The sequence below is a fragment of the Triticum urartu genome, chromosome 2A, assembly GCF_056163025.1.
Source record: "Triticum urartu cultivar PI428250 chromosome 2A, HENAU_Tu73, whole genome shotgun sequence".
Classification (NCBI taxonomy): domain Eukaryota; kingdom Viridiplantae; phylum Streptophyta; class Magnoliopsida; order Poales; family Poaceae; genus Triticum; species Triticum urartu.
The window spans coordinates 734675350-734746695 of record NC_141874.1 but is presented as its reverse complement, the minus strand read 5'-3'; the positions used below and the strand labels follow the sequence as shown (position 1 = coordinate 734746695).

Here is a 71346-nt window from a genome sequence, read left to right as displayed (position 1 = left end):
TTCAGTGCGGCGACCTCTGCAGTCAGTGCGGCAGAGGCCAGCAGCGAAGCCTGCATACGCATATTGACATACTTATATTAGACTCCTGCGATATTGTTTGATCCTCTGTTCGGCTTTTCTTTGTGAACACCGAACAGAGCATCAGGGGCTACTGTCTATGCGGTAATATTTTTCCTATATACTTACCTCAAAGCCTGTCAGAAGGCTGGCACAGGCTTCAGTCAGTCTGCTCTTGGCGGACTGAAGCTTCTGGACCATCGCACTCATAATAGTGCGGTGCTCTTCGTCGATGGAAGCGCCGCGAAGCGCTCCCAGCAGACTATCCGGTGCCTCTGGATGGACAGAGGTCACCGGCATAGGCGTCTTGCCGCTTTTGGAAGGAGGCCGCCTGCCTGAGTCCGGAACCACTAGAGGTTCCGGCGCGGTGTTCGGCTAGGGCCGAACTCGGAGCCCTCGGGAGCCTTGCTCCCTCTGCTCTCGGAATCCGGAAGGTCGCCTTGAGGCTCCTCCGGGACTGTCTCCGCTCGACCCGGTGCCTCTTGAGACAATACCTCGGCATTGTCTGTAGGGCAAGGGGAGGTGGCGATCGGAAGTGGATCGCTCTCCATATCCGACGAGCCCAGGGGGCCTTCCGAAGATACATCGATACGAGCTCGTGGCAGTCTGCATAATCATAGTTCGGCGTTAGGAGAAGCAGTGTGACAAAGGTATGCTATGAGTTATTCTGGCATCCGAATACTTATGACTTCGCCAGGGGCTTGGACCTGAGAAGCCACTCGTCTTCGCCTTCAGCGGCGGTGGTGGAGTAGTCCGGAAGGAGAGTCCTTCCCTTCTTGGACCATTCGGCCCCCCGGTTGGGGCGGCCTTCCTTTTCTTGTCTCCCCCGACTGGAGGGGGAGCATCTTCATCTTCCTCCTCGTCTTTGGGGGAGGAGTGCGTCGCGGAGTTATCGGACGATGAGTCCGATAACACCTGGCGTCGGGAACTCTTTCGGGTTCCCTTGGCCTTCTTGATCTTCCCCGGCACCTTGTAAGGAGCCGGAGTCAGCATCTCCGCCAGGAGAGCATCCGCAGTGTCTTCGGGTAGAGGGGCCGGACAGTTAATCTGCTCCGACGTCTCCACCCAGTCCTGTCAAAGGCATGGAGCTCAGACCCCGCACATGGTTAAGCTAGGGGAAATAAATATCCTACCGGATGTATAGAACTCACCGAATGCGCTCGGCGCTTCGCGCTTAGCCCGCGGTCCTCGGTGAGAGAGGGAGGGACCTCGGCGCCCTTGAACAGCACCTTCCAGACGTCCTTGTGCGTCATGTCGAAGAGCTCGCTCAGAGTCTGGTGCTGGGCTGGGTCGGACTCCCACAAGTTGAAGTCCCGTTGTTGGCACGGGAGGATCCGGCAGATGAGCATGACTTGGACTATGTTGACAAGCTTGAGCTTCTTGCCTGCCATATTCCGGATACATTTCTGGAGTCCGTCCAGCTCTACCGATGAACCCCAAGACAGACCCTTCTCTTTCCAGGAGGTAAGCCGCGTGGGGATTCCGGATCGAAACTTGGGGGCAGCCACCCATTTGGCGTCGCGCGGCTCGGTGATGTAGAACCACGCCGATTGCCACCCCTTTATGGTCTCCACGAAGGAGCCTTCAAGCCATATAACATTGGGCATCTTGCCCACCATGGCTCCACCGCATTCTGCTTGTTGGCCTCCCACCACCTTCGGCTTGATATTGAAGGTCTTTAACCACAGGCCGAGAAGTGGGGCCGGATGCGGAGGAAAGCCTCACACATGATGATGAACGCCGAAATGTTGAGGACGAAGTTTGGGGCCAGATCATGGAAGTCCAGACCGTAGTAGAACATGAGACCACGGACGAATGGATGAAGGGGAAACCCCAGTCCGCGGAGGAAGTGGTGGAGGAATACTACCCTCTCGTGAGGTTCAAGGGTAGGAACGATCTGCCCCGCAGCGGGCAGCCGATGCGCGATATTCGCGGCCAAGTATCCGGCTCCGCGCAGCTTCTTGATGTGTCCCTCCATAATGGAGGAAGCCATCCATTTGCCTCTCGCTCCGGACATGATTGGAGAAGGTTGATGGGAAGGATGTGGGCTTGGGCGTTGGAGCGCGACTGCGCAAGAATGGACGAGCAAGGAGGAAGAAGGCATGGGTAGAAAAAGGTTAAACCTTGTCTCTTTATAAGGGCGGCCGAAACTATGCGCCCCCACTAGCCTGGTAAAACTCGCTTATCCCCCCAAGCGCCGTAATCGATGGTGCGGTTGGGTTACCCACACCCGTATTGATGAGAATCCCGTAATACGGGGGACACGATCTCTGTTTTGATAAGACGTGTCAAAAAACTGCCTCGCGTTATGTGCGGAGCTAGTTAAAGGAAACGGTTCGAATAATCACCGGGCCATGGCATAATGTCATGTTGCCAAAACGTGTCAGCAGATTAGATTTGTGGAAATATTATTCTCTCTACGATGGTATGTGGAACTTATTTTGCAGGGTCGGACACTATCCTTGTATTCAAATTCTTCGGTGGTGTATTCGGAGGAGGAACCCGCCTTGCAATGCCGAAGACAATACTGCGCGCTGGACTCATCGTCATTGAAGCCTGGTTCAGGGGCTGCTAAGGGAGTCCTGGATTAGGGGGTCTCCGGACAGCCGGACTATATCCTTTGTCCGGACTGTTGGACTATGAAGATATAGATTGAAGACTTCGTCTCGTGTCCGGATGGGACTCTACTTGGCGTGGAAGGCAAGATAGGAAATACGGATATGTATATCTCCTCCTTTGTAACCGACCTTGTGTAACCCTAGCCCCTCTGGTGTCTATATAAACCGGAGGGTTTTAGTCCGTAGGACAACATACAATCATACCATAGGCTAGCTTCTAGGGTTTAGCCTCTCCAATAAGTATATAAATTTGAAATTTTCAAAATTAAGGACTCCATTTGGCATTCTCGTGCAATTTCCTCTTACTTGTGCTTGTAAGCACACACTTCATATGACAAATTTTCCGGTTGCCTTGTAGGCTCGAAGTCCCCGCAGGACCACCGCACATTTTGGCGACTGCGATGGCTGCCGGGGTGCGGTCTGGGCCGACGCGGTGGTCCATGGATGGTTGCAACTTGCAAGGGCACCAAAGGTCAGTTTCCCCCAGTGCGAAACATTCTTAGTTGCAGTGGTCCATGGATGATACCCTGATTGCTTTGTACTCAGTCTAGATACAACCATTTCTAGGACAAGTATTTCTGAACGGAGGGAGTACAAGGCAGGGCAGTATGCCTTACGGTGCCTCATGCAGACAATACATCGAATAGTTGTAGCCTGCTAGATTATATTCTTGATGAGAGATTCCCCGGCGATACTAGCAGACAAATGCGGAATAATACTCTGCACCTTGTGTGATCTAGAATCATCAACTTTCTGGGCAGGCTGGATATTCGACATCTACAAATGTGATGACTGATGGGCTAAAGCCAGAGCAGCGTTTTCACTTATATTACTACATGGTGGCGTTGGATCCTCCAAGCAAAACAACACTAAGCATATTCGTACCATTCTCCTTCTCCTTGCTTGGTTCCATCTGAAAAGTGAGAATAACTCCTTCCTTTGATCTTCGCAAGCATATTCAGCCGAGCATGACTATCCTCCCAGTTTTTGTCCTCCTGTTGTTGATTTGTCTCTACAAATCCCACGACCGCCTTACTCCTGCAAAGCAACTCTCCGCGGGAGACAAGCTTGTCTCGAGTGGTGGTATCTTTGCTCTTGGCTTCTTCCCCATGAAAACCTCAACTGCAGGCTCATACGTCGGCATATGGTACAACAACATTCCCGAGCGTACATACATGTGGGTTGCCAACCGCAATAACCCGATCACCGTCGATGCTCCTGGGAAGCTGGTTGTGACCAACAACTCCGACCTTGTCCTGTCTGACTCCAGTGGCAAAGTTCTCTGGACAACCGCCAACAACTTCACGCTCGGAACAACAGGTACTGCTGCTGCTATACTGCTCAACTCCGGAAACTTGGTCATCCGGTTGCCAAACGGCACCGACATATGGCAGAGCTCCCATTACCCGACCGACACCATCCTCCCTAACATTGCTACCTCTTGAGCACTTGCGTTGGTTTCCCTTGAAAAGGAAAGGGTGGTGCAGCAAAGTAGCGTAAGTATTTCCCTCAGTTTTTGAGAACCAAGGTATCAATCCAGTAGGAGGCTACGCGCGAGTCCCTCGCACCTGCACAAAACAAATAAATCCTCGCAACCAACGCGATAGGGGGTTGTCAATCCCTACACAGTCACTTACGAGAGTGAGATCTGATAGATATGATAAGATAATATTTTTGGTATTTTTATGATAAAGATGCAAAGTAAAATAACTAAGTGTTGGAAGATTAATATGATGAAGATAGACCCGGGGGCCATAGGTTTCACTAGTGGCTTCTCTCAAGAGCATAAGTATTTTACGGTGGGTGAACAAATTATTGTTGAGCAATTGACAGAATTGAGCATAGTTATGAGAATATCTAGGTATGATCATGTATATAGGCATCACGTCCAAGACAAGTAGACCGACTCCTGCCTGCATCTACTACTATTACTCCACACATCGACCGCTATCCAGCATGCATCTAGAGTATTAAGTTCATAAGAACAGAGTAACGCCTTAAGAAAGATGACATGATGTAGAGGGATAAACTGAAGCAATATGATGAAAACCCCATCTTGTTATCCTCGATGGCAACAATACAATACGTGCCTAGCTGCCCCTACTGTCACTGGGAAAGGACACCGCAAGATTGAACCCAAAGCTAAGAACTTCTCCCATTGCAAGAAAGATCAATCTAGTAGGCCAAACCAAACTGATAATTTGAAGAGACTTACAACGATAACCAATCATACATAAAAGAATTCAGAGAAGATTCAAATATTGTTCATAGATAAACTTGATCATAAACCCACAATTCATCGGTCTCAACAAACACACCGCAAAAGAAGATTACATCGAATAGATCTCTACAAGAGAGGGGGAGAACTTTGTATTGAGATCCAAAAACAGAGAAGAAGCCATCTAGCTAATAACTATGGACCCGAAGGTCTGAAGTAAACTACTCACACTTCATCGGAGAGGCTATGGTGTTGATGTAGAAGCCCTCCGTGATCGATGCCCCCTCCGGCGGAGCTCCGGAACAGGCCCCAAGATGGGATCTCGTGGATACAGAAAGTTACGGCGGTGGAATTAGGGTTTTGGCTCCATATCTGATCGTTTGGGGTGCGTAGGTATATATAGGAGGAAGAAGTACGTCGGTGGAGCAATAGGGGGCCCACGAGGGTGGAGGGCGCGCTTGGGGGGGTAGGCGCGCCCCCTACCTCGTGGCGTACCTGTTGGTTGCTTGACGTAGGGTCCAAGTCTCCTGGGTCTTGTTCGTTCCAAAAATCATGTTCCTGAAGGTTTCATTCCGTTTGGACTCCGTTTGATATTCCTTTTCTTCGAAAACCTAAAATAGGCAAAAAAACAGCAATTTTGGGCTGGGCCTTCGGTTAATAGGTTAGTCTCAAAAATAATAAAAGTGGATAATAAAGCCCATAATGTCCAAAACAGTAGATAATATAGCATGGAGCAATCAAAAATTATAGATACGTTGGAGACGTATCAAGCATCCCCAAGCTTAATTCCTGCTCGTCCTCGAGTAGGTAAATGATAAAAACAGAATTTTTGATGTGGAATGCTACTTGTCATATTTTCAATGTAATTCTTCTTAATTGTGGTGTGAATATTCAGATCCGAAAGATTCAAGACAAAATTTTAATATTGACATAAAAATAATAATACTTCAAGCATACTAACTAAGCAATTATGTCTCTTCAAAATAACATGGCCAAAGAAAGTTACCCTACAAAATCATATAGTCTGGCTATGCTCTATCTTCACCACACAAAGTATTTAAATCATGCACAACCCCGATGACAAGCCAAGCAATTGTTTCATACTTTTAATGTTCTCAAACTTTTTCAATCTTCACGCAATACATGAGCGTGAGCCATGTATATAGCACTGTAGGTGGAATAGAATGGTGGTTGTGGAGGAAACGAAAAGGAGAAGATAGTCTCACATCAACTAGGCGTATCAACGGGCTATGGAGATGCCCATCAATAGATATCAATGTGAGTGAGTAGGGATTGCCATGCAACGGATGCACTAGAGCTATAAGTATATGAAAGCTTAAAAAGAAACTAAGTGGGTGTGCATCCAACTTGCTTGCTCACGAAGACCTAAGGCATTTTGAGGAAGCCCATCATTGGAATATGCAAGCCAAGTTCTATAATGAAAAATTCCCACTAGTATATGAAAGTGATAACAAAGGAGACTCTCTAATATGAAGATCATGGTGCTACTTTGAAGCACAAGTGTGGTAAAAGGATAGAAGCATTGTCCCTTCTCTCTTTTTCTCTCATTTTTTTATCTGGTCCTTTTTTATGGCCTCTTTTTTTCGTCCGGAGTCTCATCCCGACTTGTGGGGGAATCATAGTCTCCATCATCCTTTCCTCACTGGGACAATGCTCTAATAATGATGATCATCACACTTTTATGTTCTTACAACTCAAGAATTACAACTCGATACTTAGAACAAGATATGACTCTATGTGAATGCTTCCGGCGGTGTACCTGGATATGCAATGACTCATGAGTGACATGTATGAAAGAATTATGAATGGTGGATTTGCCACAAATACAATGTCAACTACATGATCATGCAAAGCAATATGACAATGATGGAGCGTGTCATAGTAAACGGAACGGTGGAAAGTTGCATGGCAATATATCTCGGAATGGCTATGGAAATGCCATGATAGGTAGGTATGGTGGCTGTTTTGAGGAAGGTATATGGTGGGTGTATGATACCGGCGAAAGGTGCGCGGTATTAGAGAGGCAAGCAATGGTGGAAGGGTGAGAGTGCATATAATCCATGGACTCAACATTAGTCATAAAGAACTCATATACTTATTGCAAAAATCTACAGGTTATCAAAGCAAAGTATTACGCGCATGCTCCTAGGGGGATATATTGGTAGGAAAAGACCATCGCTCGTCCCCGACCGCCACTCATAAGGAAGACAATCAATAAATAAATCATGCTCCGACTTCATCACATAACTGTTCACCATACATGCATGCTACGGGATTCACAAACATTAACACAAGTATTTCTCGAATTCACAACTACTCAACTAGCATGACTCTAATATCACCATCTCCATATCTCAAAACAATCATCAAGCATCAAACTTCTCATAGTATTCAACACACTCATAAGAGAATTTTATTATTAATCTTGTATAACTAGCATATTAGGATTATTTAAGCAATTTACCATGCTATTTAAGACTCTCAAAATAATCTAAGTGAAGCATGAGAGACCAATGGTTTCTATAAAACAAATCTACCACCGTGCTCTAAAAGATATAAGTGAAGCACTAGAGCAAAACTATATAACTCAAAAGATATAAGTGAAGCACATAGAGTATTCTAATAATTTCCGAATCATGTGTGTCTCTCTCAAAAGGTGTGTACTGAAGGAAATATGCCCTAGAGGCAATAATAAAGTTATTATTTATTTCCTTATATCATGATAAATGTTTATTATTCATGCTAGAATTGTATTAACCGTAAACATAATACATGTGTGAATACATAGACAAACAGAGTGTCACTAGTATGCCTCTACTTGACTAGCTCGTTGATCAAAGATGGTTATGTTTCCTAACCATAGACATGAGTTGTCATTTGATTAACGGGATCACATCATTAGGAGAATGGTGTGATTGACTTGACCCATTCCATTAGCATAGCACTTGATCGTTTAGTTTGTTGCTATTACTTTCTTCCTACATGTTCCTATGACTATGAGATTATGCAACTCCCGTTTACCGGAGGAACACTTTGTGTGCCACCAAATGTCACAACGTAACTTGGTGATTATAAAGGTGCTCTACAGGTGTCTCCGAAGGTACTTGTTGGGTTGGCGTATTTCAAGATTAGGATTTGTCACTCCGATTGTCGGAGAGGTATCTCTGGGCCCACTCGGTAATGCACATCACTATAAGCCTTGCAAGCATTGCAAGATTGAAATAGGTATTGAGATACCGACGATTGAATCTCGGGCAAGTAACATACCGATGACAAAGGGAACAAACGTATGTTGTTATGCGGTCTGACCGATAAAGATCTTCGTAGAATATGTAGGAGCCAATATGAGCATCCAGGTTCCGCTATTGGTTATTGACCGGAGACGTGTCTCGGTCATGTCTACATTGTTCTCGAACCCGTAGGGTCCGCACGCTTAACGTTACGTTGACAGTTTCATTATGAGTTTATATATTTTGATGTACCGAAGGTTGTTCGGAGTCCCGGATGTGATCACGGACTTGACGAGGAGTCTCGAAATGGTCGAGAAATAAAGATTGATATATTGGACGACTATATTTGGACACCGGAAAGGTTCCGGGTGAGATTGGGACAATACCGGATCACCGGGAGGTTATCGGAATCCCCCAGGAGGTATATGGGCCTTATTGGGCCTTAGTGGAAAGGAGGGGAAAGGAGCAAGGGAGGGGGCCCCCCCCCAAGCCCAATCCGAATTGGGAGGGGGGCCGCCCCCCTTTCCTTCCTCCCTCCTTCCTCTTCCTTCCCTCTCCTACTCCTAATAGGAAAAAGGGGAGTCCTACTCCCTGTGGGAGTTGGACTCCCCCTTAGGGCGCGCCACCCTCCTTGGCCGGCCCCCTCCTCCACTCCTTTATATACGGGGGCAGGGGGCACCCCATAGACACAACAATTGATCATTTATCTCTTAGCCGTGTGCGGTGCCCCCCTCCACCATAATCCTCGATAATATTGTAGCGGTGCTTAGGCGAAGCCCTGCGACAGTAGAACATCAAGATCGTCACCACGCCGTCGTGCTGACGGAACTCATCCCCGACACTTTGCTGGATCGGAGTCCGGGGATCGTCATCAAACCGAACGTGTGCTAGAACTCGGAGGTGCCGTAGTTTCGGTGCTTGATCGGTCGGGCCGTGAAGACGTACGACTACATCAACCGCGTTGTGCTAACTCTTCCGCTTCCGGTCTACGAGGGTACGTAGACAACACTCTTCCCTCTCGTTGCTATGCATCACCATGATCTTGCGTGTGCGTAGGAAAATTTTGAAATTACTACGTTCCCCAACAGTGGCATCCGAGCCTAGGTTTTATGCGTTGATGTTATGCACGAGTAGAACACAAGTGAGTTGTGGGCGATATAAGTCATACTGCTTACCAGCATGTCATACTTTGGTTCGGCGGTATTGTTGGATGAAGCGGCCCGGACCAACATTACGCGTACGCTTACGCGAGACTGGTTCTACCGACGTGCTTTGCACACAGGTGGCTGGCGGGTGTCAGTTTCTCCAACTTTAGTTGAACCAAGTGTGGCTACGCCCGGTCCTTGCGAAGGTTAAAACAGCACCAACTTGACAAACTATCGTTGTGGTTTTGATGCGTAGGTAAGAACGGTTCTTGCTAAGCCCGTAGCAGCCACGTAAAACTTGCAACAACAAAGTAGAGGACGTCTAACTTGTTTTTGCAGGGCATGTTGTGATGTGATATGGTCAAGACGTGATGAGATATAAGTTGTTGTATAAGATGATCATGTTTTGTTGAAGTTATCGGCAACTGGCAGAAGCCTTATGGTTGTCTCTTTATTGCATAAGATGCAAGCGCCAAATAATTACTTTACTTTATCGCTATGCGATAGCAATAGTTGCAAGAGCAGTAGTTGGCGAGACGACCATGTGACGACACATTGAAATAGATCAAGATGATGGAGATCATGGTGTCATGCCGGTGACGATGGAAATCATGACGATACTTTGGAGATGGAGATCAAAGGCACAAGATGATGATGGCCATATCATGTCACATATTTTGATTGCATGTGATGTTTATCTTTTATGCATCTTATCTTGCTTTGATTGATGGTAGCATTATAAGATGATCTCTCACTAAATTTCAAGATAAAAGTGTTCTAACTGAGTATGCACCGTTGCCAAAGTTCGTCGTGCCCAGACACCACGTGATGATCGGGTGTGATAAGCTCTACGTCCATCTACAACGGGTGCAAGCCAGTTTTGCACACGCAGAATACTCAGGTTAAACTTGACGAGCCTAGCATATGCAGATATGGCCTCGGAACACTGAGACTGAAAGGTCGAGCGTGAATCATATAGTAGATATGATCAACATAATGATGTTCACCATTGAAAACTACTCCATTTCACGTGATGATCGGTTTTGGTTTAGTTGATATGGATCACGTGATCACTTAGATGATTAGAGGGATGTCTATCTAAGTGGGAGTTCTTAAGTAATATGATTAATTGAACTTAAATTTATCATGAACTTAGTCCTGGTAGTATTAGCATATCTATGTTGTAGACCAATAGCTCGCGTTTAGCTCCCCTGTTTTATTTTTTGATATGTTCCTAGAGAAAACTAAGTTGAAAGATGTTAGTAGCAATGATGCGGATTGGATCCGTGATCTGAGGTTTATCCTCATTGCTGCACAGAAGAATTATGTCCTTAATGCACCGCTAGGTGACAGACCTATTGCAGGAGCACATGCAGACGTCATGAATGTTTGGCTAGCTCAATATGATGACTACTTGATAGTTTAGTGCACCATGCTTAACAGCTTAGAATCGGGACTTCAAAGACGTTTTGAACGTCATGGATCATATGGATGTTCCAGGAGTTGAAGTTAATATTTCAAGCAAATACCCGAGTTGAGAGATATGAAGTCTCCAACAAGTTCTATAGCTAAAAGATGGAGGAGAATAGCTCAAACAGTGAGCATGTGTTCAGATTGTCTGGGTACTACAATCGCTTGAATCAAGTGGGAGTTAATCTTCCAGATAAAATAGTGATTGACAGAATTCTCTAGTCACCATCACCAAGTTAGTAGAACTTCATGATGAACTATAGTATGCAAGGGATGATGAAAACGATTCCCGAGCTTTTCATGATGATGAAATCGATGAAGGTAGAAATCAAGAAAGAGCATCAAGTGTTGATGATTAACAAGACCACTAGTTTGAAGAAAAGGGCAAAGGGAAAGAAAGGGAACTTCAAGAAGAACGACAAGCAAGTTGCTTCTCAAGTGAAGAAGCCCAAGTCTGGTCCTAAGCCTGAGACTAAGTGCTTCTACTGCAAAGGGACTGGTCACTGGAAGCGGAACTGCCCCAAGTATTTGGCGGATAAGAAGGATGGCAAAGTGAACAAAGGTATATTTGATATACAGATTATTGATGTGTATTTTACTAGTGTTCGTAGCAACCCCTCGGTATTTGATACTGGTTCAGTTGCTAAGAGTAGTAACTCGAAACGGGAGTTGCAGAATGAACATAGACTAGTTAAGGGTGAAGTGATGATGTGTGTTGGAAGTGGTTCCAAGATTGATATGATCATCATCGCACACTCCCTATACTTTTGGGATTAGTGTTGAACCTAAATAAGTATTATTTGGTGTTTGCGTTGAGCATGAATATGATTAGATCATGTTTATTGCAATACGGTTATTCATTTAAGTAAGAGAATAAATTGTTGTTCTATTTACATGAATAAAACATTATATGGTTATACACCCAATGAAAATGGTTCGTTGGATCTCGATCGTAGTGATACACATATTCATAATATTGAAACCAAAAGATGCAAAGTTAATAATGATAGTGCAACTTATTTGTGGCACTGCCGTTTAGGTCATATTGGTGTAAAGCGCATGAAGAAACTCCATGCTGATGGACTTTTGGAATCACTTGATTATGAATCAGTTGATGCTTGCGAACCATGCCTCATGGGCAAGATGACTAAGACTCCGTTCTCCGGAACAATGCAGCAAGCAAAAAATTTGTTGGAAATCATGCATACTGATGTATGTGGTCCGATGAATATTGAAGCTCGCGGCAGGTATCATTATTTTCTGATCTTCACAGATGATTTGAGCAGATATGAGTATATCTACTTGATGAAACACAAGTCTGGAACATTTGAAAAGTTCAAAGAATTTCAGAGTGAAGTGGAGAATCATCGTAACAAAAAATAAAAGTTTCTACGATATGATCGCAGAAGTAAAATATTTGAGTTACGAGTTTGGCCTTCAGTTAAAAACAATGTGAAATAGTTTCACTCCTCACGCCACCTGGAACATCACAGCATAATGGTGTGTCCGAACGTCATAACCGTACTTTATTAGATATGGTGCGATCTATGATGTCTCTTACCGATCTACCACTATTGTTTTGGGGTTATGCATTAAAGACAGCTGCATTAATGTTAAATAGGGCACCATCTAAATCCGTTGAGACGACACCGTATGAACTATGGTTTGGCAAGAAACCTAAGCTGTCGTTTCTTAAAGTTTGAGGTTACAATGCTTATGTGAAAAAGTTTCAACCTGATAAGCTCTAACCCAAATCGGAGAAGTGCGTCTTCATAGGATACCCAAAAGAAAATGTTGGGTACACCTTCTATCACAGATCCGAAGGCAAAATATTCGTTTCTTTGAACGGATCCTTTCTAGAAAAGAAGTTTCTCTCGAAAGAAGTGGGTGAGAGGAAAGTAGAACTTGATGAGGTAACTGTACCTGCTCCCTTATTGGAAAGTAGTTCATCACAGAAATCTTTTCCTGTGATTACTACACCAATTAGTGAGGAAGCTAATGATGATGATCATGTAACTTCAGATCAAGTTACTACCGAACCTCGTAGGTAAACCAGAGTGAGATCTGCACCAGAGTGGTACGGTAATCCTGTTCTGGGGGTCATGTTACTTGACCATGACAAGCCTATGAACTATGAGGAAGCGATGATGAGCCCAGATTCCGCGAAATGGCTTGAGGCCATGAAATCTGAGATGAGATCCATGTATGAGAACAAAGTATGGACTTTGATTGACTTGCTCATTGATCGGCGAGCCATTGATATTAAATGGATCTTCAAGAGGAAGACGGACGCTGATAGTAGTGTCACTATCTTCAAAAGCTAGAATTGTCACAAAAAGGTTTTCGACAAGTTCAAGGTGTTGACTACGATGAGAGTTTCTCACTCGTATCTATGCTTAAGTCTGTCTGAATCATGTTAGCAATTGCCGCATTTTATGAAATCTGGCAAGTGGATAAACAAAACTGCATTCCTTAATAGATTTATTAAAGAAGAGTTGTATATGATGCAACAAGAAAGTTTTGTCAATCCTAAAGGTGCTAACAAAATATGCAAGCTCCAGCAATCCATCTTTGGACTGGTGCAAGCATCTCGGAGTTGGAATATACGCTTTGATAAGTTGATCAAAGCATATAGTTTTATACAGACTTGCAGTGAAGCCTGTATTTAAAAGAAAGTGAGTGGGAGCACTACAGCATTTCTGTAAGTATATGTGAATAACATATTGTTGATCGGAGATAATGTAGAATTATTCTGCAAAGCATAAAGGAGTGTTTGAAAGGAGTTTTTTCAAAGAAAGACCTTGGTGAAGCTGCTTACATATTGAGCATCAAGATCTATAGAGATAGAGCAAGACGCTTGATAAGTTTTTCAATGAGTACATACCTTGACAGGATTTTGAAGTAGTTCAAAATGGAACAGTCAAAAAAAGAGTTCTTGCCTGTGTTAGAAGGTGTGAAATTGAGTAAGACTCAAAACCCAACCACGTCAGAAGATAGAGAGAGAATGAAAGTCATTCCCTATGCCTTGGCCATAGGTTCTACAAAATATGCCATGCTGTGTACCAGATCTATTGTATACCCTACACTGTTTTTGCCAAGGGAGTACAATAGTGATCTAGGAGTAGATCACTGGATAGCGGTCAAATTATCCTTAGTGAAATAAGGATATGTTTCTCGATTATGGAGGAGACAAAAAGGTTCGTCGCAAAGGGTTACGTCGATGCAAATTTTGACACTGGTCCAGATGACTCTAAATCTCAATCTGGATACATATTGAAAGTGGGAGCAATTAGATAGAATAGCTCCGTGCAGAGCATTATTGACATAGAAATTTGCAAAATACTTACGGATCTGAATGTGGCAGACCCATTGACTAAACTTCTCTCACAAGCAAAACATGATCACACCTTAGTACTCTTTGGGTGTTAATCACATAGCGATGTGAACTAGATTATTGACTCTAGTAAACCCTTAGGGTGTTGGTCACATGATGATGTGAACTATGGGTGTTAATCACATGGTGATGTGAACTATTGGTGTTAAATCACATGGCGATGTGAACTAGATTATTGACTCTAGTGCAAGTGGGAGACTGAAGGAAATATGCCCTAGAGGCAATAATAAAGTTATTATTTATTTCCTTATATCATGATAAATGTTTATTATTCATGCTAGAATTGTATTAACCGGAAACATAATACATGTGTGAATACATAGACAAACAGAGTGTCACTAGTATGCCTCTACTTGACTAGCTCGTTGATCAAAGATGGTTATGTTTCCTAACCATAGACATGATTTGTCATTTGATTAATGGGATCACATCATTAGGAGAATGATGTGATTGACTTGACCCATTCCATTAGCATAGCACTTGATCGTTTAGTTTGTTGCTATTACTTTCTTCCTACATGTTCCCATGACTATGAGATTATGCAACTCCCGTTTACCGGAGGAACACTTTGTGTGCCACCAAACGTCACAACGTAACTGGGTGATTATAAAGGTGCTCTACAGGTGTCTCCGAAGGTACTTGTTGGGTTGGCGTATTTCAAGATTAGGATTTGTCACTCCGATTGTCGGAGAGGTATCTCTGGGCCCACTCGGTAATGCACATCACTATAAGCCTTGCAAGCATTGCAACGAATGAGTTAGTTGCGGGATGATGTATTACGGAACGAGTAAAGAGACTTGCCGGTAACAAGATTGAAATAGGTATTGAGATACCGACGATTGAATCTCGGGCAAGTAACATACCGATGACAAAGGGAACAAACGTATGTTGTTATGCGGTCTGACCGATAAATATCTTCGTAGAATATGTAGGAGCCAATATGAGCATCCAGGTTCCGCTATTGGTTATTGACCGGAGACGTGTCTCGGTCATGTCTACATTGTTCTCGAACCCGTAGGGTCCGCACGCTTAATGTTACGATGATAGTTTCATTATGATTTTATATATTTTGATGTACCGAAGGTTGTTCGGAGTCCCGGATGTGATCACAGACTTGACGAGGAGTCTCGAAATGGTCGAGACATAAAGATCGATATATTGGACGACTATATTTGGACACCGGAAAGGTTCCGGGTGAGATTGGGACAATATCGGATCATCGAGAGGTTATCGGAACCCCCCGGGAGGTATATGGGCCTTAGTGGAAAGGAGGGTAAAGGAGCAAGGGAGGGGGCGCCCCCCCCCCAAGCCCAATCCTAATTGGGAGGGGGGCCGGCCCCCCCTTTCCTTCCTCCCTCCTTCCTCTTCCTTCCCTCTCCTACTCCTAATAGGAAAAAGGGGAGTCCTACTCCCTGTGGGAGTTAGACTCCCCCTTAGGGCGCGCCACCCTCCTTGGCCGGCCCCCTCCTCCAGTCCTTTATATACGGGGGCAGGGGGCACCCCATAGACACAACAATTGATCATTGATCTCTTAGCCGTGTGCGGTGCCCCCCTCCACCATAATCCTCGATAATATTGTAGCGGTGCTTAGGCGAAGCCCTGCGACGGTAGAACATCAAGGTCGTCACCATGCCGTCGTGCTGACGGAACTCATCCCCGACACTTTGCTGGATCGGAGTCCGGGGATCGTCATCGATCTGAACGTGTGCTAGAACTCGGAGGTGCCGTAGTTTCGGTGCTTGATCGGTCGGGCCGTGAAGACGTACGACTACATCAACCGCGTTGTGCTAACGCTTCCGCTTCCGGTCTACGAGGGTACGTAGACAACACTCTTCCCTCTCGTTGCTATGCATCACCATGATCTTGCGTGTGCGTAGGAAAATTTTGAAATTACTACGTTCCCCAACATGTACAGCAAAGATGATTGTGGTAAACTAAAAAAAAATAAAGACTCAAATCATACAAGACGCTCCAAGCAAAACACATATCATATGGTGAATAAAAATATAGCTCCAAGTAAAGTTACCAATAGAAGTAAACGAAAGAGGGGATGCCTTCCGGGGCATCCCCAAGCTTTGGCTTTTAGGTGTCCTTAGATTATCTTGGGGGTTCCATGGGCATCCCCAAGCTTAGGCTCTTGCCACTCCTTGTTTCATAATCCATCAAATCTTTACCCAAAACTTGAAAACTTCACAACACAAAACTTAAAGTAGAAACTCTTGTGAGCTCTGTTAGCGAAAGAAAACAAAAGACCACTTCAAGGTACTGTAATGAACTCATTCTTTATTTATATTTATGTTAAACCTGCTGTATTCCAACTTCTCTATGGTTTATAAACTATTTTACTAGCCATAGATTCATCGAAATAAGCAAACAACACACGAAAAACATAATCTGTTAAAAACAGAATAGTCTGTAGTAATCTGTAGATAGCGCAAGATCTGGAACCCCAAAAATTCTAAAATAAATTTCTGAACGTGAGGAATTTATCTATTAATAATCTGCAAAAATAATTAACTAAATATCACTTTCCAAATAAAAATGGCAGCAGTTCTCGTGAGCGCTAAAGTTTCTGTTTTTTACAGCAAGATATTAAGACTTTCCCCAAGTCTTCCCAACGGTTCTACTTGGCACAAACACTAATTAAACACAAAAAACACAACCAAAACAGAGGCTAGGTAAATTATTTATTGAATAACATCAAGTAAAAAGATTGGGTTGTCTCCCAACAAGCGCTTTTCTTTAAAGCCTTATATCTAGGCATTGATAATTTTAATGTTGCTCACATGAAAGACAAGAATTGAAGCACAAAAGGAGCATCATAAAGCATGTGACAAACACATCTAAGTCTAACATACTTCCTATGCATAGGCATCTTATAGGCAAACAAATTATCAAGGCAAGCAAAAACTAGCATATGCAAGGAAGAGGAAAGAAACAATAGCAATCTCAACATAACGAGAGGTAGTTTAGTAACATGAAAATTTCTACCACCATATTTTCCTCTCTCATAAATAATTACATGTAGGATCATAAGCAAATTCAACAAAATAGCTATCACATAAAATATTTTCAACACGATCCACATGCATGCAAAGTTGACACTCTTCCAAAATAGTGGGATTAGCATTAACTAAAGTCATGACCTCTCTAAACCCACTTTTATCAAAGATTTCATAAGATTGAACATTTTTCAAATATGTGGGATCCAAAGTTGAAACTCTTCCAAACTCACTTTCAATAATATTGCAAACACTATTATCAATCTCATATTCATCATGGGGCTTAAATAAATTTTCAAGATCATAAGAAGAATCACCCCAATCATGATCATTGCAACAAGTAGAGGACATAGCAAAACTAGCATCCCCAAGCTTAGGATTTTCCATATTATTAGCACAATTTACATAAATAGAATTTATAATGAAATCATTGCAATCATGCTTTTTATTCAAAGATCTATCGTGAATCGCTTCATAAAGTAATTCATCACACTTTTCAGATTCACGAATTTCAAGCAAAACCTCATAAAAATAATCTAGTGCACAAAACTCACTAGCAATTGGTTCATCATAATTGGATCTCTTAAAAATATTAGCAAGTGGATGAGGATCCATAGATCTTAGGTTCTCTGTTTAGTAATAAATAAACAACTATTCCAACCATACGAGCAAACAAGAAACGGGCAAAAAGAGGCAAATAGGGAAAGAGAGGGAGGATGGAGAGAGAGGGCGAATAAAACGGCAAGGGTGAAGTGGGGGAGAGGAAAACGAGAGGCAAATGGCAAATAATATAATGCGGGAGATAAGGGTTTGTGATGGGTACTTGGTATGTCTTGACTTGCAACGGCGCCATAAGTGACTCGTTGTCAGGAGTCAAATCTTGACTTGTCTTGCGCGAACCTCCCCGGCAACAGCGCCAGAAATCCTTCTTGCTACCTCTTGAGCACTGCATTGGTTTTCCCTTGAAGAGGAAAGGGTGATGCAGCAAAGTAGCATAAGTATTTCCCTCGGTTTTTGAGAACCAAGGTATCAATCCAGTAGGAGGCCACGCACGAGTCCCTCGCACCTACACAAACAAATAAATCCTCGCAACCAACACCATAAGGGGTTGTCAATCCCTACACGGTCACTTACAAGAGTGAGATCTGATAGATATGATAAGATAATATTTTTGGTATTTTCTATGATAAAGATGCAAAGTAAAATAAAAGGCAATAAAAATAACTAAGTGTTGGAAGATTAATATGATGGAAAATAGACCCGGGGGCCATAGGTTTCACTAGTGGCTTCTCTCAAGAGCATAAGTATTTATGGTGGGTGAACAAATTACTGTTGAGCAATTGACAGAATTGAGCATAGTTATGAGAATATCTAGGTATGATCATGTATATAGGTATCACGTCCGAGACAAGTAGACCGACTCCTGCCTGCATCTACTACTATTACTCCACACATCGACCGCTATCCAGCATGCATCTAGAGTATTAAGTTCATAAGAACAGAGTAACGCTTTAAGCAAGATGACATGATGTAGAGGGATAAACTCATGCAATATGATATAAACCCCATCTTGTTATCTTCGATGGCAACAATACAATACGTGCCTTGCTGCCCCTGCCGTCACTGGGAAAGGACACCGCAAGATTGAACCCAAAGCTAAGCACTTCTCCTATTGCAAGAAAGATCGATCTAGTAGGCCAAACCAAACTGATAATTCTAAGAGACTTGCAAAGATAACCAATCATACATAAAAGAATTCAAAGAAGATTCAAATATTGTTCATAGATAAACTTGATCATAAACCCACAATTCATCGGTCTCAACAAACACACCGCAAAAGAAGATTACATCGAATAGATCTCCACGAGAGAGGGGGAGAACATTGTATTGAGATCCAGAAAGAGAGAAGAAGCCATCTAGCTAATAACTATGGACCCGAAGGTCTGAGGTAAACTACTCACACTTCATCGGAGGGGCTATGGTGTTGATGTAGAAGCCCTCCGTGGTCGATGCCCCCTTCGGCGGAGCTCCGGAAAAGGCCCCAAGATGGGATCTCGTGGATACAGAAAGTTACGGCGGTGGAATTAGGGTTTTGGCTCCGTATCTGGTAGTTTGGGGGTATGTAGGTATATATAGGAGGAAGGAGTACGTCGGTGGAGCAACAGGGGGCCCACGAGGGTGGAGGGCGCGCCCAGGGGGTAGGCGCGCCCCCTACCTCGTGGCCTCCTGGTTGATGTCTTGACGTAGGGTCCAAGTCCTCTGGATCACGTTCGTTTCGAAAATCTCGTTCCCGAAGGTTTCATTCCGTTTGGACTCCGTTTTATATTATTTTTCTGCGAAACTCTGAAATAGGCAAAAAACAGCAATTCTGGGCTGGGCCTCTGGTTAATAGGTTAGTCCAAAAAATAATATAAAAGTGTATAATAAAGTCCAATAATGTCCAAAGCATAATATAATATAGCATGGAACAATAAAAAATTATAGATACGTTGGAGACGTATCAGCAGGGGCCACGAAAAGGTGATTAGGAGCCGCAACAACCCCAACAGTCTTCCGCCTTGCGTTCGGTGCGCAACCGACCAGCTTCCACCTGGCGGACAACTATGACATTGGCGAACACCGCTCATGGCATTGCCCTTGACCTTGACAGCTACGAGGGTGGCCGTGCGCAGGGACTCGACCGCCCAAAACTTTAAGAGTTTGTCAGAGATGCAGCACCGTGGAGACGTCTCCGCGGTGGTCCTAAACTGGTCCTCGGCCAAGACCAACATGAGGTTGGAATCCGCGTGGACCCAGTCTAGCGCGACATCCCGCGTCGTGAAAGCGGCCCGGTGCTGCACTTGTGTGTCGTTCCCGTCGGCATCCTTGCCACCCTCTCGACCACCGTAAAGGTCCGCCCAAAACTTTAAGAGTCAGCACCACGCAGACGCCTCCGCAGTGGTCGTAAAATCGTCCTCGGCCAAGACCAACGTGAGGTTGGAATCCGCATGGACCCAGTCTAGCGCGACGTCCGGTGTCCCGAAAGAGGCCCGGCGTCGCACTTGCTGTAAGTGCATCTAGTGCCACCCCTAGTTGGTTTTGGAGTATTGACGACAAACCTAGTTGAGGGACTAATGTGTTTGTGAGAATTGCAGGATAACACAGGTAGAAGTCCCTCATTGATTCGGTTTTCCTACCAGAGATGACCCCTAAAAATGTATGAAGACATTGAAGTCAAAGGTGGTATATGAAGATATTCACATTGAAGACTATGACAAGAGAAGACACCACATGAAGCCTATGGAGCTCGAAGACTTAGATCTTTCGTAGTTCTCTTTCTTCTGTGTTGAGTCATAGGAACCACCGTACTGTTAAGTGGGGTCCAAGAGAACCAGTCAGAATGACTGAAGTGATGCCTAACCAAAACCTATGTCTTCGAGTGAAGACTATGAGAGCGAATCTTGTCCAGAGTCGGACAAGTCAGCTTTGCTTGTAGCCCAAGTAAAGTTGTCGTGTGAGTTTGAAATCTAACCGTTGGAACACGTGTCAGTTCCTTAGTGACCCAGGGTCATTTCGGACAAATCAGGTCGGGTTGCCAAGTGGCTATAAATAGCCCACCCCCTACAACCATAAACGGTTGGCTGCTCAGATTCAGAGTACGGCTTTTGTCGTTTGAGAGCAACCCACCTCGAAGCCTTTGAGAGAGAATTCCTTGCGAGGATAAAGCCCTAACCACCTAGAGCCAAAGAGAATTAGGCATCACTTAAGTCTTCTTGTCTGTGTGATCTGAAGACTTATTACACTTGAGGACTGTGCATCCTCCAGCCGGTTAGGAGTCTACCTTGAAGACTTACCAGAGTGATTGGGCGAAGTCTGTGTGACCTTAGCTCAAGGGGAATACGGTGAGGACTGGGTGTCCTGAGCTGCGTGTTCAGGACTGGGTGTCCGGGACTGTGTGTCCTAAGGTTTAAATACCTAGCCGCCCTAACCAGACGTACAGTTGTCACAGCAACTGGAACTGGTCCAACAAATCATTGTCTTCAGCGAGTCACTGGTTTCATCTTCCCCTCCCTTTACTTACTGTTACTCCTTGTGAAGTCATTGTATGTTCGCACTATCTTTTGTCTTCACTGAGTGACTGCGTGTTCTGTGTGGCTTCACAATATCTTCCTACCTGATCCTTACTACATTGCTGCTATTAGTCATTGTGCTTTCACTCTATTGAATACTTGACTATGACTTGCCTAGTGTAGTCTACCTTCCGCTGCAGGGTAATAGGTTTATTTCTATCGTTTGCCTTCATAACTTCCACGTTTTGAAGACTTTCATAAAAATCGCCTATTCACCCCCCCTCTAGTCGATATAACGCACTTTCACTTGCGTCATTCCCACCGGCACCCTTGCCGCCCTCTCGGCCGTCGTAAAGGTGCTTTCACGACATGCCCCCCCCCCCCCACGCGGTTGTGGGAGCGTGGAGGGCTCCTCCTCCTTCAAGGCCTTGCCGCCAAAGAGGTGGTGTGATGGTGACACCGACCAATCAATTTGGCCAAATGTGTTGCGCAACAAGGATGGCGGCTCCTCCTTGACGTGGCATCCGATTTGGAGGTCGTAATTGTGTCGTGGGAGGGAGGAAGCCTCCTGCTTGACGCGGCGGCGATGGTGGCTCCCGGTCTAGAGCCGGTGGGGGCGACGCCAGACCGCAATCATGGAGCGGCGCTCGAGAAGGAGCTACAGGTGCGCACGGTACTCCTCATCCATCGCAACGGCTACCACGAGAAGGGCAAGTGCTGCTATTCCTCCTCTTCCCCGGTGGAGAGCACGATCTGCTCCCTCGTCAAACGGGGTGATGGTGGAGGAACGCCTCGGAGAACGTGGGTGGCGACATCACTATCTGGAGGGAGAGACAGATCCACCCGCCAACGTCGAGAACTAGCCGCGCTGACTGGACTTGCCCATTGTTAAGGTGAGGAGAGGGGCGGGGACAACGGTGAGCGTAGAGGAGAGGTTCAAGGTTACAGGGGTGCGGGCATGAGAGGAGACACGTTTTATCCAACGCCGGGCCCTGCTTAAATAGCCTAGGTAGGCGGACCGACGCCACTTCAACGTGACGCAGCGGTCCGAGTAGGCTTCTCGGTCGCCGCGTCCACATTGAAGCAGCAACCCCCTCCCGTCCGGTCACGTCGTCGGGACGACATCGTCCAGCCGCGTCCGCTATGAAGTGGCCGATCGACATGAGTGTGCGGCGAATGTCCAAAAGCGGGACGTGCGGCGATGAGTTTGGGTGAGACCGTGTTGTCAGACACGTACAGTATCTTGCACAAGTCCAACTGCCTTCAAATCTCACAAGTTTAATGGCGATTTAGCCAGAAAATTCAGACAAACGGCAGCACAGCTTCGGACATGCCCTAAAAGGAAAGGATAAGCCTTCTAAGGAAGGAATATTTGTAGCCGATTATTTTCTCCAAGCATTTTTCACCTTCTTTGACTCCGGCTACGCTTTGACTTGAGCGTAGGATGACTCTGACAGGCGAGGCGTGCACAAAGTTGACTGGACCGCCGGGCCTGGCCCCACCTTCGCCCCCTGCCCGTGGGCCGTTCCGCTTCTCGGCCGCCGCCCGCCGCAGCAGCCGCAGAAGGCAGGCTCACGGCGCGCAAGGCGAGATCCCCGGAGATGGGGTCGGAGGGCAACCGACCGCCCCCACCGGCGCGCTCGTCCTCCGCTCCGGGACGGGACCTACTGCCGCGGCCGGTGACTTCGCCCCGGCCGCCACGCTGCCGCCTCCTCGTTGCCGGCGGCCCGCGGGACCGGAGCCCCGACTCTCCCCCCAGCCCCTGCCTGGGGTTTCTGTTCGGTAGCAGTTTCCTCCCCATCTCCGCCCTCCATTTCGATTTTATTTCCAGACCCATCCATCCACGGAGGAACCCCGCAATCCAATCTTGTTCTTACTGATTCTAAATTGCGCGTTATATGTCCAACCTTGCTGATAAGGTGTCGCAGCATTAGAAGTGAGAAATACTGTAGTTCATTCATGCGCACCGTGGAAACTTGAAGTCAAATGGCCAACTAACAGCATACAGTACCTTACTAGATAAAGTTTACATCTTGGATTTCTCCTTACCTAATAATACAAACTCGTAATAACATACTGGGGGTGAAAGGGGAAAACAGCATGGCAGCACACAACAACTTCAGCACCTTCATATCAAAAGTAATATTATTAATAATTTGTCCAAACCAGCATGGCAACACACAACAACTTCAGCACTTTCAGATCGAAAGTAACATTACAGATAATTTGTCCAAAACAGCATGACAACACACACCAACTTCAGTACTTTCATATCAAAAGTAATATAGAGAGATGAACGGTTGTAGGCGTAGAGACAAACTGCCGTAGGTATCGTTTTGTGCTTCGAGTGGAGATTATACCCTGCTACGCCCCTTGCATCCTAAGGCTCTCAAGAAAGTTCCGGTGCTTGTTGTCCAGATTGCTTGTGAGATAGTCGAGGAAGTCATTAAAACTGCTCGCGTTGTACTTTTCAGGATTCTGCTCGTTCACGAGCTCTCTGGCACTGGAGACCTTCTCATGCATTGCAAAACCATTAATGCTGGCCATGGAGATCCTTGCCTCTTCAGGATTCAGAACAGCTCGGTGCACAACAGTCTTGATTTTGCCATTGCTCAGGACTTCCATGTGGTCTCCTACGTGGACATGCAATGCATGTGGCAGTGGCTGGACCACTTTCCAGCTGTTGCTGTTGCGGTCGACGACCTCCAGGCCTCGACAACTTGTGAACAAGATGGTGAGGAATCCATAATCGGAATGCGGCGCCAGCCCTATCGCTGTATCACCTTCTGATTCTTTCGGGTAGCAATTCACTGACATTAGCTGCAGTCCTTGCTCAAATTTCTCATGCTGGTAACCCTTACCCAATCCTAGGCCTTCTAGTATGGCTTCCATTAGTTGCAAGGCCACCCTCCTTACTTCAGTAGCAAAATTTCCCATATACTCCCTGTTTTTAGTACATGAAGAGAAGAGTTATGTCAGACATTACACCTTCATACTGTAGTTCAGGATTGCAAGAAGATTTATAGAAAGTATTTTGCCTGTAGATTGGGGGGTTTTCCGGCCAATATTGCATCCATTCACTCAGGGGATGGGCATAATGCTTTAGGTATGCCCGTGACATACTAATGCCGTCCCTTGAGCTGGTGTCATATCTAACAGGCCGTCGGAGGTCGTCTGATGCAAACTCTTCCTTTGTCTCACTTGGCAGTTTGAAGAAATCTGAAGCTGCTTCAACAGCTCCATCCATGACAGATTGACTGATCCCATGGTTTATAATCTGCAAAATGGAGATAGGCAAGTAAGCTTTCTTTGTTCCCTTGCACCTGCTTGTTAGTAGAGACAGAGTGCCCAAGAAGAGTTCATGAAAGACCGTACCTTAACTCTAGTGTAGCTACACAGCCTTAAGTTCTCCTCTAATGTTTTACAATTTTAGTAGTGGTCCTTGAGAACCTTGACATTGCTTATATTTGAGAGTTGAAGCTGGAAACATTTTATACGCACAGAAGGCACCTGCTGTATAAATGATTTGTTATTTCTCGTACTGAGAGGTCACCCTGTCAGAGAACACGCCTTAGTAATATTCTTTGCTGCCTTGCTATGTCCACATGTACCCATAGGACAATGATGCAGTTGTTAAAACTAGCCATTTAGGTCGACCCCGGCTCCCTGTTGCTCTAGAACCAGACATCTATATCGAGTAGGCTTAGGCCCTGTTACAGATTTACAACTAAAAAAAATGAAGGAAACTGAGATGCTTGAACATGCACGTTGTGTACGTACTTCAGAATATCTTTTCTAAATTTTATGAAGACTAAATTACAGATCAAAACTTCACAAATGCTCCCAATACTGAAATGTTACATCATAAAAAAAAGATTAAGAATGTAGCAGGAAAAGGGAATTATCTACAACCGACAAGTGCTCTAAAATGACCTTCATTGCGGTGATAACTGAAGGACGAAATGGGGACTGAACTTCTCAGCTTCATGTTATTTATCAGTTTCCATCTAACCAAGCGACAAAATGTAGCTGGTCCTCCGCGTATCGTACAGTTCTCGCCAATCCCCGGTTCCTCATACAGTCGTGTGATGAGTTCTAGTATACTTTATATACACTGTTTAGACAGCTCATACTCTTCATTTTGGGGGACAAAAGGAGGATGGAGCTCATCAAACTATTTAGCTGAGTGCAGGCAGTTTGCTCCAAAGATGGTGCGTGTACTACTACTAACAATGCGGTGCTGTCACAGCTAGCCGCAGGATTTCGAAGGTCATCATAGCTCCTAATTTTCCTGTGGTCGCTCTTCTGCAGTGGTTTTTCAACCACAAATCTAGTTTGGTTTCCTAGTTTATTTGTCTGTACAGTCGTCTTCCTTGGTCAACATTGTGGACACAAGTGGCAATGTTATCCATTGCAGTCTGGAAAAGATAAATGCCAAGGCAAAGGCAGAAAAGAAAAAGACAGGAAGGTGTGGCAATGTTCTCAAGGAGTATACCTGGAAGTATCCTAGATCACGGCATGCTTTGGTAATATCTTCAACCACACGAGCTCGTGTCGCTGGGTCAAGGTTGAGGTGACCCACGTTGATCACCGGCATTGGCGGCGGGTGGAGGTTGTCGGAGGGGAGCTGCTCCTGAGGGACAGTCCTTGAGTCATCAGACATGTTGACTTAGTACTGTACAAGGAGCAGAGTCCAATCTCAGTATCTTTACGCAGAAACGAAACGGGATGAAGTGTTCCTCCATGGTGCGGCATCTACTTATAGGCAGCTTCATTCCAGGTAACGCAGAAAACCACTCTTTTGCATCCCTCTGCAGATATAGCGGTATGGTTTCTTACACGGTCTGATCCTTCTCACTTGGACAGTGTCTGCTCGTTCCAAATAAGAGGTCAAGCCATTCATGTCCATGCATGCATGCACTTGGCAATATATATAATTATCGGTCCAGGGGAAGCTCCTACGCGGGGCCTACGTCGGCAACAGGAAGAGCCCGACAAAATGTGAATATTCATTTATGTCGCCTGTGTGCCGCCGCATAGCAAATTGGGAGTATCTTTAATACCGCGCTCCGGGCCACTCATTCACTCTTTCGTCACATATGCTCCATTGTCCTGGTATGCAACTGGTTGTTGTTTAGGACACAATTATGAAGTTATCTCTTGGCCTACATATACTTCTTCGTCCTGGTATGCAACTGGTTTTTGTTTAGGACGCAATTATGAAGTTATCTCTGGGACACAACTTGTTTCTGCCAATGTTTCTGGTGCTGTCCAGGGTGTTGCTTCATGGAGAAGGCTGGATTCCCTCATTGGAAACTTCGGCTACCCCCTGCAGTGTCAGCAAATTGGGAGTATCTTAATCCTACGTTCCATGCCCCCTACTTCTTTGTTCCTGTTATGCAACTGGTGTTTGTTTAGGAGACACAGCAATAATAAAAATATCTTACTGATGCAACTTGTTTCTGCCCATTTTTTCGCTGCTGTCCTATCCAGTGGGCGATCATGAAGGCTGGAATCCCGGACGCAGCCTGGGGCTACTCGTTAAAACCCTTTGGATGGTCCCCAAAAAAGTTCAATCTTGTCGGTTCCCACAGGACGACGCCTCTCATGTCCTGTCACCTGATTTTCATCCCGCTTACGCGTGCGGTGCAACTGGGATTTTCTTAGGTGCAGCGGCGATGATGTTGTATGGCCTGACCAGGAGGGGCTCATGGAGACTGTGGAGTGCTGCTGGAAGCTGCTGCTGCTGATCTGAATGGAAGCTTGGCTTAGTTAATTGGCGCAGTTGCAGTCGGCGAAAAGGGCTATTTTTGGTGGTTCTCGTAGGCTGCCATGTTATATACTTTTGTGGTAGCAGATAGCTTGGCCAGAGAGGGTGGACGCGGATGAGCCGCGTCGTTGCTTGGTTTTGGATACGAGCCATCATCCCTACCACTACTCTCGGCGTGTAGCACGGAGGAACTTCCTGTCCTGCTTTTCTTTTTTACCTGGTGAAGATGAGCTGCAACTGCAAGTGCTGTGTTTACTCTCGCTCCATCCGCGTCCTCTGCGACGTAAGTGTTTCGTTGCCTCTCGCTCTATCCACGTCCTCTGTGACGGTGCCAGGAAAGGCCGCCGCACTGGGGTTTGTCCACATGTCTTGGCATGAAAACTTTGGCCGTTCACGGAAGTTTGGGCGTGTGCAGTAGTTTGTATCTGTTGGTGTTGGTGCTTAATCTCGTCGTGATCCTCTCTTGTATCTTAACTTTGGTTTGCCTTGTATTTCAATTCGGTTGTTTTTATCAAGAACATAGTTCCATCTTAATTCTAGTTCCCCCAATTGGTGCCCTCGATGATTTTTATCTACATGCAATGCTAACATGAAAGCTATTTTTTGTTGCGTGGCTTCGATACAAATACAAGCGAGCGTGTAAGCAGTAGTGGTCAGTGGCGGAGGCACGGGGGACCAGCAGGGGCCCCGGCCCTCCCAAACATAAGTCACTTCTTTGCATTTTGGGCATGAACAGTAATTTTTTTGGAATGTTTTCTTAATCGGGCCCCCTCTAAGATCATAAATTTACGATTCCTGCCTCCGCCACTGGTAGTGGTGTGTGTGTGTCTCCACGGCCCGCGCAAGGTTGAATCATTCTTTGCTTTCGTAGCGACAATCGAATAGGGGTTGGTGGCTTGCGATAGGTTCCGGAGAGATGGTTGTTGCCTTCTCGGGAAAGTTTTTCTTTTACGAGCGCTAGAGGGATGAGCTAGATACCTTTTCTATATGACATGCGCTAGAGAATAAAAATATCATACCTTTTGCGTTGGATCATCCAATGAAGTGGATGCATGCATATATCTCAAGTGGTATTTTTCTTGTGGAGTAAGTTGGATACTGATTTCTTCTTCAATAGAACCATCCGCTTTCTTTTGAATCTAGTATTACCAATTACATCCCATAATGTTTTTGAAGTCGGGGGTTCTCAATGCCACCGCCATGGGTTCTAGAGCCCTCGGGCAAGTTCTCTATCAAGTCAATGTATGCCAAACTATCAACAGTTTTGGAAAGCGCCGAACCCTTTTAAATTTAAGTTTTTCCAATGGCAAGCTTGGAGAAATTGAGAGTGAATTGCAAGAAACCACCAAATTTGGGGCTTCTCTTGCAGAAAACAACCTGATCGCTAATCTTTTGCAAAAGCCACCGCGCATTCAGTAAAAGTTTTGCAGATTGCACTGAACCTGTCATTTGGCGCGGTTGAGGGTGTTTCCGACAGGTGGGGCCCAATTTTGGTGACGTGTCCTAACGGACGCGCGGACGGCGCCGTTACCTTAAGACCGACGCGGTCAGGTCGCGAGAGACAGACCGCCCGCGCCCAACCACATCTCGCTCGCTCTCTTTGCTCTCACGCTCGCTCGCTCCCCTCCCTCTTGCTCCTCTCCTCTCCGGTCGCCGCCGGCCGCCGGCCGCCATGGTGTCCTGGAGCGACAACGAGAGCACTGAGGGCTCCGCCGCGCAGTACATCTCCTCCGACGACTCCCCTATCAAGGTCGGAACCTTCTATTGCTCATTTGTGTTATATGGTTTCTAGGGTTCAACATTTGCTCGATTTGAACAAGTATTTGTTGGATTTCTCAGATCCCAGCTACAATTGATGAGCCGTCGTTCGAGGGTCTTGTTGACGACTTGAATGTGATTTGTGAGCATGGGAATCCAAGGAGGAAATATGTTGCATTTGAGGGGATAAGCACTGGGAGGGGGTTCATTGCCTGTGCCACTGAAGTAAGTTCCAAGTTCTGTCTTTGCAGCATTCCAATTCTTGTTCTAGGGTTTGTAGGTACTGTTCATGTTCTAGGGTTCATATTTACTGTTCATAGTTACTGTTCATGTTATAGGGTTCATAGTTACTGAATTTAGTTGTACGATTCATAGTTACTGAATTTAGTTCTAGGGTTCATAGGTACTGTTCTTAGTTGTAGTTTTCATAATTAGTCATCATTAAATGAATCGGATTTTGAATCAGCTATTTAACTGAATTTGTAAGTAATGTCTTTAATTTTGAACTGACTTTTTCTGTTGTAGGGTGTTGCAAATTGTGGATTAGTGCAGTGGGTAGATGAGCATTGGCTAGAGCATCTGCAGAATGCTATTCATAAGCTGTGGCTTATGTATGAGGATAGCCAGCATAATAACAGGATGGCATGCCTGGAGCATTCATGCACTGTACACAATCTGACACAGCAGAAAAAAAGAGTTGTAGGAGACGTATGAGAAGCTTGTTGAAGATGTGAACAACCTCTTGGATTATAAGGATAGCCAGCCTGAGGTAAACTAGAAGAATGATGCTGAGAACATTTCAGTGAGTGTGGAAAGCAGCATGACAAAGGATGCTGAGATTAAAAAATTGAAGGCTGGTGTTGACCAGTTAAAGCAAATTCATGTAGCTCAAGCCACTGTCATTAGGAATTTTAAGTTCAACCATCTTAAAGAGAAGGAAAAGTTGAGCTCTGATAAGAGGACTTTGGAGATTTGCTATGCTGGCCTAAAGAAAGAGAAGGATGACCTGAAGAAAGAGAAGGATAAGCTGGATTGTTGCATTGCTGAGCTGATGAAACCGAAGGAGAAGTTGACCATGGAGAAGAGTACTCTTCCTTCCTGCATTGTTGAGCTCAAGACAGCAGGTGATAGCAACAAGAGTAAGCTTAACCAGATTAAGGCTATTTGTGATGAGGACTAAGTTGTGTTGTTGCCTGACCATGTGTGTCAATGATGTCTTTTGTAGTAGCTATGGAGGAAATTTTGTAATGTGTTAAGCTTTATTGTGGTGAAATCTACTATTTCTGTAGCAATGAACCTTGGATTGTATGTTGTTTGTCATGAATTATCAGTTTCAATTATCAGGTTTAATTAAGTTCAGTTTCTGTAGCATAACTGAACATAGATAGCAAGTAGATAGCAAGCAGAACTTAACATAGATAGCAAGTACATAGCAAGTAGATAGTGAACATAGATAGCAAGTTCATAATGCTGGCATACATAGATATTACATGCATAGATAGTTTGACATAGATAGAACAGGCATACTAACATACTGACGAAACTGAACTTTTTCTTCTACTGACGAAACTGAAGACATCATGTCACTCCTCCTTCAACATCTTCAGGCATTGGGAGCGTCGCACGTCATTGTTGTTCACCGCCGCCCTCTTCTTCTTGGCCGGCGCTGGCTCCACCACATCTTCACTGCCGCCCTCCTCTTCTTGCTTCACGACGACGAGCTCTGGGTTGTCGGCGACCTCCGGCAGCTTATCCACTTCAATTGGGTTGTTTTTCTGCCCCTCCACGGCGTCGAGGACGGGCGCCAGGAGCTGCACATCAGGCTCGTCATCGGAGGAGTCAGAGGAGAGTACGACGACCTCATCCACCTCGTCGTCAGAGGAGTAGTAGTCAGACTCGTCAGCGTCGTAGTCGTCAGAGGACTCGGCGTCAGAGTCGTCGTCTGGCCCAAGGACCCATGGATTGCGCCTCTCCCAGTAGGCGTTGTTGATGGGGGCTAGGAGAGCCAGGACGGCGTCGGTGATGTCATCCGCGGCGGCCGGCGGCGTGGTGGATGAGTGGTACATCCACCAACGTGTGCGCTGCCTAGGGTCGGGGGAGCGCTGCACCTCGCGCTTCGCCCACAGGAGAATGGTCGCCGGTGGGACGGTGCGGTCGGCAGGGAAGGCACGCTGCCTTTCGGCAGGTGTCATCACCTTCACTAGGCCGCGAGCATGGTTCCTCAGCATCGTCGGACTGGGGAACCAGCGCGCGGTCTCCCTGTACTGCACGCGCAGCTCCTTGTTGTTGCCGGTGAGCTCTTCGATGCCCAGTTGCCAGTCCATGGTGACGACGGTGGGGGTGGCTGTCGGTGGTGGTTTCGATAGGAGAGAGGGGGAAGAGGAGTGGGCGGTGCGGGCGGCGAGTGGGCGAGTGATCGGAGAGAGCGGTGGGTGGACACGTATTAAAGGCTGAGAAACCGAAACGACGAGTTATACTAAACGCACGTCCACCACGCTGACGGCCTCAACGCACTCTCAACACAGTGCGTGCCTAACTATATATAAGTATAATTGCGGATGCTACTCAAACAAGATCACTAGCACTATCCCGTTGGTATTGAACGCATGGTTACTACCCACTGGTCCTGGGTTCGAGCCCCAGGGAAGACTATTTTTTTGCAATTTTTTTTGGTTTTCTAAAATTAATATGTCAGCAACTTCTAAATTTTTGTGCAATTTTTTTTTGTTTTCTAAAATTAATATGTCAGTAACTTCTAAATTTTTTTTGGTTCAACATTTGCTCGATTTGAACAAATTTTTTGGTTTTCTAAAATGCCCAAGTGGATCGATTTAGGGTTTTGTCGACGCCGAGTCACCCTAAATGCCCAAGTGGATCGATTTAGGGTTTTGTCGACGCCGGGGCACCCTATATGCCCAAAGTGGACCCATTTAGGGTTTTGTCGACGCCGAGGCACCCTAAATGCCCAAGTGGATCCATTTAGGGTTTTGTCGATGTCGAGGCACCAAAAATGCCCAAGTGCTACCATTTAGGGTTTTGTCGACGCTGAGGCACCCTAAATGCCCAAAGTGGACCCATTTAGGGTTTTGTCGACGCTGAGGCACCCTAAATGCCCAAGTGGGTCCATTTAGGGTTTTGTCGACGCCGTGGCACGAAAAATGCCCAAGTGCTACCATTTAGGGTTTTGTCGAGCTGAGGCACCCTAAATGCCCAAGTGGATCGATTTAGGGTTTTGTCGACGCCGAGGCACCCTAAATGCCCAAAGTGGACCCATTTAGGGTTTTGTCGATGCCGAGGCACCCTAAATGCCCAAGTGGGTCCATTTAGGGTTTTTTCGACGTCGAGGCACCAAAAATGCCCAAGGGCTATTGTCGGTGTCAAAACCGGCGGATCTCGGGTAGGGGGTCCCGAACTGTGCGTCTAGGCCAGATGGTAACAGGAGGCAGGGAACACGATGTTTTACCCAGGTTCGGGCCCTCTTGATGGAGGTAAAACCCTACGTCCTGCTTGATTAATATTGATGATATGGGTAGTACAAGAGTAGATCTACCACGAGATCAGAGAGGCTAAACCCTAGAAGCTAGCCTATGGTATGATTGTTGTTATGTATCTGTATGTTCTATCGACTAGCCTGGCCTCGGTTTATATAATGCACCAGAGGCCTAGGATAACAAGAGTCCTAGCCGAATACGCCGGTGGGGTGGAGTCCTTGTCTTGATCGCCAAATCTTGTGGAATCTTCCTTGTATGCGGCAGCTGGCCCATGAGTATGCGGCCATGGGGGTCCTTGGCCCAATCCAACTGATCGGGAGACGATGTGATGAGTACCCCCTAGTCCGGGACACCGTCAGTAGCCCCCTGAACCGGTCTTCAAGTTAGAGACGCTCCTCGATTCTTCCGAACTGTTCTTCATCTTCGATCGACGGTCTTGAAAACTGGTTCAACAAATCTTCTCATCTTCGATCTTGAGGATCGCCGAAATGCATTCGGCGAGTTTACACGTCGGGTATCTGAGGAGCCCCTTTAAGTTTCCGGCCTTTATCAATGCCTTGTTATTTTTATGCCACACCTCGGGTTTGAAGTTGTTCCCGGGAGGCAGTGTCCTCTTGCGTCCGAGCTCTAACGTCGGACTGCATTCGAGGTATCTTTTGCGGCCGAGCACCAATGCCGGACCGCTTCCGAGCTCCAACGCCGGAATGTATCCGAGCTCCAACGCCACTATGTCCGAGCTCCAACGCCGGACAGTGTCCCAGCTCCAACGCCAGACTATATCTGAGGTGTCATATCACCTTGGTTCAAAAAAGTTGAAGGAGTTTAGCCGAGCTTAATGCCGGAAATGCCCTCTATGGAGCCAGGCACTAGTGCCCGAGCTTTATGCCGGGCTGCTTCCGAGGTGGTGCACCACCCCGAATGTGGGCCGACTTTTGTGAATATTTTTTATTGGTGCAATTTATTCTCTGCCGAGATATATAGCCAGTAACCCTCAAGGTGTGTATCGGTCTAAAACCCGAGATGCACCTGAAGGATGACGTAAGACCGCTGATCCCAGTAGCCGCTGAGACTCAGGTTGATTTGCAAAATCGGCCTGAGGATCAAGTCCAAGCTCGGCAGAATACTTCGGGACACTAAAAGCGGCGTGCTCAGTCCTCGAGACTCAGGTTGGGTGCGGCCGACCAACCTGAGGATCAAAATCTCCTCGGAAACTATATTGCACATAAAATTTTCTGTATTGGACAAGCAATGCAGTAGCCCCCGAGACACTGGTCAGGTGGTAACACCAGATCAGGGGATCAATGTGCCCCTTTAATATTTGTAAATAATAAGCCCGAAGCCCAGTAGCCCCCAAGCCTTAATGCGGGCACGTGTGTCCGAATTAAGGATCAATATCCATAGTAAAATCACAAATTATGTGTAATGACTCTATGTATCCAAGTACTTTACGTCATTAATGCTCGGATCCGCATTGTACAAAACTTTGTTGACCGACCATCGGCTTCCACCTCCTCGGCCAGTAGCCGAGGAGTGTTTGTCCTACTTTATAAAGCCAATATGAGGGCAAAGATTTACAACAAACAAGGCAATCTGGCCATACAGTTTTATAAACAAAGGTACGCAGAGAGTTTTAACAGAAGAAATGTCTTCCAAAGAAAATAGTCCCGCTATCGGTTCCTTTCTTTGGGTTGTCATGCTAAGCATGATCATTAAACCTCAGCTCTAATGTAAGAGCAAAATATTGAGGATTTAGTTTGGGAGGCCAGTTAATAGCCCCCGGTAGTGTTCGGCGACAGTCGGGGTCAAGCCGTAAACACTTCGGCCAATGTTATGAACGGTCCATCATTTAACATAGTCATCGGATCGCTGACCAGTTTACGCTTATTTGTGAAAGTCAGTTTTCGGCTTTCTCCACTGAGGTGCTTAACCATGTGAGCTGGAAGCACAATCGCAGTGGTTCACCCTTTGCACGCCTAGCCGAACAAAACAGAACGTAGGAAGCAAGTGCAGGAGCCGGGCAACCCAACTATTGACCGAAGACACAATTCGAAACCGATGCATATATAGCAATATCTGAGAATGTTTTTGCCGAATCCCTAAAGGTGTCCGGCGTTGCACTGCGAGACTAATGCTGGAAAAGCACAAATAGTTTAAAAGTGCCAAAAAGCTTGGAAAACCAAGAAACGTCAGTAAAAACATGACGTCCAAACAAGATGAAGTGTTTGGTGCCAATCCGAAAATTGGGCTTAGAAAAAAGAAGTGCTTCTGTCGTGCTTTAACATGATACATCCTATCTCAAGACTTCGAGCGGGTCAGCCTACGGCTTCAACCTCCTATCCCGAGGGCGGAGTACTTCTCATTAGGCCAGTTTAGCAAACAAAACTCTAGCGGCTTTGAGAGAGAAATTAGGATCCCCGGCTAGTGACCACACACTCGCGTCGAAAAAAGGAGTGATAAATAATAATAAAACTTTGCAACGACTAAGAAGAAGAACACTTATTATAAAACGGCTCAAATAAACTTAAGAGCCCCCAAGTGACTTGAGTAAAAGAATGATTCCATGTGCCGAAGTACTTATATCATATCTATGTTCAACCGAACTTTAAACGCGTCTTAACCGACCGTCGGCTTCTCCCTCTTCGGTCAAGGACCGAAAAGTGTTATGTACTCCATATGTCGAGAATATCGATGGTGTTTCCAATAACCAGGCAATCAGGCCATAAGGCTGTAACAGACAAAGCGCGCTCAGCAAACTTATGCTATATTACTGCAAAGTGTAAGAAGCATCTTCGAAGAAAATAGTACCCCCACCGATACCTTTCTTCGGCGCTCATTGTTATTATGAGACTTGTGCAATAGATTTTTTGTACTCATGAGTTCCGTTGTGTGCCGACCATCATTGAAAACAATAAGAGCGCTAGCTTTCGGCTTCACCCAGTCTGAGGTCTGGCTCGGGTGACCCGATCGTGACAATCGCAGAGGTGCTCCCTTTACTCCCTAGCCGAACAATCGGGAACGTAGGGGTAAACACAGGAGCGAGGCAACCCAGCTTGCAAATCGCTTAAGTCAATATGGTGCATATTGTGGCGTAATACACGAACAAGGAACGAAGCCGTACAAGTATAATCATATGCAAGAGGAAAAGCTTCATAAAGGAAGCCCCCAAGTAAACGGGGTATTTGAATTTATGCGTCACAAACAAAGTTTGGACAAGGAAATTTTTTACAAGCAATTTTTTTCCAAAAAAGTATAATTCTTGGTCGAACCGAACACAAGTTAGAAATTAAAGCTTTGAGCATGAAAGCGACTTAGCTGGTTAATGTGTTCGGCATTGATGACGCGGTCCGAGCTTGATGCGGGGCAAGGTTCCATCCCCCAAACCGGTCCCGAGGTGGCGGAGCGGAGAGCTCGACACGCCGAAGTGGTGACATAGCACGGTCAATGCAGACCGGCAGAGTGACGCCGAAGTCCCCGGATCATTTTCCTATGCACAAAAAATAGTGCAAACCGGAGATAATAGTAATAATGATAATTAAAAAAATGTTGCATAATAAATAATTTATGCAAAGTGCGGAATAGAAGAAATATGGCCTGGCGCCGAAGTCAATGTCGATGCAGGGCGTCGGCCTGATGTAGTAAAGGCGTGGCAAAGCCTGAATTCACAGGTCGGTCCGAGCTCCGGATGCGGCGTTCGCCGGACTATGTACGGAAACTGATCGAACCACCACACGACCATCGTTAATGCGGTCACCATTTGATAGACCTGTGTACATATCATGGACAAACCAGAGTAATAATTCCTTAGGAAAAATGAACCCAAACAAGCAAAAAATACTGGGATTAATAGCACCTGATTTATTTGTTGTAGAAATCCGAAGGAAGATGATTCCCACAATTGGGACTCGCTCCGCACACCCATTGCCTGATGGGCGATAAAACGACGGCATGGCAATGCTGGTAAAGGTTGACTCGCCGAGGCAAAGCCCTCGGCCCAGCTAACGTGACGGAGCTGGTCGGCTAGTGATGGCGAAGCGTCCGGAGTAGGTTGATGAAGAGATGGCGAAGCCCCCGGTCCAGCCGAGATGTCGAAGTAGGTCGGCGTGATGGACACCAGCTTGAAGAAGCAATAGTGCAGCCCTGTCGATGCAGGTCATGACGTGGTCGATGCCGGCTTGATGAAGCGACCGTGCGGCGATGCCGGTATGCCCGCTCCGTGTAATCCGTGGGGCGGCAATGTTGATGATGATTTATCCTTCGCGATGCCGGACTCTTGTTCAGCTTGCCGAGATGATGATCCGAAGAAGTTGAGCTCGGCTAAAGTGACGATGTGTCTAGCGCAGGTCGGCAGCCGTGGAGTAATATTGCAGGACTGGTTTGACACCAGCATGATGTTGAAGATCATGTTCAAAAGATCTTAAAGTTAGTGGGGTGTGTTCGGGAACAAAACACAATACCCCATACAAAACTTCCTTCAAAACGGATGTCCGAAATCCCGTTCATAAAAAAGATGAACTCGGGTCGGATTCGTTTTCGCGCAGAAAATAGATCCGAAAAGTGATGCACTAATCGGAAGGTTCCCGGAGTTTGTCGGATCGAGCTGAAATTTTGAGAGGTGGTAGATATAGGAATTGCGCAGCCGATCAACGGTTGGATCTTCCAAAGGACGTCCGAGCTAGAAGCTAGACACCACGCCCTAAACTCATCCAACCGTTCGGCTCTCAGCTCTTCAAGGGCTTTCCTGGTGGCCGCATCACTTTCGCTGGCTTATTCTTTAGCTCGAGCAAGTTCTGCCCTAAGACTCTCCACGGCAGCCGCACCATCTGCGTCAAGCACACACATCATAAGACACAGGCATAAAACTGTTCTTACCTGATGCCGCCCGAGGAATTACATACCTTGAGCCTCATCAAGCCGCTTATTGACAAGCGTGATGTCGGCATCTGCCACGTCCAGTTGCCGCTTTAGTTTGGCAAAATCGTCAGTTCGGCTCGATTCCGGACACCCTGCCGCCTACATTCAAAGGCGACATCTTAGACCTGGGATTATGATCCTCCACGTGCCGTCATTTCTTGACGACGCGCAGAGTCTCAGGGGCTACTATCTACACGGGGCGCATCTTACTCATGCGCAACTGACAAAAGTATACATTATCTAATGTACCTCGAAACTCGTCAGTAAACTTTTGACGGCCTCATACAATCCGCTCTCTACGGATGAAATCCTTTCAATCACCGTGCCCATCAATGTGCGGTGCTCCTCTGAGATAGAAGCTCGCCCCAGCAGAATCTTTAGCTCCTCCGGCCGAGCACCAGACGGTGCCGGGCTCGTCCCATGACCTCTTTCGAAGGCCGGACGCGGAGAACCTCGGGGGGCCGCATAGCCACCTTCCGCCCCTGCCGGATTTGGAGAAACCCTCCACGACGACACCTCAGGGTCGCCCGCCTCGCTAGGCGGCACGGCAGGGGGAGGTGTCCCGCTCTTCATCATCTCCGGAAGGAGATCCCCCGAAGACGAGCTCTGCTGAGAAGGGCCGAGGTCCGAGCTACAAGATAAAGGTTTGGTTAATCTTCTCAGATATAAATCAAGGACTTCCCTCATCCCTCAAAAGGAAAATCTTTTCTCCACTTACGGCTCGCTGGAGGGATGATCCCCTTGAGGGCGTAGTCCGGCCGAGGAACTCCCCGGCGTCGGACCCTCTGACGAGGATTTTCTCCCCCGTTTCGAGGCCATGGTTTCCGGGTCGTCAGAGGCGGCTCTCTTCTTCCCCTTAGGAGAGGAATTGTCGGTTCCTCCCTTCGGAGCAGCCTCCTTCGAGGAGGCCATAGCTTCCTTGTCCTCCCCCTCCAAAGGCATTATCTCCAGCATCCTGACCAGCACGGGATCCGGCCTGGTTTCAGGAAGGGGAGCCGGACACCTGATCAGCTTTGCCTTCGCTATCCACTCCTGTTTAAAAGGACGGCTCTTTTAGGGGCAAGTTTATGACAATTATACGGATAGAAGGTCCGGGCACAAGGTTGCTTACTTGAGTATCCGGGCGATTGCAGCTTAGGCCTGCGTCCTCGGTTAAATCCGGACACATCTCTTGTGATCCGAAGAACAGTCTATACATCTCCGCGGGCGTTGCGCCCATAAAGTTCTGGAGAGCTCGCGGTCCCTCTGGATTAAACTCCCACAGGCGAAGGGGGCGACGTTTGCCGGGCAATGTTCGGCGAATCAGCATGACCTGCGTCACCTTGACCAAGCTGAGGTCTTCTTCCAAGAGATCCTTAATTCGGCCCTGTAACAGGGGCACGTCTTGGGGCAAACCCCAATCTAACCCTCTGTTAACCCATGACGCTAGCCGTGGTGGGGGACCCGAGCGAAAGGCAGGAAGCGCCACCCACTTGGTGCTCCGGGAAGCGGTGATATAAAACCACTCTCGTTGCCACAAGCCTAGCTCCCCTTGAAAAGAGCCCTCGGGCCATGGAGCATCAGCATTTTTGCTTATAACAGCGCCTCCGCACTCTACGTGCCGTCCCTTGATCATCTTCGGCTCCACTTTGAAAGTCTTGAGCCATAATCCGAAGTGAGGGGTAACACGGAGGAACGCTTCGCATACAACGATAAACGAGGAGATATGGAGGATGGACTCCGGAGCTAAGTCGTGGAATTCCAGCCCGTAATAAAACAGCAGTCCCCTCACAAAGGGGTCCATCGGGAAGCCTAACCCCCGAAGGAAGTGAGACACGAACACTACGCTCTCACCGAGCTGGGGACTGGGGATAGCCTGCCTTTGAGCAGGCAACCTGTGAGAAATTTCGGCGGTCAAGAACTTAGCCTCTCTCAACTTTAGCACGTCCTCCTCTGTGACGGAGGAGGGCATCCATCGGCCTTGAAGGTCGGAACCGGACATTGTCGAAGGTCTGAGGCACCCGGAATCTGGAGCCTAGGGTGTTGGAACTCAAGGCGACGGGCGAACTTGTTTTGGGATTGGAGAAAAGGAGTAAGGCCCTGGTCTCTTTATAAGAGGTTGAATACCAGGAGCCCTCCCCGTAACCGTTTGGGACTCGCCTTTAATCGAGAAAACATGCTAACGGGCACGATTGGGTTACCCACGTCCGTATTGATGAGAATCCTGTAAAAGGGGGGGCACACGATCTCTGCTTTGACAAGACGTGCCAAGGAAACCGCCTCGCAAAACACGCTGAGGTGGAAAAGTGAAAACGATTCGAGTGAAGGACTTGGCTGTAGTGTGATGACGCACTGCGGAATACGTCAGCAAATTTGATTTGTGTTAATATTATTCTCTCTATGGCAATATGTGGAAGCTTATTTTGCAGAGCCGGACACTACTCTTGGTGTTTACAATCTTCTATGAAGGACTTGGAGGAGGAACCCGCCTTGCAATGCCGAAGACAATTTGCGCGCCGGACTCGTCGTCATTGAAGCCTGGTTCAGGGGCTACTGAGGGAGTCCTGGATTAGGGGGTGTTCGGGCAGCCGGACTCCTGGACTATGAAGATACAAGATTGAAGACTTCGTCCCGTGTCCGGATGGGACTTTCCTTGGCGTGGAAGGCAAGCTTGGCGATGCGGATATTCAAGATCTCCTACCATTGTAACCGACTCTATGTAACCCTAACCCTATCTGGTGTCTATATAAACCGGAGGGTTGTAGTCCGTAGGCAATCAACTCCATATACAACAATCATACCATAGACTAGCTTCTAGGGTTTAGCCTCCTTGATCTCGTGGTAGATCTACTCTTGTACTACCCATATCATCAATATTAATCAAGCAGGACGTAGGGTTTTACCTCCATCAAGAGGGCCCGAACCTGGGTAAAACATCGTGTTCCTTGCCTCCTGTTACCATCCGGCCTAGACGCACAGTTCGGGACCCACTACCCGAGATCCGCCGGTTTCGGTTTTGACACCGACAGCTACCATTTAGGGTTTTGTAGATGCCGAGGCACCCTAAATGCCCAAGTGGATCCATTTAGGGTTTTGTCGACGCCGAGGCACCCTAAATGCCCAAGTGGATCCATTTAGGGTTTTGTCGACTATGATCAACATCATATGAACTATGAAAACTATGATCACCAACATATCAACACCATGAAAACTAGGATCATCATCCTATCAACTATGAAACTATGATCATCAGCACAACAATAGAACGAAAACTTCTAGAAAACATCATAACTAATAAGTTCATCATAACCAGAGTACCATAGTGCATCACAACCATTAGGTACATTATATAGTCCACCACTTGGACTAGAACTAACTGGTTTCAACATGAAATTCTTAATATTCTTCAGCACAAACTAGCCAAAACAGGCTGAATTAAACATGTTTCAACATGACATCACTTCTTGCTGCCTTGAGAACAATTGAACCATTCAGAAATCTTGTATGATGGCTTTCTCACTCTTCCAGTACCTGACACTCTTGGTGGTATGAATGTTCTCTTTGCCCTTGACCTAGCAGCAGTAGCAGAAGATGAACTAGGCCTATCAGCAGCAGCAGAAGATGAACTTGGCCTTGTTGGAGCAGGAGCAAAAGGAGCTGCCCTAGGTGCAGCCCTAGTTGCAGCTGGAGCTGATGGAGCTGTCCTTGGTGTTGCACTGGTTGCAGCAGGAGCTCTTGCCCTTGCTGCTGGTGGAGCAGATGGAGCTGACATTGGTGCATCAACTCTCTTGTTTTCCTGCAGTGACAACATATAGAAAGATTAGAACATAGTATTAAATATACACAAGATTTAACATGCAGTGACAACATATATACACAAGATTTAACCTGGTGTTGGTTTCTTCTTATTGCTAGGGCTGGCTTCAGATTTTTGTGGCAGCTAGTGTACCTATGACCTGTCAAGTTGCAATTGCTGCAGGTTATTGTTGCCATCCTTGAAGTATCCTTGGGAGCTGGCTTCTCAAACTGATTCCTTCTCCTCTTAGTCTGCTTCTTTCCTGGCTTGTCTTTGAAAACTGGTGGTTCTATGTCAGGGGTCCCAGTATTTGGCCATAGGTCAGGCCCAGACACAGGATACATAATTGGATTGTAGGCTTCTTGGTACATCGGTTTCTTGAAGAAATCACTAACAAAATCTTCTGGATGAAGTTTTGCCTTGTTAATTGCAGAAACACCATGCTTGTAAGGAACACCAGTCATGTCCCATTTGCTACACCCACATGTGTGCACTTGCAGATTTACTGCATATGTGCTTTCTCCACTGCTAACCTGGTATAGAGCAGGTCCTGCTTTGATGGACTGACAGTATCTAGCACAGTGTTTTGCTTCTTCTACCTTTTCAGCATATGTTGGGCATATCTGCCACTTGGCTGTCTCGGTCTTGGTCATGTTTGCATTGAACTTAACTAGCAATTTAGTTCTGATGCCATCAACCATATTTTTAATTGGTTTCCCTCTCACATCAAGTATCATTTTGTTGAAAACTTCACTGATATTGGTAACAACAAAATCAGTTTTACAATTTTTGTCCATGACATGTCTAGCCCATGTATGCTTGGGTATCTTTCTAATCCATTTCCAAGCTGCCTCACACTCTCTTTTCATGCCTTCCATTAATTGATCAAAACCATGCTCAGTATATGAATAACTAGCCTGATCCATATACTTCTTTAACTCTTCACCTCTAAAGCCAGCTGTTTGAAAGTTCTGATAAATGTCTAAGGCAGTATCTTTGAGGGCAATTTGGGAAGACATTGTTTATGGCTTTAAGAAGGCCCTGTTTAAATAACTAGTGTTCAAAATATAGTATAACAACAAACAATTTGATAGTACTAAGCATGGTAAAACTTCAGTAAATATAAGAATCATGATGTGTGAGGTACCTTTTGTCTATTAGATATGATAGTGTAGTTGCCATACTTCCCTGACTCACCACCAAGAGCATACTTGAGCTGGGTTAGAAACCAGGACTAGCTAGCAGTGTCTTCCTTGTGAACAATTGCAAATGCAATGGGAAAGATGTTGTTATTACCATCTCTTCCAGTTGCAGCCAATATTTGTTGCCCTGTTGTCAACTTAACAAAGCAACCATCAACACCTAAAACCAAACAGAACACATTAGTACCAAACATAACCAAATGCAATGGGAAAGATGTTGGGAAAATAATTATGCAAGTACCTATGAAGGGTCTGCAACCATTTAGGAAGCCCTCTTTGCAAGCATTGAGGCACATGAACAAGCCATGAAATCTAGGGTTTCTGCTAGGATGAGTCTTCAAATGCTTTGTTGTAACAATGCATCTACTTCCAGGATTGGTATCCAGCACAGCTTGGAGGTAATCCCTTATCCTAGTGTATTGTGCCCTCTGATCTCCTTGGACAACTTCCTTAGCTGCTTTCCTTGCCCTGTAGGCCATGTGAATGGACACTTCAATTCCATATTTTTTCTTCAAATTGTCCATTATTGCCTGGACAGGTGTGTTTATGTCAGACCTTAACTGTTGCTCACACTCATGTGCCAACCACCTAGCAGTCACTTTGGTGCTCTCTCCAATAGCAGGACAATTGTGGTACAAGTTCATTTTCTTTATGCAAAATGTCCTCTCATGTGCAATTTTGGAAGCAGCAATGAAAAAAGGACAGTCATCTGTACTGCAAACTACAATAACGCTATCTGAGCAATTACTATGAAATGAGTAGTTCCTGTTTTGTGAGATGTGAAATGTAAGCAGTGCCCTTCTGAACTGTTGCACATCTAGGAAACAAAGTTTCTTGACAAATTGTTCTTGTGGGTTTTCCCTCTTCTCATCATACCAAACCCTAACTTTATTCTTTTTGGCCCTGCTCTTCCTACCATTTGGTAGCTTAAATGGTGGAAGCTGAGCCCAATCGTTCTCTTCCTGACTTAAGTCACCTGGGTTGCTCTCCTCATCAGATGAAGGTGTCCAGTCTTGCTCTATGATTTGATCCAAACTTGCATGGGATCTTGTTGTCGGCCCCTTCCCCCTCCTCTTACTTCCTCCTGTGCTGCTACTACCTCCTGCACTGCTTCCTCCTACACTGCTTCCTCCTCTCAAGCCCTCATCTAGTGGCTCCTCCTGTCCTTCCTCTTCAACTCTTCCTTCATTCTCCTCCTCCTCATCTGGTCCATATAGCTCTTCTACATTAGTGTCTCCTTCAAAGTGATATAGTGGATCATCCCTATGCCTCTTCATTGCCTCCAACCTAGCCAATATGTCCTCATCTTCTAGATCTTCATCCTCACTTTCACTATCAGTGAACTCCTCAGCAAGCAGCTGTGGGAGTTTTCTTTTTGCTGCATTGTACTTCTCTCTTTGTATCTTATTACTCCTGTACCTTTGAATTTGTTCATTTCTTTTCTGCTCCATCATCTGCTCAATGTGCTCTTGCTCTTGGTCTGTCTGCATGAAATACGCATGCCTCTCATTACCATTGTCCAAAGCAAACTCAGGTTCACTTGGGCCCTTTTGCTTTAACAAACAAGAGCTCTCCTGTGTGTTCATTACTTGGACTGGCTGTGGTTGGGGTTTCACTGGACTGGGGGAAAAAACTCCTGAATTGTCTACCTCATAGACAACTGGCACACCTATTTCTGACAAAGGAACCTGCTCTTCATAAGCATGACCAATGTCCAAATCAACTGGTCTAGGTGCATCACTTCTCATAACTGTAATGTTAACAACATTCTTTCCTTTACTAGCTATGTGATCCAACATTTCTTCCACCTTGTCATCATCAGTTAATTCTTCCATTCCTGACACCCCAACTCCTCGATCTCTAACATAATACATAAAATCCCTTGAACTATAGCCTTCTACCTCTATTAGGGCAATGAGATTCCAGAAGGTTATGCCTGATAAACATATTGTTCTTTCCAAGTTATCTTTGTCTAGGAAATGGAACCTCACTTCCCATTCTTCATCATCCAAGCTACAAATTCAGATAACAGGTATAAGAATAAGATGAAATAATTCATTTAATTCAGAAAACAAGTCATTTAATTTTGCTGTTAAGTAGGTCAGTTAACTGGTATAAGAATAAGATGAAATAATTCATTTAACAATGTTAAAATTATTGTTAAGAGGTCAGATTCGTGTTAAATGGGTCAGTTCATAGCCATATTAATAAGTTGAAAAAATTCAGTTAACAGTGCTAAAATTCGTGGCAACAGAAATTTCTGATTCAATTTACAATACTAAAGTTGGTGAAGACCAGTATTTGATCAAACAACAGACAGAGAGGATTTCTGTCAAATTACTCATGCTAAAATTAATTTCTGTGAGACCACCAATCATGTGACAGATAGGATATCATATAACACTAACCCTAATGCTAGAACCCTAACCCTAGAACCCTAACCCTAGAACCTTAACCGTACTACACTTACCCAAGAACACTAACTAACCCTAGAACCCTAACCCTAAAATGCCAATCGGGGAAAAGACAAAGAAGGAGGAGGATGACTTACTCCACACCGCCGAAGGAGGAGGCAAAATGTTGGCTGCCCGTCGGATTGGCCTTCACCGCCTGGGCGAACACAGTAGCCGCCGTGTATTCCAACAACTTCGGCGCCGACGACGGTTGGGGAAGAGGCAGCGCGCTCGAGGGATTGGAGCTCCCGCAGAACTCCGGCGGATCTCCAACACCGCCGCCCGGAGCATCCCCACCGGCAGCAACTCCGCCGCCGCCGTCCACGCCGCCAGGTTTCGTCGTCGCCATGGATTGAAGCTGGAGGGAGAGGTCTGGTCTGGTCGGGTGCGGGCGGTCGGTCTGTCCGGCGCGACCAGACCGCGTCGGTCTGGACCAAACGGCGCCGTCCACGCGTCCGTTAGGACACGTCACCCAAATTGGGCCCCACCTGTCGGGAACGCCCTCAACCGCGCCAAATGGCAGGTTCAGTGCAATCTGCAAAACTTTTACTGAATGCGCGGTGGCTTTTGCAAAAAATTAGCGATCAGGTTCTTTTCTGCAAGAGAAGCCCCAAATGTGGTGGTTTCTTGCAATTCACTCAGAAATTGACTCCCAATTGCGGCCAATATCCTGGTTAGGCAGGGCCCTGGCGATTGCAAATGTGTCGTATGTTGCCTTGAGAAAAATGTTGACCACATCCTCTTCAACTACCAGCCAGCCAAGTTCTTGTGCCCGTCAAGGACTGTGGTGTACATGGAACCCTTCCTCTTGCGTCGATCTGATTACCATAGTATCCTACTTAGTAGGAGCAAAACAATGTATAGTGAGGCGTCTAATCGCGGTCCAATCCTAGGCACTTGCCTGCACAACCCTCGTGATGTTCCTTTTGGTGGAGAGATTGTCTAAATTTTTTAACAATGTACAAGGACAATGCCTCATGTTTGCCACAAAATGGGTTCACTGTTGGATTCTGGAATGACAATTGGGGACCCTTGTCGAAGGACTAGACTTGGCCACATCTTCATTCATTTTCCAAGAACACGGAAGCAACACTAAAATCTGTGAGCAGTTTGGAAAACCTAGCAGATCACTTTCATTTACCCCTTTCAGAAGAGGCCTATGCACAGCTCCAAGAGATGACAAATTTTCTCCAGACCCCACATCTGAACGACAGCATGGACCAGTGGCAGTACCCCCCTGGAGCTTCTCACTTCCAAGTTTCCAAAAACTATAAATTTCTAACTATTTGTACTGTTGTCATGCCAGCTCTGAAATGGATTTGGAAGTCTTGTTGCCAGCTCAAACATACATATTCTTCTGGCTTTTGATCTACAACAAACTTAACACAAGAGGATGCCAAACGGCAACGAGACATGGGCTCCAAAGCGGTGCCTTCAAGAAGGGCATATGACATTCAGGGCACTTCAAACTTGATACTCACGACCAAGAAAATCGAAATTTTCAAATGCAAAATCGTAAGTTTCAATGATTAAAACTTAAAACTTACTGTGCCCTCACGCGGGATCCAACTACTTTGCGAATCGCGAGGCAATCGAGCGGTGGGGCAGGGCTTGACAGTGACAGGTGCGTGCCCCTACGAATTTCCTGGATATTGTAACGTCATGTATCCATCTTTTTTCTTGAACTACCCTCAAACTTTATTAATCAACTGAGAAGAGTTACATATTTCAAGACAAAGGGCAACAGAAACGAGGGTGGATCACCATCCCAATTAAAATCTAATTTAGAATCATAAGAGCGCTTCGCTAGTTGGGGAGCAACACAATTTGCCTCCCGGGACAGTAAGAAAAAGAAACTCCTTTGATTATCGTGGCCTTTGCAAAACATTCCGCTAGCATGGCTGTATGAGGACTGAAAATCTCAGAAGCACCATTGCATGCATTGATTAGTTCCAATGAATCAGACTCAAAGGTAACCTGGTTGTATCCCAAACTCTCTACCAGCTCCATTCCTTTTAGCAAAGCAATGGCCTTAGCCGTGGCAGCATTAAGGACAGAACTTAAAAAGGTTGCCGCACCAGCCACTGCCTCCCCCATGTTATTACGAAGAACAATACCAACCGGCAACCGCACATGTACCATTGTCATGGAAAGAAGCATTTGTATTCAGTTTATAGGAGCCAGCTCTTGGCTTTGTCCATGATATTTCAGGAGGTTTACTGTCAGGAGCAGCAAACCCATAGTTGGACATTAAGGCTTGAACTGCAAAGGCAGTACGGGGTGGGCCTGCGACCAATTCTCCTTTCTCCAACTCTCTTCGTTGCCACCATATGTACCAACAAGCAGCAACAATCGATTCTTGTAGTCCCAAAGTTCCCAAGATAGGCGACTGCCGATTTTGATTGCATAAGATATATTCAAAAACAACTGAGCCCGATCTGTCCACAATCAGGGCATTTTTAATGACATCATGAAGACCCAGTGCCTCCCAAATGCACCGAGCACGAGGACATGTGAATAGGAGATGACAAATATCCTCCAGACCCGTCGAGCATACTGGGCATTGCAGCGATACAGGGATATATCTTGCTGCCAAGACAGCCTTTCCCGACACGGTACCATGCAATGCCTTCCAAATGAAAATTTTAATCTTGCTTGGCACTTTTAACTTCCACAAAATATCCCATATAGGGTTTGGTCTTGAAGCTCCCTGTCCATCTTCTCTTCACACCCTAGCACCAAATTGATGCTTCCATTCTGTATAGTACGCCGATCGTACCGAGAAATAAGAAGACTGTGTGTTGTGCCAAGCAATAAATTCCTCCTGCATGTGCTCACTCAATGGGATCATAAGAATATTGTGTGCATCAATGGGGAAAAATACATCTCTGATTAGATCTTCATCCCACCTCCAGGAGTCATGATCAATTAACTCATCAACTGTTCAAAGTATGCAATTCCCTCTTCTAGTAATGATCTTTCTAGACGGCAATTTGGGACCCAGTTGTCCTCCCAAATATTGATTTTTGCTCCGTTTCCAACTCTCCATATGTGTCCATCTATGTAAAACGGATGTTCCAAGTTTTTGGTTTTCTTTCTTTCCGTTTGAACTATGTGTTGTAACATTACTATTTAGCTCCTTTGTGATGGCCTTTATATTATTACCAATGTTTTAAATAGCGGGCTATGGCATTTAGCAGCAACCTTTAAAAACAGCTATAGCGGTAAATTGTACATGAAATCATTTAGCGGCAACATCCTCAAACAGCTATAGCGGAGCTATAGCGAGGCTATAGCCGGCTATTTAAAACTATGATTATTACTAGATAATTCCCGTGAACTAAACTAGGTTATATGGTTAGGTATCCTATGGTGGAACTGGCCCATCGGAATTCAAGACAACTCAGACGAGACCCTGACCTGAGAATGGTCCAAAAAAGACAAGGACGATAACGCTTACATGAAGGAATTCCAATAAGATAATCAATGGAATAAATACTAAGGCTCCTTTGGTTTGTAGGATTTTTGTAGGAATTCTATAGGATAGGATTTGCAAAGGAAAAATTCCTTTGAAGTCCTTTGGTTTGTAGGAATGAATTCCTATTCCTATGTAGGATAGAAATCAATCCTTCACGTTTGGGAGGGAAAAAACATTAGCCTAGATTCAATGAAAAAAAAATCCTATCCTATGCACCAAATGGCATCTCTTTCTCTATAGGAATTGACATGCATATCATCTCACTTCCTATGATTTTCCTATTCCTATAAAATTCCTATCCTATGAACCAAAGAAGGCCTAAGTTTTTTTGCTCCTTCTACTAAGACGTTTCACTTCGCTTCAATCTCATATATCTAAAAGTGTGTACATCTAGACAAGAGCAAAATGGTCTCACTAATTATGGATGCCTATCTAGATGGATGGTAATCCTTCTTCCTAGGAATTCTAAGGGTATCCGATCGATATCCACTTGTGGGTTCTTAGTCAATACGGCGGGCAAACGGTGGCCCATACGCCTAGACATGTATGCATGGAGCCAATTCTGCATCCACCACACAGTACCCGTGAAGCTCTCGTGGCCTCACGCCGTTTTCATGGACCAACGCCTATTTAAAGCAACGGCCATCTTCATAATCCTCCACACGAAGCATCTTCTTCAACCATCCCTTAAGCACCCGATAGGTCAACTGCAATGCTCAAGGTTATGACATCTCGGTTGTGCTAATCCTTGTCGTCCAGTGGCGTGCATTCATGGATGGACGGCGTACCACTCATGCTATTGGCCGAGCAGCCTCGTTGAAGGTTGTTTCCATCGCTACAGACCGCTCATGCAGTCCTTGCCGTCGCCCCTACCGGCAAGTTTGCCATGATGGAAGAAACCTTTCAACAGGCAGCTCGTCCCATAGCTTGAGTGACACCCGTTTTATGAATCACCATGATGAGTGCGATGAAGGTTTTCTCCATCAAAATAATAGAGAACAATGAATATCTTTTTTTTTGCAGGGATAGAACAATGAATATCTTCTCCACACAAAAAGGGAAAATGACGGATATATATCTTACAAAGAACATGATCAGATGATCTACAGAGATGCTCCATGTACATTGAAAGATGCAATGAATTTCTCCCTCTGTAACGAAATATAGTGTTTAGATAACTATTTTAGTGATCTAAACGATCTTATATTTCTTTACAAAGGGAGTACTATATGGCAATTTGCTTCAGTATCAATCCGTGTACATGCAATCCATTATTAAATCAATTTGTGTCAGGTACAAAGCCATTCTTCACATACAGTATCATTTTCTTTTGTTTCTTCCCTTTTTTCTTCTCCAATTTTTCATTATTTTTTTGCATTTCGTTTCTTCTTCTTTTTTCTCTTTTTTTTTTCTTTTGTTTCTTCTTTCTGTTTTCTTTGTTCTTGTGATTATTATTCTGCATTTTTTGTATATGTCAACAACATTTCTCTAATACACATCTAACATTTTTCCAATACAAATTAAATGTTTTTGTAATACATGGTCAACATTGTTTCTATACACATTTAAAATAGATACAAGATTAGCATTTATTGATAGATAAATAAAAAATTCATATATTTTAATTTATTTTAAATGCTTGATCAACAGTTTTAAAATAAAAGATACATATGTTTTTGAATACATTGTCAACACTTTTTTATACATATTTAACAGTTTTCCAAATGCTTGATTAACATTTTTTAAATACTTGCTTAACATTTTTTTAAATGCTTGATTAACATTTTTACATACATGATCAAAAAAAATCATCATTTTTTAATACATGGTCAAAAAATTTCTATGCACATTTAACATTCTCCAAATGCTTGATTAAATTATTTTAAATACCTGTTCTACATTTTTTCAAATGCATGATTAATATTTTAATATAGATGATACAGATTTTTCTTCTTTACTAATACATGGTCAACATTTTTCCTATACAAATAAAAAATTTCCCACAGGCTTGACTAAAAATTTTCAAATAATTTTCTAACATTTGTTTTCAAAATGCTTGATAAACATTTTTATATACATGATAACAAAATTTCATAATTTTTTATATACATGATCAATAAGTTTTGTATTAACATTCAAGATTTTCCTCAATGCTTTATTAACATTTTTCAAATACTAGATCAATTTTTTAAAAATACTTTTTCTAATTTTTTGAATGTTTTTGAAGAGTGTTTTTGGTAATGCATATATTTATAATATTTTAATTTACAAACAAAGGTAAAAATTAAAACAGAAAACAGGAAAACGAGGCGTCTGGCCTGCTGTGTGCGTGGCCCGGCCCATCTTGCTCTCCCCTTCAGACAAGATTAACATTGCTGGTCAACTTTTTTTTCTATACACATTTAACACTTTTCAAATACAATTTTAACAACTTTTAATGCAATGTTAACATTTTCTCTATACCCATTTAACATTTCTCAAAGGCAAGTTTAGCATTTTTTTAATACATGGTCAACATTTTTTAAAAACTTTTTCAACATTTTTCAAATGATTGATTAACATTTTTCAAATACAAGATTAGACTTTATTTAATACATTGTCAACATTTTTTATACGCAGTTACAAAATATTTGAAATATAATATTAACATTTTTAACGCATGGATGACATTTTTCTACGCACATGTAATATTTTTTTTGAATGATTGATCAAGATTTTTGAAATACAACATTAACATTTTTTTAATTCATGGTCAACATTTATATACACATTTTACATTTCACAAATACTTGGTTAAAAATTTCGAATACTTGTTCAACAGTTTTTTCAAATTCTTGGTTAACATTTTACATTTCCCAAATAGTGATTAACATTTTTATATACATGATAAAAAATGCATCATTGTTTTAATACATGATCAATATTTTTTGCTATATACATTTAACATTTTTCCAACTGTTAGATTAACATTTTGCGAATACTTGTCAACAATTTCCCAATACTTGTGGAACATTTTTAAATGTTTTTTTAATATATAATATGTATTATTATAATATTTAAAGTATAAACAAAAGTATAAAAATAGAGCAAAAAATTAAAACAGAAAACATAAAATGTGAACATAAATATATAAAAAGGAGCTTGTGGTCTCCCGTAAACCTGTGCCGGCCCATCTTGGTCCCCCTTCAGCGAGGGTACCTCGAGAGCAACTAACTAAAGAGTGTTCGTTGCGAACCTCCCCAAGGATCACTTGGGGATGCGTCGAGAGCGCGCCCAGCTGCCGCCACGTGTCCCGCTCTGTGCGGTTTCTCCGGATTTTGTGTTTTTTTTTTACACGTGTATTCTGCTTTTTAGATGGGTTTTTCCTGGTTTTTCAGCTTTTCGGTTTTTCTCCAGTCTTCCTTAGGTTTTGGACCAGAAAATATTTACGCGAAAAAACAACTTTTCTTTTTTCTCTTTTCGCGAGAGGCACACTTTTTTTGGTTTAGGGAACCTTCTAGAAGGTTCATGACTTTTTTATTTTCTGTTTCTTTTTCGTTTTTCTGTCTTATTTTCCATTTCTTTCTTTCCTTCTTTCTCGTTTTTTGTTTCTTTTTTTCTTTTTGGTTCCTTCTTCGTTTTTTCTGTTTCCCCCTTTCTTTTACTCTATTTCAATTTTTATTTTTATTTTTTGCTTTTCAAGTCTTTTTCTTTATCATCAAGTGTTCAGGAATTTAAAAATATTCATATCTTTAAAATTAGGCTCATTTTTTGGAAATGTTTCTAGTTTGAAATTTTGTTTAAAAATTAGGAATTTCAAATTTGTTCACTTATTTTATAAGAATTGTTTGAAAATTCAAGAAAAAAATTAACTACATATTTTTAAAAGGTTCGCCTTTTTTATGTTTTTGTTGCCAAATTCACAAAATGATTGGGGATTTCAAAAAATGTTCTCACTTTCAAAATGTGTTCACGGATTTAAAAAAAAGCATGTCTTTGGATATTGTTCGCGAACTCAAAATATTTTTGAGGAATTTTAAAAAAAATTCTCATTTCTAAAAATTTGTCATAAATTCGAAAAATCTTCTGTAATTTTGAAAAATGGTCCCTAGCTTTTGCAATTTTGTTCACATATTCAAAAAATTCATATCTTTTGAATTTTAGAAAAAGTTTCGTTTTGTAAAAATTGTTCTTAATTTTGAAATATGTTCGTGTTTTGAATTTTTTTCATAATTTTTAAAAATATGCGTGTTTTCAAATTTTGTTCACAATTTCAAAAAATATTCAGGAATTTCAAAACATGTTCCAGCTTTTCCAAATTTGTTCACATATTAAAAAAAATGACCATGTTTTCAAAAAATTTCGCAAATACAAGACATGTTTCCATTTTGAAAAATTGTCATTATTTTGAAAATTTTCCGCTTTTTCAAATTTCGTTCCTATTTTTCAGAAAATGTATGTGTTTTTTAAAAGGTTATTCATAATTTCAAAAACTATTCTCACTTTCAAATTTGTTCCTTTTACCAAGAAATGTTTGAGACACCCAAATGTGTTCACGTTTTCCAGAAATGTTTGAATTTTTATAAATTTGCTCATAAATTTAAAAATATTCATTTTTCAAAAAGTATTTACATTTAAACAAGATATCGTTCAAAATTTCTATTTTTTTAATTTGTTGCGACTTGATAGTTCATATGCTTTGGATGCTATTTTAGTTACAAATTCCTAGGAGTTATACTGGCTAGCGATTTTAGTTCACTAGTCATGTCATTTAGATTTTGCTGATGTATTTTGTTTCTTTAACAACCACGTTGCATTTGTAGCAGAGAAGCTTGTCACGCACCACAATGTAGTCTTGGGTTCGAGTCCCACTAATTTTCTGACATTTTTCACGTCGCGAAGTGCCACGGCCTAATTGGCCAGCCTAGGTGAGCCGCACCCTATGGGAAAGGTCGACTCTCTGACGCAGAGAGCGTCACATAGGAGCTCCCATATAGGGGCGCCCGAGGTCCGTCGAGTTTGACTGACAGAGCAGCCTCTTTATTGGGCCGGGATTCAAAGCATATTGGGTTGCTCCGCTACGCGCTAACGCTAAGCACCATGCGGGTCACAGGGTTGTTTCTGTCCCGCCTCGCCTGCTTACGGTGATCCGAACCAGCTTAAAAGGGGATTCACATAGTAATGCATCACGACCTTACTTGAACACTATCTGTTCTATAGGAATTGTACTATTGCATCCTCCTCTAATAAGGAGACAAACTAGCCAGCCACCGCCTCCAAAAAGTTAGGGTTCTTTGCCTCCCGTCGGCGCCGGTCCGTCCCGTCTCCTGTTTTTTGATCTTTTTTCGAGTTTTGTTAGGGTTTGTGTCCTGCTCAGTTAGGTGAGACGGAGGTGACTCTCTAAAGAAGAAATAAAGGTCTCCCCGCCTAGCCCCTGTTCCGGTGATGTGTCTAAAGAAGAAATAAAGGTGTGTCTCCGGCAGATCTATCTTTGGTGGATTTGCTTGGATCTGTTCGTCATTCGTCGTTCGTTCGTGCGTCTTCACGTTGGATCCTTTTGATCTACACTCTTCATTTGCGGCGGTTGCTATTCTGGTGCGTTGGTTCTATAGGGCCTTAGTACGACGACTTCCCGACTGTCTACTACAACAACGTTTGCCCGGCTCCGGCAAGGAAGGGGTAATGACAGCGGCGCGCTCGCTTCAGTGTTCGTAGTCGTCGCTAGGTGGTCTACGGATCTTGATGCAATTTTTTATTATTTCTAGTTTTCGTTGTACTATCATGATTGAAGATGAATAGATTAGAAATTTTCCGGCAAAATAAAAATAAAAATAAGGAGACAAGCAGTTAAGCTTGTTTGATGACATCTCACCCGTGGGCCAGAGCGTGATAAACGGCTCGGATCACAGTTCCCTTATCCCATGGCTGTAGAGCATTGCTGACCAGGGTGGCTCTCAGGTTGTCTGACAGACCCATTTCTTCTTCTTTTTTCCTCTTTGACATGCCACGGTAGTGCTGAGCATCACCCAACTTGCCATCCTTTTTGGAGGGAACCAGTTAAGTTGCTGCTAGCCTGCTTACCTGGATGAGCCAACCTGAAGCTTGCTTCACTAAACCAACGCCCGAACTGAGATCGCTGGCTCACCTGGCCACATGGCCCTCCCCGAAAGCCTCTTTCCTGCAGCGAGACACGGCCGGTGTGCCTCGACTTTGTTGCTGCATGCGGCGGGGCCAGATGCTAATGGGATCAGCAGAGCTGATTGAGCCATATGTCTCGCTGCAAAGCTCCTCCCCGGCGCTGGCCCAGCCATTGTCTTCCTCATCTTTCCTCCCCCGGATCGAATCCTTTTCGATCTACAAGCTACCGCAAGTTGCCCAAAAGCTCCCGCGCACATGCACGGCACAGTACGGCCGGCAGTGCCGGCCGGGCCAACTCGCCGTGTCTCGCTCGATCCATCCCCCGGATTCCTCTGGCACCGGCACCGCCCATGCCCTCCAGATTCCTAACGGCACAGTCACTTCTGAAGCAAGACTTCTCATGCGTGCCACCTTTACCCTCGTCTTTTTTTCTTCTCTTGCTCGTGGAGAACAGACTTGAGAGGTGATCTTAATTATGAGCCCTTTGACAATTTGAGCCCGTGATAATTCACACACTGTGCAACCACTCCATGGTTCCGCCATGAGTCAACGAGTGGTCGCCAGGCCTGGTCGGTCCATGCATGCACGGCCATGAGTGCACCGGTGCTCCTCTGACTTTGGATCACCGAGAAATGGCCAAGCCCCGTCCCACACGGTTGAAGTTAAGGAGCAATCGCCGGCGTGGCGCGCCCTCGCTTCTAGACCTGTTCTTGCATCTTGGCCTTGCTTCCACAAGTCAGACCGGCCTAATATGGCTTGTCGCAGCACAGATGGCGCACAGCACAACGTGGACACGGTGCCTACTCCCTTTTGACACGATCGCATCAATGAGTAACGAGTCAACCGGACACAGTCAGCTAATTTCCACGTACTACTACTGCATGGAATCAAGGCCATGTACGTAGATGGAGCTTGCATTACTTGGAAGAAAACGTACTCTACCGTTTCATGCGTGGCTCCGTCTAGTGCCATGCCCTTGCACTCGAATGCACACAAACCACCTAACTGGCTACTCCTATGTACTCATGTAGCTAGCTGCCTCGTTGTGTGGCAACTCACGAAAACACCACGGCACATGGACACTAGCTCAAGTATCATTCCTGTTGGTAGTGCCCAGTAAGCTAGGAACCACCATGCAAATGGTTGCCAATCCAAGCCTTTTCGGACGTGCTCCGATACGTACATCTGCTAGGGCACATGCATGCACGTACGTATATATGGTTGGCATGGTGCGGCGGGCGTCACGGCCGCGATCGTCGGACCGCTCACCGGCGGCAACGTCGCAGCCACTTTCACGCCGCGCGGGCCTAGTCGTTATAGCCCAACAGCGCAATGCAGTGCGCTTAAACCTCGGACGCAAACACCATTGTTTTCAAGCCTGGCATGATCTCTGCAAACACCCTTGTTTTCCCTCGTCGCAGTCCTACGTACGTAATGTTTCCATCAGCGCACAGAGAACTGATGTAGCAGTAACTCCGACAGTGACCCGGGGAATTTCGAGGCAGAGCTCTCGCTCTCCCGATCGCAACCGGAAAGAAAGAGAGAGAGAGGAAGAAAGTGAAAGGTGAAGCGTCAAAAGGGGGTTGACCCGTGCACCCAGGCTGCGATTGCGACGGACACTGCCTCCACAGGCCCATCGCCTGGCCCAGCATACCTAACGCAGTCACACGCATAACACGGCCGGGGGCCCGGCTGGTCAGGGAGGCTGCTGCGGGCCTCACTACTGGGCTGGTTTCGTCAGAGCCCACCTGCATGTGCCGTCTCGGGGTCCAGCGAGTGTTGACCCCCCTGGGAGCCAGATGGAGAGTTTGGCCTCGTTTCACACTGCGCACATCAATAAAGTCGGAGAGAATTCACAAGACGGGAAAAGGCGGTGTATTATTAGTGCACTAACTCCTTCAGGAGACGCCTCTTGTCTGTTGTTGTTTGTGCCCAGGTAACGGTGAGCTGAATCTAATAGCTTGTGTACTGCTGCTGCTGCTGCTGCTGTGTCTTTAATTTTCTGCTAAGGTTATCTATCTGTTCCACGAGTGTGCATGACGTGCACACTGCACACACAGGGGCCGGTGTGGGTGTGGGTGGGTTCCGATCAGGTAAAAACACACCAAAGCGTCCTGCAAAAAGTGCTATAGAATATTCGTGTAGAAATATTGGCAAGTGTATTCCCGGTGCGGTGCTAGCTTGATCCTTGCTAGCTAGTCTAGAGTCTAGACTTGTGAATCACAAGTTCTCAATATGCATGCATGAGAACGGATTTCTCTTAATTTGGATCATCTGATGGTTGACCTTGTTGCTTGGACGCATCAGTCACGGGCTTACCTCCCGTGCTCACTTCCAAGTCCAAAGGCGCACATGTAAGTACATTAGCGAGCTAGTTGCGATGGAAACGAAGGAGAGATCAACGGAACCAACCCCACTTGACACGGTAGCTTGCTAGGCTCCAAAGAAGCTCGATCGGGTCTGGCCTGCCATGGATCTCGGCAGCTGTCGGGAGAAAGAAACTGATCGAGTAGACGATCGGAAGTCAGGGCAGGTAGCGTACGCTTTGACCCACTAAATCAACTCCTAAAATATCGGTGGTACTACCAGATCCCCCAAAATCAGAAAGATGCTAGCTTGACGATCTAGCTAGAGGTCGTAGCGCACCCCAGCCCTGAATGCCGTGTCAACGCCGAGCCTAACAGCGAAGACGCCCCACGTACGGGCCCCCGCGTCCCATCGTAACTCGGAAGGCCGGCACACTCATGATCGACACCTCTCGCTTTTTCTGACTGACGCGTTGGATCGACGCCGGCCGTCGCCTCGGTCTGCCCGGCGCCGGGTCAGCGTCGCCGTCGGCGCGCGCGTGCGACCGGTTCGCGGGCACGTGTCACAGGACCGGCCAGCGACGTACAGTGCGTACATACGTGCAGCAGCGCGCGTGGTGTGATGTGCCGGCCGCAGCGCGCGCACTAGGCGTGGTCGATCGCCGTGTCCGTGCGCGCGGCCGTGTCGCCGTGTGCCGCACAGACAGCAGAAAGCGGCGGGGAGAGATTCTCCGTGGGAGGATGGGGGCGGGCTCAGTAGTAGGAGTTCCCTGGGTCGCACGGCACGGCAGGGCCAGCGGCTTGCCGTCTACGACTGGATCCGTCGACCCACCAACAAATGATGGAGATGGAGAGTCTACACGTCTGTCTCTCTTCTCTGGCGAATTGTCTACGTCGACGCCTATCATCAGTGCGTGCGTGGGCGTGGGCGTGGCTACGTACTACGTGCAATGCACGATCGAGTAAATTTATGTGTCATATATCTATCGTAGCTAGCTAGCCTGTGGGTGGCTGATACGGATCGTGCCACAAGTTACGGCCAGGTAAAACTCTTGCCTCTTGGTACGTACGTGCTCTGTCGTTCCGATCGCGGGAGGAGGTTGATTGCACGCGACTAACTGACGCGATCTATAGCTAAATTAGTTGGCTATATAATCTTCCACTCCATCTCGTGCATGCCAACGACCGACCAGTCCCTAAACGAAAACACAACGGACGGCTAGAAAGGTCATGCACGATCGCGCGCTCCTTAGTGTTATTTTCCGCGAGTTGTTCGGTGAAGAAACACTGAGGCTAGCTAGCTCATCACAGATTCGAGTGTCTGCCTTTGTGAACCTATATATAATTGTACTATATTACTATCAGTTCCTCTCTGCAACTGCTGCACTGCCAAGCACGCTAGCTAGGGAATGGAATGAACAACAAGTTGACCTCCACAACCCCAATGATTTCTCGCCTAGCAGTAGTACTGCTACAGAACTATAATATCAATTCATTCATCTGTGGAACTGCTACACTGCTGGCTGTCCAGCGAGGGAAATGAGATGAAATGAATAGAAAGTTGACCCTCTTCTCGTCTACCGAACCCGAGAATGATGATCCCTCCATCGCGTCGCCTAGCTAGTAGCTAGCTCGATCGGATCGGATGGGATCGGATGGTCAAAGGTTTGTCGCTGGTGGATACGTGGCGGCGACGTCGTGGGTCATCGATGGGGACACCGGCCGGGCGGAGCGGACGGATCCTTGTCGAGATCGATGAGGCGATGGATCGATCGACGAACGCTGCTCCGGCTGGCCGGACGCTGTCCCTGTCCGACCTTTTGACTCGGCCTCCGACTACTGGAGTGGCGCTGGCTTGCGGGCGGAGTGCACTGCATGCTCCTGCGTGTGGCTTGGCTGAGGCTCAGTATAGATGTGTGTGTGTGGATGGGGTGAGTGGGCGGCTGGCTTTTTCCGGGCACGCGTGCCGTCCCCCGGGCCCCGCGCTTTTGACGCCTTCTCTTTCTCTCCCGCCATAGACTTCGCCGTAGCTAGCAGTCGATCGACGGCCATCAGCATGACGTCAAGGACGTCGTCGTCGAGCCAACCTACCTGTCTGTGCTTGCAACCATGGTGTTGCACTAGCTAATACCTATGGCTACAGCTGTAGGTTTAGGCCGGCCACCGTCTTCCTCTTCTAGAGACGAAATCCTGCGGCGATACTACGCCGAAAGAATGTTCCTACAGTCGTCGTCCACAGGACTCTCTGCTCTGCTGCAAGCCTCAAGTAGTAGTAGGTGTATATATTTTTTACGTCTATGCATGAACCTAGGCTGCCGTTTTTTAAGTCCACTAAAAGCGCAATTAGGACGTACCTGCCTTGATTAACCACTTGCATGTTTGAAATGCTGTATCCAGTATCTATGCTGCCCGTGGGCACGACGGTTTCATATCACGATCAACCAGAATGAGAAGTTGTCTTGACTATTTACGGTTGGCATGTCTATATATAGCTACGCATTTGGATCGGTCGAATCGCACTGTGCTACTACGAGCTACGAGTAGCTAGCTATAGCAACCTCACTAATTACACACTCCGTTACACCGATCTGTAAGGAGAAGAAAAATATAAGGGGAATAATATGAGTTTGGCTAGTCTGAAAACTTTTTTTAGAAAAAAACTGGGACTTGGCTAGTGTGGACTTGGAAGGGAATATAAGTACGTGGCAGAAAATTCCAAAAAGGAATAGGGCGGAGGGAATCATAACGATCCAGGACAAACATGGGGTGCTTAACGCGTGCGTTAGGGAGGCGTTCTTCCATCACGTCACCCATCCCCGACGAAACTGACGTTTTGGCATCTGAATTAATTTTCAGATTCATCCAGAACATGCATGCATGATTCATTGTGACCAAAAACAATTTTATCACCGGCAGGCAAGCACGCATGCATGAAAAATTCTTACGGCAAAAACCAAGGGTGCATGCATGCATCCATCCATCGACCATTCTTCCATTATAATGCCATATATAGTAGTAAAATTTAGCTAGCATTTAAAATGCATCATGCTAGCGAGAGCTACAACGTTACTATCACTGGATATGTTCCGCATGCTACACATATTATAAACTACGATTTGTAGGATCAGGGCACGCAAGTAATTTGCATCCGATTGTGACGCTTGAATTTTATCTTCTAGTGGTCGGAATGCTTGACAATAAAATAAAATAAAGGCCGATGGTCAGAGGATTTGCAATTATCACCACGTTGAAAGTAATTCGCTACTAGCTAGGATAGATTAGATTAATTCTAGCCGACTATAGCGCACACAGACGTGACTTCTTGGTACAAAAGATTAGGTCCAACAGTTGTACTACTAGAGTTCATTACCCCTTTATAGCAGTTAGGCAATTTCATCAAACATTCCTTCTGGATGATGTAATTCATTTCACTGTGTTGCTATCATCAACAAGACCTCCTTTCGGAGGTCAATGCCTTTGATTGATCCATTCGAATTTATACCCTAGTCTCACTCCTTTGTTTTATTTGCAAGTAAAAGATAACATATTTTATGCCGACTCGACATATTTATCCTGATTCTAATGTGTGAAACATGCATGCACGGCGCCAGGCATATGTCAATTATTGAATCCCTGCTTTGTAATCTCAATATCCCTAAATCCTTACTATTATATGGCTAGCTAGTGGCCCGAGCCTCTAACCGAAGAATCATAAAAGAGGAGATTGAAGGATCAGAATTTCTTGAGGGTATAGCTAGATGTGACTTGTCTGGAACAAAGACATCGTGAATTTTTCTTTTGTGACCATCAATTATTTGCCAAGATTTGTCCGTAGTATTGAAATACTATAACACACATGTACTGAGACAATATCAACTTTTAACACATAAATGTTCCCCTCCTTAGAGGCGTCGTCACAGATACCTTAGATTTGTCTCCCGTGCCTTGGGTTTTGGGTCCTCAAGTTTTCCCGGAAGGCTTTAACCTAGGACCAAGTCACACAACATGTTGTCTAGCAAGATCAATGGACTCTAGGTTGGCGGGCTTGGTAGGTTGTTGAGAGATGAGGGAGAGACCAGGAAGGCGGTGCGGCAGCGATGAACCAATTGGGTGGGAATGTGGTTTGGCATGGCAGAGAGTGGTGATCTTGTGCTAGAAGGGTGACCAATTTTTCTGATCCAAGTACACAATCAAACGGGGTTGGTTTGGCTGGTACTTCGTTTGCGAACTAATATAAAATCGTTTAGATCACTAAAGTATCTAAACGATCTTATATTAGTTTATAGAGGAAGTACATTGGAGCGGCATGCCTGAATGTTGGTGTGTTGGTTGGGCATGTAGCTAGCCATGCAGGCATGTGCATGAGCGAGTGGTGTATTTGGAAGTGAGAGCAGCAGCCCACAAGAACGATTTCTCGCGGCAGATCTAGTTTAGCTAGGCGGTTTGAGCTTATTGTGTTGGTTTATTTATTAACTAATCCCTCCGATCCAAGATAAGTGTAGTGGTTTTAGTTCAATTTTTCCTAAAATCATGAAACATATTTTCGAATGCAGGGAGTAGGGTTTTCAGCCGACTTTTCCTTGTAAACAGAGTCTCTCACCCTTTTATCCATTCAAGGTTTAAAAAAAAAACTCGCTCCGTTCGAAATTAGATGACGCTCAAACGGATGTATGTATATATATTTCGGTGCTAGATACATCCGTTGAGGACGGAGGTTGGTTATTCTTTAAGATTACACCTAGTGTGATGAACCTTAACAACACTATGATATGTCTTTTTCGTTGTTGGTAGTCATCTAACATTACGCGCATACGTCAAAACCCTAAGACAATAAGAGGTTACTGTTACAACTACAAGACAAGATTGAGAGTTAAAAGAGACTACTACCGGTGAGCACGAGAGTGTTGTGTAGTGCTCTACTCTAGTGATGTGGGTTGTTCAACGACCGCTTGATCATGATCTGTTGCACCAGATCGATTTGAAATTTACCAGCTGACGCAATGCGGGAAGACCGCCAACGACCCAAGCCACGGTCAGGCAGGCGAAATTCTCCTCTCCGTTTCATTTCCAAACGCAGTTTATATATACCCAGACCACACAACCCCATCTTTTCCACTGAGCTTAGCTTCACCCCTTTCCCCTCCCTCCTCTCCTTGCCCACCCAACAAGCACTCACCACTCCCTTGCATCTGGCTCTCCTATCCCTCCGAGATCGATCGGTCGACGAAGAAGCGGAGCGGTGATCGGCAGATTGAAGAGATGGGAGATCATCAGCTGATGCATGCTGCTCCGGCCATGTACAGCGGCGGCGGTGCCGGAGCCGTGTCTCATGGCATGTGGTGGAACAGCAACGCGACGGCGGGGGTGCCTGCCGCGGCGTGCTCCACGGAGCTCGCCGGGTTCAACAGCTGGCCGGCCGGTCTGGCGGCTGGTGGCTACGACGTGGCGGGGGTAGACGGCGGGAAGCAGGCCAAGAGCTGCACCACCACGGCCTCCTCCGAGTCGCCCGGGAACAACAGCTCCATAACCTTCCAAGAAACGGCCAGCATCAACGACCCGGCAGCCGCCGGCTTCGCCGACTGGAATAACCCTTACATGTGAGTTGTTCGTTCCCACTTAGTTCCACACCTGCCCTTAATTTGCTCGATTGATTCGCCGTTCGTCCGTGATCTCGTACTAGTATCATATGATATGATGATGGTCGATACACATACGTACATACTCCCGTGACATGCACTGAAACTAATTAACGAAATCTACATGTGTATGTATTTTAACTTCCAACAGGAGCAGCGGCGCTGGTAATATGCATGGGTTTCTCCAAGTTGGCCACCATGACATGAGCTCGAGAACGGACCCGCAGAGCATGATGAATGCCGTCGCCGCGCCGAACAACCTAGACCTAGCTCTACAAGGCCACCACCACCATCAGCAGCAGCAGCAGCAGGACGATCACCAGCGCCAGCAGCAGCTGCTGTCCAGCCTGGGGGCGCCGGAGCTGCTCCTGTCGCCCAACTCGCCGTACGGGTTCCAGTCGTCGCTGCTGAGGAGCCTCATCGAGCCCACCGGTAAGCCAGCACCGGCAGCGGGGCTCCTGCAGCAGTATCAGTACCAGCAGATGGGCGGCCAGACAGGGGCCAGGGAGCCGCTCCAGTTCACCAACGACGCCGCGTTCTGGAACCAGTCTGCCGGGTTCGGCATGGGCATGGCAGCGCCGCCGGCGACTGACAACACTAGCGTGCGTTTGGCGAAACAACCGGCGCCGGCGCCGCGTGGGGCAAACCTTGCACTTAAGGTACGTAAGCTTGTGCTAATGATTTAGTATTTACTACTACGATACTCTATACAAGCAGTTGCAAATATTGCATGGAAGCACGTACAGATGTAGTAGGTGGCCGATTGTAATTTACTTTGGTTGTCTGTATGTATAGACTGTGCTAGAAGGCGTGGGAGATTCTAGCTCAATCGTCACCAAGAAGGCGAGCGGCGAGCCGGCGTTCAAGAAACCGAGAATGGAGACGCCGTCGCCATTGCCGACCTTCAAGGTAAACATGCATGCTCATGCTCATACTCATGCATGGTTAGGTACTTAGGTTAGGTTAAATCATGCCACTTGGTTCTCTTAAACACCATGGACATTATTTGATGTCACATAGTATAATACATAGACGCAAACCCAGATCGGTGCATGATGCATCTTTATCGGTTGATTAAAGTTGTGCATGCAACACATTTCAGGTTAGGAAGGAGAAGCTAGGGGACAGGATCACAGCGCTCCAACAGCTCGTCTCTCCTTTCGGAAAGGTATAAGCTTGCTTGCTAGCTTCGCTTAGCTAGGCTTTTCATGCATGCATGCATGCATCACATAAACAAAAGCTAGATATATTACACATGACCTTGAGTAGTATCATCCAATGTGCATCTCTTCTCTGCAAAAGCGTTCATCGTTTCCTCCCCTCCTTTCGAGATCTACTTTCATCTAAACACACATGTGGAGGAGTATCTAACACACAATCTCGTTGTGCGTGCCGCAGACAGATACGGCGTCGGTGCTGCACGAGACCATCGAGTACATCAAGTTCCTCCACGACCAAGTTGGTGTAAGTGCACGTTCCAAGTCCCTACATATGATTCCATGCCCCCATGCACGCACACGCACGCTTTAATCATGGCGCCCCGAGCACGCACGGGCTCTATCGGTTTCCTCCCACGAATCATCCACCAGGAGACTCCATTGGAGACCGAGCTCAACATTTGTCTCTGCAACCTTGCATGCAGGTGCTCAGCGCCCCATACCTCAAGAGCGGCCATCATCAGCATCAAGTGCCACAGTACCTCAAGGTATGTACATGTACATCCATGGCGTGCTTGTCAGTCTGCATGCTTTGCTCTCTCTCACTTTCCATTGCCCCATGGATGCTGCCATTTCAAGTCTCAAAGTGCTTGCATGTCTGATGGTGGCTTTTTACATGTGTCTGCGCGTGTCTGGTCACAGAGCTCGAGCAATGGTAGCCCCGACAAGTCGTGCAAGGACGGCGGCGAGGTGTCGCTCAAGGGCCGGGGGCTGTGCCTGGTGCCGATATCGAGCACCTTCGCCGTGGCCAGCGACGTGCCCGTCGACTTCTGGAACCCCTTCGGCCCCCAATTTAGGTAGAGGAAGAAGAAGAAGCACAAAGCTTGATGAACGTACGGCCCCGATCCGATCGATCAGAAGCAACCACGCACGGATCGATCCGACGACAACGTTCCTCGATCTTCATGAGCTATCTAGTAGTAACAGCCTATGATCATAATTTGTAACAGGTAGTAGCACCAGTGAGGAACGCTTAATTAATTATATGGCTAAGCTAGATGAACCTTTGGAATGAGTGCTTGAAGACTTGGGCTCATTCTTCAGGTTCATCAGGGAATAATCTATTGACCAAGGGATCTGCATGCTAGCTGAGAGGATCAGTACTGGATTATGTCGCGCTGATCATTCGATCATCGTCGTCGTCGATTGTCGTCGTGTGATTGGTTGTTAGGTTTGCATCATTGGGCAGTTGTGGAACAGCTTGTTGTTTTAAGAACTACTACTAGTACTTTAATTCAGCCATGATCGATCAAAGCAGATCTGTCTGTAGCAGGTTTCATTTCTCTATGGATTTGTACTACCAAATAAAGAAGTGGCATCTCCCCTTGATTGATCTCAGCATGCGGTTTACACCTTTGGATCTGGCCACATGCTCTTGTTTTAAGTAGGGCTTCCAGAATCTGTGCGTGCTGTGTGTCTTTTTCTTGAATATTGCCTTCCAGAATCTTTCAGGTTAGACTATCCCATTTCTGAGCCAGTGGATATCAGCATGCGTGTATAGCATATTCTTCTGTGTGTTTCTTATCGTGTGGTCTACGTTTCATTCCTCTCAGCGGTACCAACTAAGCCAGGACCCGTGTATAGTCATCGCTGAAATTGTATCCAAGCAATTTAGAAAATTCAGTTGCATAACAAGTAGCAGGAGTAGAAAAAATCACTCTTTCATAACAAGTATAGGGGTAGTAAAAGCGATGAAACTCACCTGAAAGTGACTCGCGGCACGAAATTCAGATAAGTTCGACACACCGAGAGTAGCGAACGGCTGAATCTCAACTGAAGTGTTGCAGCACTGAAGCTTGGCTGCTGAGTGCTGAGCACAACTGTTTTGCCCTAGCAGCATGCTAGCACCCCATTTCCTGTGCTTTTTTTACATTTGGGTGGTATGGTACCGGACCAATATCGAGTGCACTTTTAGCTCTTTGAGTCTACCTGCGTGGAAAACTGTTGAAATGAAAAAGAGTAAAGCACCAGTTTTTTTATAGTATAAACTGAACATCATAGTGGGATGGTTGGCATAAAAACAACTGTTCTTCAGAAGAACGCACTAAACTACTTGGAGGAGATGTATGAACTGTGTTCGAGTATTTAATTTCTGCCCAGCCCACCAATTCTCCTGCGGCATGGATATAAGTTGAACCTCTCATTTGTCCTGTTCTTGGGATGAAAGAAACTCGTGTACTTTTCGTAGAATTTGACCTTGTTTCTTGCCATAGAAAGAATTGGTGCTAAACTTTTGAATTTGACTCTGTTTGAAAGCTACCATCACGCACCTCAACACCCTACGTTAGTGTAATGGTCGAACTAGTAAACCCAGCGTGCAAGACAAAGTTCAACTTCACGTCTCGTTAAGTGACTGAGAGACCTACAGTGAAATTAAACACCTTTATATTGATTCTCCATCTTTTAAAAAGCACTCCTAAAAGTAACCACACATTTTTAATCGTCTGATTTAGCCATTTAGGTAGTCACACAATCCAAACAGAAGCTTGTGTTAGATAATAACGAGAAATAAACGAGACAAAGAGACACGGATTTTTACGTGGAAACCCTTGCGGGAGAAAACCACGGACGCACGAAGGCGCAATCATTATGAGGAGGAGTATTACAAGCACGAGACGACAGGCCGTCTGAGGTGCGACTACATGTGATATATATGAGGGGCAACACATAGGAATCCTTATAGGACAAGTAAACGAGTTGTACTCGTACGCATCGGTACCAACGCAAAAGGCCCACACCGTATGTACTACGTCTAGTCCAATACGATACTAGAATTTGGATCACAATTTAACAATCTCCACCTTGAGCCAAATTTCTTTCAGTAGTCGAAGAAAGTGAATAACTCCATCCAAATCAGGTTAAACACCTTGTGCGTCAAAGTCCATAGGACTAGTGAGAAATACCAACTAAGCCTGAGTAAAGCTCAAACTTATTGGTCGGAACTGGCTTTGTCATCATATCAGCTGGATTATCATGAGTACTTATCTTGCATGATGTCCTTGTTGTTACTGTGGTGTTCCTCTTGCAGCCCGATTTACACCTCTCACAATAAGCTCGAAGTATAAGAATTTCTACTCCCTCAGTCCCATAATGTAAGACGTTTTTTTGACACACGTTATGGGACGAAGTGAGTAGTATATAGAATAACAGAGCTCATGCCGGTTGCTCGAGAAAAAAAAACTTAATAGCAACTGATTAGATATCAAGAACTGATAAAATTTCACTAGGAAGAATTAAGTCCAACAACGACTACACATATGAAAACATCATCACAACATAGACAAAAATATGCATGCAACTACACGAGCAGAGGTTCAACAATGGTAAGATATGGAACTAGGAAGGGGACATAAGTTTTACAAACAAAAGATGCAACCATATAGATTGATCAGTCCTTAAGCACTGGATATATATATATTCCTTGGCGCATGAAAATACCCAACACACCTCGCTTGTCGGCAATGTGCCTGAGGATCCTCCCAAACCCACCCTCACCCCAGTCTTCTCCCCACGAGTTCTTGAAGCGCCAGTACTTGACACCGTCGGAATCTGTGCCATAACCAACAATCAGGACAGCATGTCTGCTGCCGGTGTAGTCTTCGTTAGGTTCATAATCCAGGATGCCTCCTTTGTATTTCTGCAGATCATCGGGACTCTGTATACTGACAACCACGGGCTGTTTTGCTACCGCTTTCTCTAGAGCCTCTTCGGTTGGGTTGACAAATTGAAAGCCTGCTATCCTTGCTGCTACTGTTTTGTTCGGCTTGCAACCCGATTTACTCCTCTCATCGATGTATGGGTAGTCAGTTTCGCTCGAGAGTCCATTTGTTTGTATATACCCGAAGGCCTTTTCTTTCTCGCCCCCGTCACACCCGTCGTTCTCTGTGTCACAGACTCACAGTCGATGAGCTCTTGAACCGACAACGAGACTGACTGCAAGGTATTCATGTAATGTACAGCTTCGACCGAGGATGCAACAGCTATGGCCCAACAGTTGCCTGCGACAAATGCACAAGTTAGGGATCCATGCATGAACGCACTAAATTGTAGATGCACGCTAGCATGTTAATTAGCTGCCGTCCAGAATTAAGCTACACGCAGCAGCAAATAAACTACGATGCACTATGAGAACAATTCAAGCTAGACACTAGCTAGCAACGGAGAATAATGTTTTCAATCTTAAGGCACTCACCACAATTCTTTTGTTCCCTCACAATCGGGGAGACGGCGCCAGCTTCAACCCAGTCAATCTCTGACGGCACAATCCTGCCAATCTCCTTCACACAGATCCAGACACCAAAAACAAATAATCCATGCCATGCAGCTAGCGCCATATTCCGTGGTCTGAGGTACCTGCGAAGAAAGCCAAAGCGGTGGCCAGCAGCATCCATTGCTCTTCTGAGACTGCAATTTGATCACCAGAAAATATTCAGTTACTTTCATCAAACACGCACGAGTGAATAGCAAAAAACTACCACATTACGGGCTATCGTTTCGAAAAACTACCGCTTTTTTTAATTTTTCAAAAAAACTACCACAAAAGTGGCTGGCTGTTCCAAAAAATCTAAGTGGCCGAACGGTTAAGTTTTAACTGGGGTTATGACATGTGGGGCCCGCCCGTCAGGGTTTTGTCGGCCACAGTGCTCACGGCGCGCGGGTGACGGCCGTTAGGGCGCACGGGCCGTCCCGACCAGGTCAAAACGGATCCGGCCCTCACTCTGTCTCCCTCTCGCTCACTCACTCTCTCCCCCCTCACTCTCACTCTCCCCCCTCGCTCTGTTTCCCCTGGCCGAGCTCTCCATCGTCGCCGACCACCTCAGTTCCTCGTCACCGGCCAGGATGCCTTCTTGGAATGATGGGGATGAGAGCTCCGACGACAGCATGGGGGGCAACCTGATGGACATGGAGTACTTTGTAAGCCTCATCCTCCTCCTCTCTGTCATTATCTAGGGTTAGGGTTGAATCGATTTGGGAATGAGGGTTGATGAGCTGTATATTTGTATGGATGGATTCGTTTGGTTTGGTTATCTATTAGTTTTGATCTAGGGTATGGATGGCACTGTGATGTCTGATCTGACCTTGAGCAAGGCAAAGCTTGACTCAAGTTGAACTAGTTGATGCATTGGTTCTGATCTACCTTTTACTGCTTGTAGGACACACCTGACACCATCCCTGAGCCACTCTGGTGTGGTGCTCCCATGGAGGAAGTTGCCAAGTGTACTCTGCACGATATGAAGTCTAGGAAGTGTGTTGCTTTTGAAGGTGCTAAAACTGGGAGGAGGTTCTATGGATGCCCTGTTCAGGTGAGTAATTGAGTATGCTGGGTGGATTCAGTTATGCCTAGTGGATTCAGTTAATGTCTAGTGGATTCAGTTATGCCTAGTGGATTCAGTTATGCCCAGTGGTTACTGAATTTGTACATTAACTTTGTTTGAACTGAATTTAGTACTGAATTTATGGTTACATGTCCTCCTTGTGTACCAATCCTCTTTTTGAATTGAAGTTAGAACTGAATTTATGCATTTTCTGAAGTATGTGTTCTCTGATCAAACTACAGGGAGGTGTGAATTGTGGTGTAGTTCAGTGGGTTGATCCTGCCTGGCCTGATGTACTTAAGAACTGCCTCATCAAGTTGTGGGAAATGTTCCATGAGCAAAACCTTGGAAGGATTCAAGACAAGCATGCATATGAGGATGAGGTTGCCAAGTTGAAGAAGGACTATGATCATCTCTGCACTGAGTATCATAAAATGGTTGATGATGTTAGCAAGATGTTTGACTGGCAGGATGGTGTTGGCAAGATTGCCTACCAAAAAGCAATGGATGCTGAGAAATTTGAGAAGCAGAAGGAAGAGCTAGAGCTGGAGATGAAGATGGAGAAGCTAAGGCTAGCAAAAGAACAGAGGTGTATCCTTCAGGCCCAGGCAGACATAATTCACAACACCAGGAAGGCAATGAAAGAGATAAAGGTGGACAGGGATCTTCTTGCACAAGAGAAGACAGAGCTTGAGAAAGTAGTTGCTGATCTGCTGAATGCTGGCCATGGGAGCAAGGAAAAGCTTGAGAAAATCAAGGCCATACTGGAGGCTTGAAGATTTGGACAATGGTGGTTAAGTAAGTAAGGTGGCCTACACATATAACAGGCCTTGCAAGATGATGGTAGGAGTATATTTTGTGCAGTCCTATATGAACTGTTTAAGTTATGGTAACTAGAGTGGTGGAGAACCTTTGCTAAGTCTGGCTTATGTTATTGTACTGTTAAGAACCTATCTATCTTAAGTAATGCAGTGAAGAACTGTTTTATTTCTTTAGGTTGTTTTCCTAAAAGTAGCAATGCTGAACTAGTATATTTTTGGGCCTAAAACCATTATGTACACATTGTGGGCCTAGACTGGGTTGTTTTATTACTCCACCTACCTACCACCAACCATTAGTAGTCTATAAAGCCCCCCTTGAGTGAAACCGCAGTCAATCCCCCCATCCCCACCCATCTCAACCCCCAGCCGCCAAAGAAACCCTAGAATCCAAGGGAGAGATGGATCCTGGAGAGGTCATAGATGGAGAAGAAGAGGTGCCCAGACAAGCCAGGCACAGAGATGCAAGGAGGAGGGCGAGAAGGCAACTTGCTGAGATGATCCTTGCAGCACGCAACCGCAAGGACAGAGAGCAGTTCCTGGAGGCATTCCCCCCTGGTTCCAACCCTAGTGATGATGATATCATCTACTGGGCAAGGAGGAGGGCAAATTTCCATCCCTTTCAGGTCACTAGGCAAAGGTGGACTAGGATTCTGTACCCATGATGCTGCTGTTATGTTTCTGTGTTCCTAGATCTGTCTTTCTATCTATGTGATGTTTGAAGTTGGTGTAAGAACAATGTTGAATGAGCTATGTATGTGATGAATCAAGTTGTCTATGATGCAATGCAATGTATGAAGCTAGTGAAAGAAAAATGTTGAATGATCTATCTATGTGATGAATCAATCTGTCTATGATGCAATTTATGAGTGAATCTTTTATCTATATTTGTATGTATGAATGAATTGATCTGGTGATCTTGATGTTTTAAGTTAGAAATGTTATGGTTTGGTCAGATGGCCATATCTTGTTGTTTTAGGTTTGATCTCTTAGGGTTTGGTGCCTAGAGGGGCAAATCTTGATGTTTTAGCTTTGATATGTTAGGGTTTGGTGCCTAATCATATCAATCAACTATCAACAAAATAAATCACTTGATGTACATAACAATGCTCAGCATAAGAAATAATTTCATATGAAACAATTCATAACCTAGGACATATCAAATCAAAATATAGCTTGACAGCAGATAACTCAACATGGATCAAGCAGTTCAAACACAGACCATATAACTTAATTGTTTCAAGCAGTTCATACATAGACCACATAACTTAATTGTTCAAATGAAAACAGATTTCACTGCAAATAACACATTCAATGGTTGCCACTAGCTGTGAAATACAAAGCAAGTTTGCTTGGGGCCTTCCTCTTCCTCTTAGAACCAACATCAGCTTGACCTGATGTTGATGCTGCCCTTGGAGCATTGAAACCTCTTGCACTTGACCTGGTGTTCTTTGCTAGAGATGATGCACTTGACCTGGTGTTGTTGGCTGGTGCTGAAGTAGGTGGTGGGTTCTTTCTCTTTCTTGATCCACCTGTTGAAACTGCAGTAGATGTGGTTGCCCTTGTTGTAGCAAATGTGGTTGCCCTTGTTGAACCTGTTGCTGGTTTCCTGCCCCTAAGTGGTCCTGAAGATGGAGCTGGACCTGATGTGGCCCTAGCTGGAGGTGGCCTGGTTGGTGCTGAAGTTGCTGGGTAGGATGCCCTGTTTTCCTACAATTAAAAACAAGTTGTAGCTCACAAGATGTATGCATAAAAAACAAGTAGCAGATTTTCCTTGTTGAACTGGCTTAGTTACCTGGTGGTTGTTTTTTCTTGTCATAAACTTGGCCTTAAGTCTGTCTCCACACATTGTCCACCTGTGGCCTTGCAGACCACAGTTACTGCATGTTATTGTG

At 45.4% G+C, this 71346-nt stretch overlaps 4 protein-coding genes and 2 pseudogenes across 5 annotated transcripts; 3 read left to right on the top strand and 3 right to left on the bottom strand.

Moving 5' to 3' along the window:
• Positions 1 to 22998: 22998 nt before the first annotated feature.
• On the bottom strand, positions 22999 to 25867 carry LOC125527595 (flavanone 3-dioxygenase 3-like). The gene is made up of 3 exons (XM_048692113.2): positions 25700 to 25867; positions 24243 to 24481; positions 22999 to 24148 (listed from the first exon to the last, which is right to left on the bottom strand). Exons 1-3 carry the CDS (start codon positions 25865 to 25867, stop codon positions 23569 to 23571), a joined length of 987 nt encoding a protein of 328 aa, XP_048548070.1. The 3' UTR covers positions 22999 to 23568.
• On the top strand, positions 25816 to 30052 carry LOC125527596 (uncharacterized; annotated as a pseudogene). The gene is made up of 5 exons (XR_015617637.1): positions 25816 to 25984; positions 26071 to 28724; positions 28814 to 28957; positions 29258 to 29398; positions 29436 to 30052. The product of XR_015617637.1 is annotated as an uncharacterized LOC125527596 (transcript).
• Positions 30053 to 40570: 10518 nt separating this feature from the next.
• LOC147987372 (uncharacterized) lies at positions 40571 to 41646 on the bottom strand. Its single transcript, XM_087540324.1, has 2 exons — positions 41002 to 41646; positions 40571 to 40909 (listed from the first exon to the last, which is right to left on the bottom strand). The coding sequence occupies exons 1-2, from the start codon at positions 41644 to 41646 to the stop codon at positions 40571 to 40573; spliced, it is 984 nt and encodes a 327-aa protein (XP_087396450.1).
• Positions 41647 to 61573: 19927 nt separating this feature from the next.
• On the top strand, positions 61574 to 64659 carry LOC125540211 (uncharacterized). The gene is made up of 7 exons (XM_048703789.2): positions 61574 to 62062; positions 62253 to 62760; positions 62897 to 63010; positions 63204 to 63269; positions 63500 to 63565; positions 63744 to 63806; positions 63961 to 64659. Exons 1-7 carry the CDS (start codon positions 61725 to 61727, stop codon positions 64117 to 64119), a joined length of 1314 nt encoding a protein of 437 aa, XP_048559746.1. The 5' UTR covers positions 61574 to 61724; the 3' UTR covers positions 64120 to 64659.
• A 2047-nt stretch (positions 64660 to 66706) lies between these two features.
• On the bottom strand, positions 66707 to 68201 carry LOC125538285 (ervatamin-B pseudogene; annotated as a pseudogene).
• A 315-nt stretch (positions 68202 to 68516) lies between these two features.
• On the top strand, positions 68517 to 69409 carry LOC147987371 (uncharacterized). Its single transcript, XM_087542357.1, has 2 exons — positions 68517 to 68621; positions 68876 to 69409. Exons 1-2 carry the CDS (start codon positions 68517 to 68519, stop codon positions 69407 to 69409), a joined length of 639 nt encoding a protein of 212 aa, XP_087398483.1.
• The last annotated feature ends 1937 nt before the right edge of the window (positions 69410 to 71346 follow it).

Excerpts from the sequence above, each read along its gene's own strand:
- LOC147987372 (XM_087540324.1), bottom strand. The coding sequence starts at position 41,646 with ATGATACTTGATGTGAGAGGGAAACCAATTAAAAATATGGTTGATGGC. Across the intron at positions 40,910-41,001 it reads TAAGAAGAAACCAACACCAG|GAAAACAAGAGAGTTGATGC; the intron begins GTTAAATCTTGT and ends TTGTCACTGCAG.
- LOC147987371 (XM_087542357.1), top strand. The coding sequence starts at position 68,517 with ATGGAGGAAGTTGCCAAGTGTACTCTGCACGATATGAAGTCTAGGAAG. Across the intron at positions 68,622-68,875 it reads TCTATGGATGCCCTGTTCAG|GGAGGTGTGAATTGTGGTGT; the intron begins GTGAGTAATTGA and ends ATCAAACTACAG.
- LOC125527595 (XM_048692113.2), bottom strand. The coding sequence starts at position 25,867 with ATGTCTGATGACTCAAGGACTGTCCCTCAGGAGCAGCTCCCCTCCGAC. Across the intron at positions 24,482-25,699 it reads GTGATCTAGGATACTTCCAG|ATTATAAACCATGGGATCAG; the intron begins GTATACTCCTTG and ends TCCATTTTGCAG. Across the intron at positions 24,149-24,242 it reads GAAAACCCCCCAATCTACAG|GGAGTATATGGGAAATTTTG; the intron begins GCAAAATACTTT and ends TACTAAAAACAG.
- LOC125540211 (XM_048703789.2), top strand. The coding sequence starts at position 61,725 with ATGGGAGATCATCAGCTGATGCATGCTGCTCCGGCCATGTACAGCGGC. Across the intron at positions 62,761-62,896 it reads GGGCAAACCTTGCACTTAAG|ACTGTGCTAGAAGGCGTGGG; the intron begins GTACGTAAGCTT and ends CTGTATGTATAG. Across the intron at positions 63,270-63,499 it reads TCGTCTCTCCTTTCGGAAAG|ACAGATACGGCGTCGGTGCT; the intron begins GTATAAGCTTGC and ends TGCGTGCCGCAG.